The 70,436-nt window shown below is 53.7% G+C and overlaps 1 protein-coding gene across 2 annotated transcripts; it reads right to left on the bottom strand.

Moving 5' to 3' along the window:
- Positions 1-23,372: 23,372 nt before the first annotated feature.
- Positions 23,373-63,920, bottom strand: CPLX1 (complexin 1). Of its 2 annotated transcripts, XM_032135292.3 has the most exons (4): positions 63,772-63,920; positions 62,039-62,148; positions 30,546-30,721; positions 23,373-25,130 (listed from the first exon to the last, which is right to left on the bottom strand). In XM_032135292.3, the coding sequence occupies exons 2-4, from the start codon at positions 62,067-62,069 to the stop codon at positions 24,933-24,935; spliced, it is 405 nt and encodes a 134-aa protein (XP_031991183.1). In that variant the 5' UTR covers positions 62,070-62,148; positions 63,772-63,920; the 3' UTR covers positions 23,373-24,932. The 2 variants fall into 2 exon arrangements, with proteins under 2 accessions (XP_031991183.1, XP_031991184.1); XM_032135293.2 differs by lacking the exons at positions 62,039-62,148; positions 63,772-63,920 and adding an exon at positions 42,239-42,376.
- Positions 63,921-70,436: the final 6,516 nt, after the last annotated feature.

Genomic DNA, 70,436 nt, shown 5'->3' with positions numbered 1-70,436 from the left:
TGCAGATGATTGTATCATCAACAAACTACTAAACCCTGTCTCCAGTATTCATCTCCTTCCCTCTTTTTCAGTTCTCTCGCCCTGCTGGGATGTCTGGAGAAACACTGACAGTGATGGCAAAGAGAACTGTGCTTTTCTGACTTTAATGGGAATACTTTAAATATCTTGACTTAAGCACGATTGCTGCAGGGTTTTGATAAATACCATTTACCAAGTAAAGAAATTATCTTCTGTTACAGCTTATTAAAAATCAGGAATGCCGGGGGCAGTGGCTCACACCTGTAATCCCAACACTTTGGGAGGCCGAGGCAGGTGGATCACCTGAGGTTGGGAGTTCGAGACCAGCTTGACCAACATGGAGAAACCCCGTCTCTATTAAAAAAGTACAAAATTAGCCAGGCATGGTGGCACATGCCTGTAATCCCAGCTACCCAGGAGGCTGATGCAGGAGAATTGCTTGAACCCTGGAGGCAGAGGTTGTGGTGGGCTGAGATGGCGCCACTGCACTCTAGCCTGGACAAGAAGAGCAAAACTCCATCTCAAAAAGAAAAAAAAAAAATCAGGAGTACGTGTCAGTTTTTAAAAATGTTTTAATATTTTAAACTAAAATTTTTAACTTTTTTGTTTGAAGCTTTAACACATGTACAGTCATGTGACCACCACCACAGTTCACACACAGAATGGTTCCATCCCCCAAATCTCCTTAGTGCCACACCTTACCACGGTGCCTTCCCCCAACCTTCCTTCACCTCTTCCCACCCCCATGGTGCCAAATGTGTCAGTCTCTCCCTGTTGTCACTGCAGAGTAGTATTTCATTACATAGATATACCACAGTCTAACAGTTCACCCAGTGAAAGGCATTTGAATTTCAGCTTTTGATGATTATGAATAAAGCATCAATAAACATTTACATACAGTTTTTATGTGGACTTAAGTTTTTCTTTCTCTAAATATCCAAGAGTGGGATTGCTGGGTCATGTGGCTGTGTACATTGAACTTTATAGGAAACCACCATGCCGTCTTCCATTTCCAGCAGGTCCACACCCTGGCAGCTTGGGGCACCACCAGCATTCTCTTGCACTGCAGCTGTGGTGCAGGTGCCTCATGGCCTGCGTGGTGGCTGAATCTATATTTCCTGGTGGCTGGTGGTGTCAAGTCTCTTCTCCTGTGCCCAATAGTCAACCCTGTGTCATCGCTGGTGCATGTCTGGTCAGGTCTTTTCCACTTTTTAGTTGGACTGTTTTCTTACTGTTGAGTTTTAAGAGTTCTCTATGTATTCCAAATGCAGGTCCTTAGTTGACAGGTGATTTGTGAATATTTTCTCCTCTTTTCATTCTTTTCACACTGTCTTTGGTAGTTCAAACGTTTTTAGGTCAGGCATGGTGGCTCATGCCTGTAATCTCAACTACTTTGGGGCCAAAGGCAGGGGGATCACTTAAGGCTAGGAATTTGAGACCAGCCTGGGCAACACAGCAAGACTCAGACTCTGGAAAAAAATTTTAAAATTAGGCATGGTGGCGTGCACCTCTAGTCTCAGCTACTAAGGAGGCTGAGGAAGGAGGATGGCTTGAGCCCAGGAGGTCGCGGCTGCAGTGAGCTATGACTGTACCACCACTCTCCAGCCTGGACAACAGAGTATGACCCTGTCTCAAAAAAGTAAGTTTTTAATTTTGGTAAAGTCTAATTTACAAATTTTTCTTTTATGGATTATTCTACGGATTATGCCTTTGGAATCATGTTTAAGAACTCTACCAAATGATGCCGGGTGCGGTGGCTCACGCTTGTAATCCCAGCACTTTGGGAGGCCGAGGCGGGTGGATCACGAGGTCAGGAGATCGAGACCACGGTGAAACCCTGTCTCTACTAAAAAAATACAAAAAAATTAGCCGGGCGTGGTGGCGGGCGCCTGTAGTCCCAGCTACTTGGAGAGGCTGAGGCAGGAGAATGGCGTGAACCCGGGAGGCGGAGCTTGCAGTGAGCCGAGATTGCGCCACTGCACTCCAGCCTGGGCGACACAGCGAGACTCCGTCTCAAAAAAAAAAAAAAAAAAAAAAAAAAAAAAAAAAAAGAACTCTACCAAATGTCATCAGGTACAAAGGTATTTTTCTGTTTTCTTCCAAACATTTTATAGTTTTGTTTTGCATTTACATATGATTCGAGTTAGTTGTGTACAATGTGAGGTTTAGGTCAAGGTTCCATTTTGTCCATATGGATGACCAACAGCCCCATTGCTATCTGTTGAATGGACAATCCTTTCTCCACAGGGTTGATTTTGTTTGCACTGCTGTCAAAGATCAAATGGCCCTATTTATGTGGGTCTGTTTCTAGACTCTCTGATCACTGACCCATCTGTCTGTTCTTTGCCAATACCACGGTCTTGATTTTTGTGGCTTTAAAGTATGTGTAATGTGATTCACCTAACTTTTTTGTTCTTTTTAAAACATTGTTTTATCTATCCTTTTTACTGTTTTAGCTGGCTCCTTCACCATTCCGTATACATTTTAAAATCATCTTCTCGGCCGGGCGCGGTGGCTCACGCTTGTAATCCCAGCACTTTGGGAGGCCAAGGTGGGCGGATCACGAGGTCAGGAGATCGAGACCACGGTGAAACCCCGTCTCTACTAAAAATACAAAAAAAATTAGCCAGGCGTGGTGGCGGGCGCCTGTAGTCCCAGCTACTTGGAGAGGCTGAGGCAGGAGAATGGCGTGAACCCACAAGGCGGAGCTTGCAGCGAGCCGAGATCGCGCCACTGCACTCCAGCCTGGGTGACAGAGTGAGACTCCATCTCAAAAAAAAAAAAAAAAAATCATCTTCTCTAAATCTAAAAAGAAGCCCTACTGCAATGTTTTGGAATTTTGTTAATTTCACAGATCCTTCTGAGATTGGCATCTTGGCTATGTTCAGTCTTCCAGTCCATGAGCATGCTGTGTGCCATCTCTCCACATACACAGTGCTTTTAGCATACAGACCCTGTTTTGTCTTGTTAGATTTATACCTCTCTCTCTCTCAGGAGCTACTGTGTTTTTAACTTCAGTTTCCAGTGTTTTATTGTTTGTCTATAGTAGTAAGATTTTTTTTTTTTTTTTGAGACAGTCTGGCTCTGTCGCCCAGGCTGGAGTGCAGTGACATGATCTCAGCTCACTGCAACCTCTGCCTCACGGGTTCAAATGTGGCATGATCTCAGCTCACTGCAACCTCTGCCTCCCAGGTTCAAGCAATTCTCCTGTCTCAGCCTCCTGAGTAGCTGGGATTACAGGCGCGTGCCACCACACCCGGCTAATTTTTGTATTTTCAGTAAAGACAGGATTTCACCATGTTGGTCAGGCTGGTCTCCAACTCCTGACCTGGTGATACGCCTGCCTCAGCCTCCCAAAGTGTTGGGATTACAGGCGTGAGCCACCACACTGGGCTTTTTATTTTTTATTTGAGACAGAGTTCCACTCTTGTTGCTCAGGCTGGAGTGCAATTGTGTGATCTCAGCTCACCCCAACCTCCATCTCTTGGGTTCAAGCGATTCTCCTGCCTCAGCTTCCCGAGTAGCTGGGATTACAGGCATGTGCCACCACACCCAGCTAATTTTGTATTTTTAGTAGAGACGGGGTTTCTCCACGCTGGTCAGGTTGGTTTCGAACTCGCAAACCTCAAGTGATCCTCCCGCCTCAGCCTCCCAAAGTGCTGGGACTACAGGTGTGAGCCACTGCGCCCAGCCTGTGTTGTTTTTTTAATCATTTCCAGGCTCATGGTGTATACCTTCTGCCCCAGTCCTAGGTGAATTTCTCCTGGTTGGTGAGTTTTGATTTTTACCTCTGCTCACACAGGGACTCGAGGAGGGAGACTAGGACTCAGAGTCCTCCTTCTTCTTGTCACTTCTCTAAACAATTACTTTTTGTTGAAGAGGCCATGTAAGCTACAATTCAAAGCCATCTCTTTGAACAACTGTGTGAAATAATCGTGCTAAACTGTTATTCTCCTTTAATCGTTCCAACCAAGCACCCATGGGGGCCGTTATTCCTCTCCTACAACTGCAAGGCAGTGCCTCACCAACTAGCTTTGCTCCTGAGGCAAGCGGCAGTGACCAGTCTGCTTTCCTCAGTGAGCAAGCAGCCCCTGACCCTGGTGAGTGAGTTTTCTTTTCACAGCCCCCTGTCCCTGCTGCCCACTGAGCCAGCCAGCCCGAGAGTGGAAAAGCCATTCTGGCTCTGAACTTCCAGCACAGTCCGGGAGAGCACACGGGTCCTGGGGAGGGTGGCTATGCCGAGGGGCTTTAAAGGATAAGTCACAAGAAAGTCCATCTGGCGGGGCCTCCCTGACTCCCCTCCACCATCCCTGGATCACGGCGAGGAAGGCAAGGCTGGTGGGGGGGGACAGGAAAGGGCTGGGTCTCTCCCCACCTCCACTGCCAACACCCTGCAGGCCCCCAGGCCACAGCCTTTCCCGGGACTCCCCCAAGCTCTGGGAGGTGGGGCAGGTCCAGTTTACACTTGTTTCAAAGAAGGGAGAGCGTCCCGCCGCCCTGTCGTGGAGGGTCCCGCGCCCTCACCCCTTGCCCGGGGTCGTGTGTGGGCAGCCGCAGAAAGGTCCCCGACAGCAGGATTGGGGTTCCAGGCTGAGCCCGGTGTAGGGAAAGGAAAGAGAGATCAGACTGTCACTGTGTCTATGTAGAAAGGGAAGACATGAGACTCCATTTTGAAAAAGACCTGTACTTTCAACGATTGCTTTGCTGAGATGTTAATTTGTAGCTTTGCCCCAGCCACTTTGACCCACCTTGGAGTTCACAAAAACATGTGTTGTATAAAATCAAGGTTTAAGGGATCTAGGGCTGTGCAGGACGTGCCTTGCTAACAAAATGTTTACAAGCAGTATACTTAGCAAAAGTCATTGCCATTCTCTAGTCTCAATAAACCAGGGGCACAATGCATTGCGGAAAGCCACAGGGACCCCTGCCCTTGAAAGCCGGGTATTGTCCAATGTTTCTCCCCATGTGATAGTCTGAAATATGGCCTCGTGGGATGAGAAAGACCTGACTGTCCCCCAGCCCGACACCCCTAAAGGGTCTGTGCTGAGGTGGATTAGTAAAAGAGGAAAGCCTCTTGCAGTTGAGATGGAGGAAGGCCACTGTCTCCTGCCTGCCCCGGGAACTGAATGTCTCGGTGTAAAACTCGGTTGTGCATTTGTTCAATTCTGAGATAGGAGAAAAGCTACCCTGTGGCGGGAGGCGAGACATGTTTGCAGCAATGCTGCCTTGTTATTCTTAACTCCGCTGAGATGTTTAGGTGGAGAGAAACATAAATCTGGCCTACATGCACGTCCAGGCATAGTACCTCCCCTTAAACTTAATTAAGATATAGATTCTTTTGCTCACATGTTTTTTGTTGACCTTCTCCTTATTATCACCCTGCTCTCCTACTACATTCCTTTTTGCTGAAATAATGAAAATAATAATAAAAACTGAGGGAACTCAGAGGCCGGTGCCGGTGCAGGTCCTTTCTGTGCTGAGTGCCGTCCCCCTGGACCCACTGCTGTTCCTCTATACTTTGTCTCTGTGTCTTCTTTTCTCCGTCTCCCATCCCACCCAACTAGAAATACCCACAGATGTGGAGGGGCAGGCCACCCCTTCATCTGCCGCCCAACATGGGTGCCTTTCTCTAGGGTTGAAGGTACGCTAAGAACGTGAGAATTGAGGACAGCCGACGAGAGATTCTCGAGTATGTCCACAGTCAGCCTTGCGGTAAGCTTGTGCGCTCGGAGGAATCCAGGGTAACAATGGGGCAAACTGAAAGTAAATATGCTTCTTATCTCAGCTTCATTAAAATTATCTTAAGAAGAGGGGGAGTTAAAGCTTCTACAGAAAATCTAGTTACGCTATTTCAAACAATAGAACAATTCTGCCCACGGTTTCCAGAACAGGGAACTTTAGATTTAAAAGATTGGAAAAAATTGGCAAAGAACTAAAACAAGCAACTAGGGAAGGTAAAATCATCCCACTTACAGTATGGAATGATTGGGCCATTATTAAAGCAACTTTAGAACTATTTCAAATAGAAGAAGATAGCGTTTCAGTCTTTGATGCCCCTGAAAGCTGTGTAATAGATTGTGAAGAAGAGGCAGGAACAGAGTTTAAGAAAGGAATGGAAAGTTCACATTGTAAAAATGCAGTAGAGCCTGTAATGACTCGGTCACTGCAAAATGTTGACTATAATCAATTACAGGAGGTAATATATCCTGAATCATCAAAATTGGGGGAAGGAGGTCCAGAATTATTTGGACCACCAGAGTTTAGACCACGATGGCCACCAACTCCTTCTCCCGCGATTCAGATGCCTGTGACATCACAAGCTCAAATGCCAATCCAGACACAGTATCCACAATACCAGCCAGTAGAAAATAAAATCCAATCATCAGTAGTTTATCAACACCAGCCGCCAGCCAAATTTCAGTATCGGCTGTCTCCAGAGGTTCAGTATGGATCTCAGGCGGTGTGTCCTGTGCCAAATAGCAAGGCACTATATCAACAACCCACGGCGATGGCGTTTGATCTTACAGTACTACCTAGTGGACAAGATAGTGCACTGCATGAGACCACTGCTACAGCCAGAAAACAGGGAGATCTTGAGGCATGGCAATATCCGGTCATGTTACAGCCGATGCCGGTCGGGAAAGGGAGTCAAGCAGGAGCGTCTGTCCGAACTGAGGCTAGATATCACTCTTTCACTATGAAAATGTTAAAAGATATGAACGAAGGAGCTAAACAATATGGACCCAACTCTCCTTATATGAAAACATTATTAGATTCCATTGCTCATGGAAATAGACTTATTCCTTATGATTGGGAAATTTTGACTAAATCTTCCCTTTCACCCTCTCAGTATCTACAGTTTAAAACCTGGTGGATTGATGGAGTGGAGTACAAGAACAGGTACAAAAAAATCAGGCTACTAATCCTGTTGCTTATATAGATGCAGACCAATTGCTAGACACAGGTCCAAATTGGCGCACTATTAAACAACAATCAATAATGCAAAATGAGGCTATTGAACAACTAAGGGCTATCTGCCTCAGGGCCTGGGAAAAGATTCAGGACCCAGGAACCTCCTGCCCTTCTTTTAGTTCAATCAGACGAGGCTTTAAAGAGCCATATCCAGACTTGTGGCAAGGTTGCAAGATGCAGCTCAAAAATCCATTGCAGATAATAACGCCCGAAAAGTTATTGTAGAATTAATGGCCTATCAAATGCAAATCCAGAATGTCAATCGGCCATAAGGCCATTAAGAGCAACGGTTTCAGCAGGCGTTGATGTCATTACAGAATATGTGAAGGCTTGTGATGGGATTGGAGGAGCTATGCATAAGGCAATGCTATTGGCTCAGGCAATGACGGGGGTTGCTTTAGGAGGACAAGTTAGAACATTTGGGGGAAAATGTTATAATTGTGGTCAAATCGCTCATCTAAAAAAGAATAGCCCAGGCTTAAATAAACAGAGCAAAAATAAAGAGCCACCTGGCCTGTGTCCAAGATGTGGAAAAGGAAAACATTGGGCTAAAGAATGTCGTTCTAAATTTGATAAAAATGGACAACCATTGTCGGGAAACGGGAAGAGGGGCCAGCCCCAGGCCCCGCAACAAAGTGGGGCATTCCCGATTCAGCCATTTGTTCCTCAGGGTTTTCAGGGACAACAACCCCCACAGTAAATACCACCATTTCAGGAAATCAGCCAATTACAACAATACAACAGTTATCCCCCGCCACAGCGGGCAGCGCTGCAGTAGATTTATGTTCTACTCAAATGATTTCTTTACTCCCTGGAGAGCCCCCGCAAAAGATTCCTACAGGGGTATATGGCCCGCTGCCAGAAGGGATGGTAGGCCTTATTTTAGGAAGATCAAGTCTAAATTTGAAGGGAGTTCAAATTCATACTGGGATAATTGGTTCAGATTATAAAGGGGAAATTCAGTTACTGATCAGCTCTACTGTTCCCTGGAGTGCCAATCCAGGTGATAGGATTGCTCAATTACTGCTCTTGCCTTATATTAAAATTGGGGATAGCAAAACACAAAGAACAGGAGGGTTTGGAAGTACCAACCCTGCTGGAAAAGCTATTTATTGGGCTAGTCAGCTCTCAGAGAATAGACCTGTGTGTAGTTACTATTCAGGGAAAACAGTTTGAAGGATTAGTGGATACTGGGGCTGATGTCTCTATCATTGCCTTAAATCAATGGCCAAAAAATTGGCCTAAACAAAAGCCTGTTACAGGACTTGTTGGCGTGGGCACTGCCTCAGAAGTGTATCAAAGTGCCAGGATTTTACACTGTCTAGGACCTGATAATCAAGAGAGTACAGTTCAGCCTATGATTACTTCTATTCCAATTGATTTATGGGGCTGAGACTTATTAGAACAGTGGCATGCAGAGATTACTATTCCAGTCTCCCTATACAGCCCCACGAGTCAAAAAATCATGACTAAAATGGGATATCTCTCTGACAAAGGACTAGGGAAAAATGGAGAAGACATTAAAGTTCCAATTGAGGCTGAGGGAAATCAAGAAAGAAAAGGACTAGGGTATCCTTTTTAGGGGTGGCCACTGTAAAGCCTCCAAAGCCCATTCCGTTAACTTGGAAAACAGAAAAGCCTGTATGGGTAAATCAGTGGCCTCTACCAAAACAAAAGCTGGAGGCTTTACACTTATTGGCAAAAAAAAAATTAGAAAAGGGACATAGTCAGCCTTCATTTTCGCCTTGGAATTCTCCTGTGTTTGTAATTCAGAAAAAATCTGGCAGATGGTGCATGCTGACTTAAGAGCCGTTAATGCAGTTAATTCAACCCATGGGGGCTCTCCAACCTGGGCTGCCCTCTCCAGCCACGATCCCCAAAGATTGGCCTTTAATTATAATTGATCTGAAGGATTGCTTTTTTACCATTCCTCTGGCAAAACAGGATTTTGAAAAATTTGCTTTTACTACACCACCCATAAATAATAAAGAACCAGCCACCAGATTTCAGTGGAAAGTGTTGCCTCAGGGAATGTTTAATTGTCCAACAATTTGTCAGACTTCTGTAGCTCAAGTTCTTCAACCAGTTAGAGACAAGTTTTCAGACTGTTATATCATTCATTATGTTGATCATATTTTGTGTGCTGCAGAAACAAGAGACAAATTAATGGACTGTTACACATTTCTGCAGACAGAGGTTGCAAACGCAGGCCTGACAATAGCATCTGATAAGATTCAGACCTCCACTCCTTTTCGTTATTTGGAAATGCAGGTAGAGGAGAGAAAAATTAAACCACGAAAAGTAAAAATAAGAAAAGACACATTAAGAACATTAAATGACTTTCAAAAATTGCTAGGTGGCTGGGCGCGGTGGCTCACGCTTGTAATCCCAGCACTTTGGGAGGCCGAGGCGGGCGGATCACGAGGTCAGGAGATCGCGACCACAGTGAAACCCCGTCTCTACTAAAAATACAAAAAAAATTAGCCAGGCGTGGTGGCGGGCCCCTGTAGTCCCAGCTACTCGGAGAGGTTGAGGCAGGAGAATGGCGTGAACCCAGGAGGTGGAGCTTGCAGTGAGCCGAGATTGCACCACTGCACTCCAGCCTGGGTGACAGAGAGAGACTCCATCTCAAAAAAAAAAAAAAAAAAATTGCTAGGAGATATTAATTGGATTCGGCCACCTCTAGGCATCCCTACTTATGCCATGTCAAATTTGTTCTCTATCTTGAGAGGGGATCCAGACTTAAATAGTAAAAGAACGTTAACTCCAGAGACAACTAAAGAAATTAAATTAGTTGAAGAAAAAATTCGGTCAGCACAAGTAAATAGAATAGATCACTTAGCCCCATGCCAACTTTTGATTTTTGCTACTGCACATTCTCCAACAGGCATCACTGTTTAAAATACAGATCTTGTGGGGTGGTCATTCCTTCCTCACAGTACAGTGAAGACTTTTACATTGTACTTAGATCAAATGGCTACATTAATTGATCAGGCAAGACTACTTGTGTGGAAGTGACTCAGATAAAATCATTGTTCCTTTAAACAATGAACAGGTTAGATAAGCCTTTATCAATTCTGCTGCATGGCAGATTGGTGTTGCTGATTTTGTGTGAATTATTGATAATCATTACTCAAAAACAAAAATCTTCCAGTTTTTGAAATTGACTACTTGGATTTTACCTAAAATTACCAGACAGAAACCTCTAGAAAATGCTCTAACGGTGTTTACTGATGGTTCCAGCAATGGAAAAGCGGCTTACACTGGGCCAAAAGAACGAGTCATTGAAACTCAATATCACTCAGCTCAAAGAGCAGAATTGCTTGCTGTCATTTCAGTGTTACAAGATTTTAATCAGCCTATTAACATTTCTCCAGATTCTGCATATGTAGTACAGGCTACAAAGGATGTTGAGACAGCCCTAATCAAATATAGTATGGATGATCAGTTAAATCAGCTGTTTAAATTGTTACAACAAACTGTAAGAAAAAGAAATTTCCCATTTTATATTACTCATATTCGAGCACATACTAATTTGCCAGGGCCTTTAACTAAGGCAGATGAACAAGCTGCCTTGCTAGTATCATCTGCCTTCATGGAAGCACAAGAACTTCATGCCCTGACTCATGTAAATGCAACAGGACTAAAAAATAAATTTGACATCACATGGAAACAGCCAAAAAATATTGTACAACATTGTGTTCAGTGTCAAGTCCTATACCTGCCCACTCAGGAGGCAGGAGTTAATCCCAGAGGTTTATGTCCTAATGCATTACCGCAAATGGATGTCACACATGTACCTTCATTTGGAAAATTGTCATTTGTCTATGTGACAGCTGATACTTATTCACATTTCATATGGGCAACCTGCCAGACAGGAGAAACTACTTCCCATGTTAAAAGACATTTATTATCTTGTTTTGCTGTCATGAGAGTTCCAGAAAAAAATAAAACAAATAATGGGCCAGGATACTGTAGTAAACCATTTCAAAAATTCTTAAATCAGTGGAAAATTACACATACAACAGGAATCCCTCATAATTCCCAAGGACAGGCCATAATTGAAAGACCTAATAGAACACTCAAAGCTCAATGGGTTAAACAAAAAAAGGAAAAAGAGAGTAAGGAGTATAACACTCCCCAGATACAACTTAATCTAGCACTCTAAATTTTTAAAATATATATAGAAATCAGATCACTACTTCTGCAGAAAAACATTTTACTGGTAAAAAGAATAGCCCACATGAGGGAAAACTGATTTGGTGGAAAGACAACAAAAATAAAACATGGGAAATAGGTAAGGTGATAACATGGGGGAGAGGTTTTGCTTGTGTTTCACCAGGAGAAAATCAGCTTCCTGTTTGGGTACCCACTAGACATTTGAAGTTCTACAGTAAACCCATCAGAGATGCAAAGGAAGGCGCCTCCGCAGAGACAGAGAACCCACAATCAAACATCATCGACTCGCAGCGTGAACAAAATGGTGATATCAAAAAAACAGATGAAGTTGCCAACCGCCAAAGAAGGCGGAGCCGCCGTCCTGGGCCCAGCTAAAGAAGCTGACAGTTAGCTGAAAAAAGCCTGAAAAACACAAGGGTAACACAAACTCCAAAAAACATACTGCTTGCAGCTTTAATGATTGTATCAACGGTGGTAAGTCTCCCTATGTCTGCAGGGGCCACTACGGCTAACTATACTTACTGGGCCTATGTGCCTTTCCCACCCTTAATTCGAGCAGTCACTTGGATAGATAATCCTATTAAAGTATATGTTAATAACAGTGCATGGGTACCAGGCCCCACAGATGACCGTGGCCCTGCCCAACCTGAAGAAGAAGGAATGAGGATAAACATTTCCATTGGATATCATTATCCTTCCATTTGCCTGGGAAAAGCACCAGGATGCTTAATGCCCACAATCCAAAATTCGTTGGTAGAAGTACCTACTGTCAGTGCCGCCAGTAAATTTACTTATCATATGATAAGTGGAATGTCACTCGGGTCACAAATGAATAATTTACAAAATTCTTCCTATCAAAGATCATTAAAATTTAGGCCTAAAGGGAAACCATGCCCCAAGGAAATTCCAAAAGAATCAAAAGACCCAGAAGTCTTAGTTTGGGAAGAATGTGTCGCTGATACTGCGGTGGTATTACAAAACAATAAATTTGGAACTATTATAGACTGGGCCCCTCAAGGCCAATTATATTATGACTGTATGGGCCAGACCCACTCATGTTCACAGGCTCCATCTGTCTGGCCCACTAATCCAGCCTATGATAGTGATATAACTAAAAGGCTAGACCAGGTTTATAGAAGGCTAGAATCACCCTACCCATGGAAATGGGGTGAAAAGGGGATTTCATCACCCCGACCAAAGTTAATTAGTCCTGTTGTTGGTCCTAAACACCCAAAATTATGGAAGCTCACTGTGGCCTCGTACCACGTTAGAATTTGGTCTGAAAATCAAGTTATGAAAACAAAAAATCATAAGCCACATTATACTATTAACCTAAATTCCAATCTGACAATTCCTTGGCAAAGTTGTGTAAAATCCCCTTATATGCTAGTTGTAGAAAACATAGTTATTAAACCAGATTCCCAAACTATAACCTGTGAAAATTGTAGATTGTTTACTTGCATTAATTCAACTTTCGATCGGCAGCATGGCATTCTGTTAGTAAGGGCAAGAGAAGGCGTGTGGATCCCTGTGTCCACAGATCGACCATGGGAGGCTTCTCCATCCGCACATATCTTAACAAAAGTATTAAAAGGAGTTCTAACTAGATCTAAGAGATTCGTTTTTACTTTGATTACAGTAATTACGGGTCTTATTGCAGTCACAGCTACTGCTGCGGCTGCTGGAATTGCTTTACACTCCTCTGTTCAAACTACAAAATATGTAAATAATTGGCAAAAAAATCCCTCAAAATTGTGGAATTCTCAGACTCAAATAGATCAAAAATTGACAAATCAAAGTAATGATCTTAGACAAACTCATTTGGATGGGAGATAGGCTCATGAGCTTGGAATATCTTTTACAGTTACAGTGTGACTGGAATACGTCAGATTTTTGTATTACACCTCGAGCTTATAATAAATCTGAACATCACTGGGGCATGGTTAGATGCCATTTACAAGGAAGAGAAGATAATCTTACCTTAGATATTCCTAAACTACAAGAACAAATTTTTAAAACATCAAAAGCCCAGTTAAATCTGGTGCCAGAAACTGAGGCAACGGTAAAAGCTGTTCACGGCCTCACAAATCTTAACCCTGTCACTTGGGTTAAAACCATTGGAAGTTCCACTATTGCAAATTTTGTATTAATCCTTGTATGTCTGTCCTCTCTATTGCTAGTCTACAGGCGTATCTAGCAGCTCTGTAGAGACAGCGACCAGCGAGAACAGGCCATGATGACGATGGTGGTTTTGTCAAAAAGAAAAGGGGGAAATGTAGGGAAAAGAAAGAGAGATCAGACTGTCACTGTGTCTATGTAGAAAGGGAAGACATAAGAGACTCCATTTTGAAAAAGACCTGTACTTTAAACAATTGCTTTGCTTAGATGTTAATTTGTAGCTTTGCCCCAGCCACTTTGACCCACCTTGGAGTTCACAAAAACACGTGTTGCATAAAATCAAGGTTTAAGGGATCTAGGGCTCTGCAGGATGGGCCTTGTTAACAAAATATTTACAAGCAGTATACTTGGTAAAAGTCATTGCCATTCTCTATTCTCAATAAACCAGGGTCACAAGGCACCGTGGAAAGCCACAGGGACGTCTGCCCTGGAAGGCAGGGTATTGTCCAAGGTTTCTCCCCATGTGATAGTCTGAAATATGGCCTCGTGGGATGAGAAAGACCTGACCGTCCCCCAGCCCGACACCCGTAAAGGGTCTGTGCTGAGGTGGGTTAGTAAAAAAGGAAAGCCTCTTGCAGTTGAGATGGAGGAAGGCCACCGTCTCCTGCCTGCCCCGGGAACTGAATGTCTCGGTGTAAAACCCAGTTGTGCATTTGTTCAATTCTGAGATAGAAAAACCGCCCTATGGTGGGAGGCAAGACATATTTGCAGTAATGCTGCCTTGTTATTCTTAACTCCACTGAGATGTTTGGGTGGAGAGAAACATAAATCTGGCCTACGTGCACCTCCAGGCAAAGTACCTTCCCTTAAACTTAATTATGATATAGATTCTTCTGCTCACGTTTTTTGATGACCTTCTCCTTATTATCACCCTGCTCTCCTACTACATTCCTTTTTGCTAAAATAATAAACATAATAATCAATAAAAACTGAGGGAACTCAGAGGCTGGTGCCAGTGCAGGTCCTTGGTGTGCAGAGTGCCGGTCCCCTGGACCCACTGTTGTTCCTCTATACTTTGTCTCTGTGTCTTATTTCTTTTCTCCGTCTCTCATCCCACCCGACTAGAAATACCCACAGGTGTGGAGGGACAGGCCACCCCTTCAACCGGGCCTCGGCAGCGCCCCTTCCTGCTGGGAGTGGCGCCTCCCAGGACCCAGACAAACAGGGCCAGCCAGGGTCACCCAGAGCGCGAGGGCCGGCTATGGGCTTAGGGTGGGGTCTGGTCCCTACGGCCAGCCTAGGGAGGAACGCGGGGCAGGACAAGGTCTGGGAAAAACCTGCTTCCGAGGCCTGGGCTTCGGGGCGTCCTCCTGAGCTGGCGCCAGCCTGCAGCAGGGCCGGGCAGGGACGCCGGCCTAAAGGTGGGGACCGGCAGGTCCTAGGGGCAGGACGAGACAAGCACGCAACCGACAGGGCGGGGCCAGGCGAGGGCACGGGGCGAGAGAAGCTTCTGCCAGGCCCGAGACCCGCGCGTAGTGGCCTGGGTGAGCGCGCACGTGTGGCCGCGGGGTGAGCGCGGACTGACCCAGCTCCAGCTCCTCTTCAGAGGCTTGCAATGGCGTCTCTCGGGCTCTGACTGGTCAGGCCTCCACACGTGAGCCTCTGGGAGCCAATCATGACGGCCCGCCTAGCATGCGCTGATTGGCTCAGGCTGGCCAGGGGCGGGCCCGGTCCCCTCTCCCTTCCCCAGGCCCGGAGGCCCCGCCCGAGCGGCTCTGCTGGGGGCGGTTCTGCTGGAGAGGCCGGATCTGCTGGGGGAGGCCGGATCTGCTGTGAGGGGCGGGTTTTCTGGAGGGGCAGACCTGCTGAGGGGGCCGGATCTGCTGCGGGGGATGGATCTTCTGGGGGTGCGGAAGTGCTGGGTGTGGGTCTTTGGGGGAGGATCTGATGAAGAGGTGGATCTTCTTTGGGCGGCGGATCTGCTGGAGGGACGGATCTCCTGGGGAGTGGTTCTTGGGGGGGTGGATCTACTGGGGGGCGGATTTTCTGGAGGGGCGGATCTGTGGGACGGGGGGGGGGGGGGGGGGGGCGCCGGGGGGGGCAGATTGCTGGGGGGGCTGATGTGCTGGGGGCCGTGTCCCCAGAAGTCTCACCTGGGCGCCTTCCCTGAGGCCCTTTCCATCCACACAGCCAGGTGTGGGGGTCCCTCAAGCTGGCCCCAGGACTCCTACCTGGCTCGTGCCCCTCCCCACACACCGTTGCCTGCATCACCTGAGGGGCAGCTGCCTGCAACAGCAGCGGAGCTGCTTGCAGGTCGCCTGGGGGCAGTGGCCCCACTGGCTGGCAGTGGGCGGCAGGGTTGGACTGGCTGTGGACCCCCAGTGCCAGGAAAATGGCCTTTAATTGCCAGGCCTTAGAATTTGTCCTGAAAGCCCATGGTCAGGTGGTTTGTGATTCAGAAGCCGCTATTGCCTCAAGTGCAGGGCGCTGGAGAGGAAGGGGCCCTGAGGAGGAGGCGGTCACAGGAGACAGGGCTTCCTGGCCTGGAGAGGAGGCCGTGTCTGGAGCTTGAAAGCCAGCCCCGCTGTGTTCAAGATACAGTTAAACATTCAGAAGGAGGAGACTCCGGGGGCAAGGTGGTGCCCAGCCAGTGCCTGGGGCCTGGGCCACGCTGGTGGCACCCAGGCAGCGCTGCCTCCTGGCTCTGAAATGGCTGTTCCTCTGCCCAGAATGCTCTCCCACGGACACCCACCTCCCTCCGGGTCTGTGCACGTCACTCTGACAGAGAGGACCCCTGACCACTCATGAAATGGTAAACCCTAACCATTGCTGTCTGCTCCCTGTCCTGCTTGATTTTCCTCCAGGACAAAGACCACCACTTACATGTTTATCATCTGTCTTCCATCACTAGGAAAACCAGTTCCAGGAGGGAGGGATTAGTATTCCCAGCCCGTAGAACAGAGCACCGCATATCACAGGGGCTCAGTAAACATCTGGGAGGAGTGCCTTTCCCCGGAGGCCTCAGACCGCATCACCTGAGGTGAGAGCTGGATCCAGGAGAAGCTCAGGTCTGACCCAGCATTCATTGCTGTAGGAAGGGCTGGTCTAGACTCCAAGGGAGCCGGGCGCAGTGGCTCACGCCTGTAATCCCAGCACTTTGGGAGGCCGAGGCGGGTGGATCACCAGGTCAGGAGATCCAGACCATCCTGGCTAACACAGTGAAACCCCGTCTCTACCAAAAAAATACAAAAAAAATTAGCCGGGCGTGGTGGCAGGTGCCTGTAGTCCCAGCTACTCGGGAGGCTGAGACAGGAGAATGGCGTGAACCCAGGAGGCGGAGCTTGCAGTGAGCTGAGACAGCACCACTGCACTCCATCCTGGGGGAACAGAGCGAGACTGTCTGAAAAAAAAAGAAAAAAGAAGACTCCAAGGGAAAGCTGCCTGGGTCGTGACCTGGCACGTCCAAGTTGCTGCTCAGGCTTGCAAGGGGGTCCAGACCAGGCTGTGGATGGGAAATGGGAGGGTGGGGGAGGATGGAGGCTGAGCAGTGGCTGGATGTTGGGGTCCCCTTCTTGTCAGGCCTCTGAGCCCAAGCCAAGCCATCGCATCCCCTGTGACTTGCACGTATACTGGCCTGAAGTAACTGAAGATCCACAAAAGTAAAAATAGCCTGAAGTGATGACATTCCACCATTGTGATTTGTTCCCGCCCCACCCTAACAGATCTATGTACTTTGTAATCTCCCCCACCCTTAAGAAGGTTCTTTGTAATTCTCCCCACCTGTGAGAATGTACTTTGTGAGATTCACCCCCTGCCCCCAAAACATTGCTCCTAACTCCACTGCCTATCCCAAAACCCATAAGAGCTAATGATAATCCACCACCCTTTGCTGACTCTCTTTTCGGACTCAGCCCGCCTGCACCCAGGTGAAATAAACAGCCATGTTCCTCACACAAAGCCTGTTTGGTGGTCTCTTCACACAGACGCGCATGAAATTTGGTGCCGTGACTCGGATCGGGGGACCTCCCTTGGGAGATCAATCCCCTGTCCTCCTGCTCTTTGCTCCGTGAGAAAGATCCACCTACGACCTCAGGTCCTCAGACCAACCAGCCCAAGAAACACCTCACCAATTTCAAATCCGGTAAGCGGTCTCTTTTTACTCTCTTCTCCAACCTCCCTCACTATCCCTCACCCTCTTTCTCCTTTCAATCTTGGTGCCACACTTCAATCTCTCCCTTCTTTTAATTTCAATTCCTTTCATTTTCTGGTAGAGACAAAAGAGACACGTTTTATCCGTGGACCCAAAACTCCGGCGCCAGTCACAGACTGGGAAGGCGGCCTTCCCTTGGTGTTTAATCATTGCAGGGACGCCTCTCTGATTATTCACCCACGTTTCAGAGGTGTCAGACCACGCAGGGATGCCTGCCTTGGTCCTTCACCCTTAGCGGCAAGTCCCGCTTTTCTGGGGGAGGGGCAAGTACCCCAATCGCTTATTTCTGCACCCCGACCTCTTATCTCTGCACCCTGATCCCTTATTTCCATGCCCCAACCTGTTATATCTCTGCGCCCCAATCCCTTATTTCCATGCCCCAACCTCTTCTCTGCTTTTCTGGAGGGCAAGAACCCCCTACCCCTTCTCCGTGTCTCTACTCTTTTCTCTGGGCTTGTCTCCTTCACTATGGGCAAGCTTCCACTGTGGGCGGCAAGCCACCCACGCGCCAAGGCAAGAGACCGAGGACACGAGCTGTTCCAGCATAATAAAATATAAAACAAGGATAGTTATACCAGATATAGATCTTAGATATGATCATATATGAATATCATTAATCATTAGTTTGTAGCAATTACTCCTTATTCCAATATTACAATAATCCTCACTCTATAATCATAACCTAGGAAAAACCAGGCCATACAGAGATAGGAGCTGAGGGGACATAGTGAGGAGTGACCAGAAAACAAGAGTGTGAGCCTTCTGTTATGCCCAGACTGGGTCACCAGAAGGGCTCCTTGGTCTAGCAGTGACGCCAGCATCTGGGAAGGTGCCCATTGCCAGGCAGACCATGGTCTAGTGGTAGCGAAAAGTGCCAAGGAACAACACCCGCTACTTAGCAGACCAGGAAAGGGAGTCTCCTTTTCCCCAGGGGAGTTTAGAGAAGACTCTGCCCCTCCACCTCCTATGGAGGGCCTGACACCAGTCAGGCTTTCCCACAGTTATCCAGAGGCCTAACCGTCTCCCTGTGATGCTGTGCTTCAGTGGTCACGCTCCTAGTCCACCTTCATGTTCCATCCTGTACACCTGGCTCTGCTTCTAGATAGCAGTAGCAAAATTAGTGAAAGTACTAAAAGTCTCTCATATGCAGAAATAATGGCATAAGCTGTCTTTCTCTTTGTCTCCTCTCTCTCTTTGCCTCAGCTGCCAGGCAGGGAAGGGCCCCCTGTCCAGTGGACACATGACCCATGTGACCTTACTTATCATTGGAGATGACTCACACTCTTTACCCTGCCCCTTTTGCTTTGTATCCAATAAATAACAGCACAGCCAGACATTCAGGGCCTCTACCACTCTCCGCGTCTTGGGGTTAGTGGTCCCCTGGGCCCAGCTGTCTTTTATCTCTTTGTCTTGTGTCTTTATTTCTACACTCTCTCATCACCACACACGGGGAGAGACCCACTGACCCTGTGGGGCTGGACCCTACATTCCACCTTCCATTCCTCCTTCTTCTCCCTTAGCCTGTGTTCTTAAGAACTTAAAACCTCTTCAACTCACACCTGACCTAAAATCTAAGCACCTTATTTTCTTCTGCAATGCCGCTTGACCCCAATACAAACTCGACAGTAGCTCCAAATAGGAAAATGGCAGTTTCAATTTTTCCATCCTACAAGATCTAAATAATTCTTGTCGTAAAATAGGCAAATGGTCTTAGGTGCCTGACGTCCAGGCATTCTTTTACACATCAGTCCCTTCCTAGTCTCTGTGCCCAATGCGACTGATCCCAAATCCTCCTTCTTTCCCTCCTGCCTGTCCCCTCAGTCCCAACCCCAAGCGTCGCTGAGTCTTTCTAATCCTCCTTTTCTATAGACCCATCTGCCCTCTCCCCTCCTCCCCAGGCTGCTCCTCGCCAGGCCAAGCTAGGTCCCAATTCTTCCTAGCCTCCGCTCCTCCACCCTATAATCCTTTTATCACCTCCCCTCCTCACACCCGGTCCCGCTTACAGTTTCGTTCCATGACTAGCCCTCCCCTACCTGCTCAGCAATTTATTCTTAAAAAGGTGGCTGGAGCTAAAGGCATAGTCAAGGTTAATGCTCCTTTTTTTTTTTTTTAAATCCCAAATCAGATAGCGTTTAGGCTCTTTTTCATCAAATATAAAAATCCAGCCCAGTTCACGACTCGTTCGGCAGCAACCCCGAGACGCTTTACAGCCCTAGACCCTAAAAGGTCAAAAAGCTGTCTTATTCTCAATATACATTTTATTACCCAATCTGCTCCCGACATTAAATAAAACTCCAAAAATTAGAATCTGGCCCTCAGACCCCACAACAGGACTTAACCTCACCTTCAAGGTGTACAATAATAGAAAAAAGTTGCAATTCCTTGCCTCCACTGTGAGACAAACCCCAGCCACATCTCCAGCACACAAGAACTTCCAAACGCCTGAACCGCAGTGGCCAGGCGTTCCTCCAGAACCTCCTCCCCCAGGAGCTTGCTACAAGTGCCAGAAATCTGGCCACTGAGCCAAGGAATGCCCACAGCCCAGGATTCCTCCTAAGCCATGTCCCATCTGTGCGGGACCCCACTGGAAATCGGACTGTTCAACTCACCTGGTAGCCACTCCCAGAGCCCCTGGAACTCTGGCCCAAGGCTCTCTGACTCCTTCCCAGATCTCGGCTTAGCGGCTGAAGACTGACGCTGCCCAATCGCCTCGGAAGCCCCGTAGACCATCACAGATGCCGAGCTTCGGGTAACTCTCACAGTGGAAGGTAAGTCCGTCCTCTTCTTAGTCAATATGGAGGCCACCCACTCCACATTACCTTCTTTTCAAGGGCCTGTTTCCCTTGCCTCCGTAGCTGTTGTAGGTATAGACGGCCAGGCTTCTAAACCTTTCAAAACTCCCCAACTCTGGTGCCAATTTAGACAATACTCTTTTAAGCACTCCTTTTTAGTTATCCCCACCTGCCCAGTTCCCTTATTAGGCCAAGACGCTTTAACTAAATTATCTGCTTCTCTGACTATTCCTGGACTACAGCTGCATCTCATTGCCGCCCTTCTCCCCAACCCAAAGCCTCCTTCGCGTCTTCCTCTCGTATCCCCCAACCTTAACCCACAAGTATGGGACATCTCTACTCCTTCCCTGGCAACCGATCACATGCCCATTACCATCATATTAAAACCTAATCACCCTTACCCCGCTCAACACCAATATCCCATCCCACAGCACACTTTAAAAGGATTAAAGCCTGTTATCACTCGCCTGCTACAGCGTGGGCTTCTAAAACCTATAAACTCTCCTTAAAATTCCCCCATTTTACCTGCCCAAAAACCGGACAAGTCTTACAGATTAGTTCAGGATCTGTGCCTTATCAACCAAGTTGTTTTGCCTATCCACCCTGTGGTGCCCAACCCGTACACTATTTTGTCCTCAATACCTTCCTCCACAACTCACTATTCCGTGCTTGATCTTAAAGATGCATTTTTCACTATTCCCCTGCACCCGTCGTCCCAGCCTCTCTTTGCTTTCACTTAGACTGACCCTAACACCCATTAGGCTCAGCAAATCACCTGGGCTGTACTGCCGCAAGGCTTCACAGACAGCCCCCATTACTTCAGTCAAGCCCAAATTTCATCCTCATCTGTTACCTATCTTGGCATAATTCTCGTAAAAACACACGTGCTCTCCCTGCTGATCGTGTCGGATTAATCTCCCAAACCTCAATCCCTTACAAAACAACAACTTTCCTTCCTAAGCATGGTTAGTGTGGTCAGAATTCTTACACAAGAGCCAGGACTGCACCCTATAGCCTTTCTGTCCAAACAACTTGACCTTACTGTTTTAGCCTAGCCCTCATGTCTGCGTGCAGCAGCTGCCTCTGCTTTAATACTTTTAGAGGCCCTCAAAATCACAAACTATGCTCAACTCACTCTCTACATTTCTCATAACTTCCAAAATCTGTTTTCTTCCTCATATCTGACGCATATACTTCCTGCTCCCCGGCTCCTTCAGCTGTACTCACTCTTTGTTAAGTCTCACAATTACGATTGTTCCTGGCCTCCACATTATTCCTGATACCACACCTGACCCCCATGACGCTCTTTTCGGACTCAGCCCACCTGCACCCAGGTGAAATAAACAGCCATGTTGCTCACACAAAGCCTGTTTGGTGGTCTCTTCACATGGACGCGCATGAAACTTCTAAGAGAGCCCTGTTGAGGGGCAGCCGGGAGCAGCCACGGGCAGAGGGGTGGGTGCAAAGACACTTGAGTTTCGGTTCCAGGGAGGAAGGGGGCCAGCTGCTGCCTACTTGGCAGAGGAGAGGTCACCCTGGGCAATTTGATGGTGCCTGGGGTGCACACTTCCCTAGAGGCAGCAGGAGGAGGAGCTGGATACACCCTTCCCTGTGCTTGGAGGAGAGCACGTTCCCTCCCAGATCCCACCTGGCATCCAGGAGGGCCTGGCCTGGGGGCAGGGCACATGGGGCCCTCCTGCCCTGGGACTGGGCAGCTCCCTGGGGCATTCCCAGCCAGCAGCATCAGGTTACAGGAGACCCAGACATGCTGCTCCCTAGAGAGGGCTCCTGACAAAGATATTTTGTGTGGTCAAACTTTAGTTAACTTCCTGAATCTTCTGGTAGGCCCATTGTCCCATTTCCTTGTAAAATGCAGTTTTAGCAAAGAATCTGGCTAAGTCAGTTTAGCAACAAACCCTCATCCTGGAGATCTGATTGGGGTCCTCATGCTCCACCACCCCACAGGTCTGTCTGATTGCCCTGCCTGTCTCCAGCTAGAATCCCCCAACCCCTGATGCTCCTCAGTCATTTTCCATCCACTGAGCCCACCCTGCTCCTTGGCACCCATGCCAAGCACCCATGGCAAGCCCTGTTGCATGGTCCCTGTACCTGTGGTGCTGGTCCTGAATAAAGCCTTCCTCACCGAGCTTTAACAAGTGTCACGGAATCATCTTTTCTTTTCTGAGAGGGAGTCTCGCTCTGTCGCCCAGGCTGGAGTGCAGTGGTGCAATCTCGGCTCACTGCAACCTCTGACTCCCAGGTTCAAGGCGATTCTCCTGCCTCAGCCTCCCAAGCGGCTAGGACTACAGTTGTTTGCCACCACACTCAGCTAACTTTTTTTTTTTTTTTGTATTTTTAGTAGAGACGGGGTTTCACTGTGTTAGCCAGGACGGTCTCCACCTCCTGACCTCGTGATCCGCTCACCTGGGCCTCCCAAAGTGCTGGGATGACAGGTGTGAGCCACCGCACCTGGCCAGAATCATCTTTTAACAGCTTCCAAACATGGAGGTCAAACAAGGACTTTCTGGGGAAGCAAGTGGCAGGCAGCAGCCAGGGGTGGGCTGAGCATCCAGCGGATTGAATGTGGGCGGGACCACCAGCAACCAGGCAGAGGGGCTGTTCTCTGGGCTGGGGTCAGGAGCCTCCTCTGGCGTCAGCCCAGGTTGTCAGACATTTCCCTGCAGGGATCCGGGTCCAGGACTCAGGGGTGCTGGGGGTCAGGAATTCCTGGGTGGGCCGAGGCAAGGGCAGCACAGGGTGACCTGGGGCCCTGGGCCTGGTGGAGCTGAGGAGAGGGACAGGCCTGTGGTCGGGGGTCCTAGGTGGGAGGGAGAGCAGAGGGCAGAGGCTTTGCGGGTGGAAGACCCACCCTGGGGGGCGGGGGGCCCTGAAGGCGCAGGTCTGCGGTTTAGATGGAGGTTGCGCTGGCTGGACGGCCTAGGGAAAATGGGTCTGACTGGATGGAGCTGGGTGAGAATGGCGGGAGGTCCTGCAGCGGCCGTGGAGAGAACATGCGCGGGGGAAAGCCCCGGTCCTCCCACCGGCTGGCGAAATGGACCTCTGGAAGGAATGGCCACACGGTGTGAAATCACTGGTGTTTATTGGCTGTGATTCCATCCGGAGAGAACACACGCAGGGGCCCCGACATGCAGGAGGAGGCGCAGGCGCAGGACAGACGGACAGAGGACACCACGGTCTAAGCTAAGCTCGCGGCCCGGGGCGCCATGCGCTGGGAACGGGGTGCGCAGGTTCTACGAGAGGACGCCCTGTCTGCTCAGAGCTGGCTTTGTAAGGTGTGAAAACAGGAGATTTTAAAAGACACGACCTGGGAGAAATCAGCGAGAGGGCACAGGGCGAGCAGGACGGACAGCGACGTCCCCGCGGGCCGCGTCGCTGGGGCGCAGAGGGGCGCGGTGGTCTCTGCCCGGAGGGGCGTCGGTCGTTAGTATTGCAGTCTAACGTTATGGCTTCTCTAAAGCTATGTAAGGTCATGAAGGTCAATGCCAAGCCACGCCCTGGCCCGAAACACGTGGAGACTTGATGCATTTTTTATGTGGACGGAAAGGGCCCGGGGGCCAGGCGACGCCTGTCAAGATAAAACTCATTAAATGCAAAGACCTCATTTACCTGAGATTCAACAAATTGTGATGCAAATTAAACATGAATGGAGGAAAAACAGGGGCTCGGATGCCGCCCCGCAGGGCCACCAGGTGGATTCGGCCACACTCGCGCCGACTGCACGCAGGGAACCCCGCAGGACCCACCCGAGGAGCTGCCCACGGAGGAGTTGCTGGGCAGGGGCGCAGGGTCTCCAGCGTCCGGAGACCCCCTGCGTGCCTCCGGCCTCTGCGGCTCCTGTGGAGGGTACAGTGTTCAATGGGCGAGGGCAGGGGTCCTCCCCAGGGAGAAGCAGCAGCCGCATGGGCGGAGAGACTAGGAGGCCGGGCGGGGGGCGAGGCTTCGGGAAGAGAGAGGTGACGGGGTGGGGGGCTGGGCGTCCCCCAAACCTATTGCTTTGTTTCCTTTAGTTTAGAAGTGAACACGGCCCTGGCGTTCGTAAGAAGCAAAACCTTCCAGAGAGGAGAGGAAGGGACGGGGACAGAGACGGATGGACAGGGGCGCGAGGGGGGGCAGGCCGGGGGGCGGAGAGCGGCCACGTGCGGACGCAAACACTCACGGCGGAGAGATCCGAACCCCGGAGCCCGCGTGCAGGAGGGGGCCCAGGCCCCGCCGCCCCCGCCCCGCCCGCACTCCCCCATCTGCTATGGCTGTGCTCCTGAATGCGGGCCCGACAGGCGCCCACCGCTGCGAACGCGCGCACAGGGGTGGTCGCGGGGCTGCCCTTCCGGCGGCCCTGGCCTCGGGCGCTGCTGGGTGGGCGGTAAACTGCAAGAGGAAGGGGCGTCCCAGGCGATGGGGCTCCAGCCACCCGCGGGCAGAGGAGCACGGGGCGGACTGGGGGGGTCCTGGGGGCGCGCGCGCCCCTTGCCGGGTGAGAGAGGCGGCGGGCGCGGGCAGGGCGGGCCTAGGGCTATGGCTTGTATCGGCGTGGGGGCTGCGCTCTGCTCGTCCCTCAGGGGTCTCCGCGGAGGATCTGCAGGGGGAGGGGCGGGGGCTCCGCGGGGCCGCTGTCCCGCGCGGGGCTACTTCTTGAGCATGTCCTGCAGCGGCCCGGGCAGGTACTTGATGACGGTGTCCAGGATGCTCTCGTCCTCCTCCTCCACCTCGTCCCCGCAGCCCGGCGGGATGGCCTTCTTGGGCCGCGTCAAGCTCCCCTCGGAGTTGGCCTCCATGGCGGCCTGGGCCTCGGCCTCGCGCTCCTCCTTCTTCTTGATGCCGTACTGCGGGGGAGGCGGGGGTCAGGGCGGGGGTCCCGGCGGCTCCCGGGCAGGCCGCAGCCTCCCTGCGCCAGGGACTGGCCCAGGAACCCCCGAAGGCATGGGTGCAGCCCCCTAGCCCACCAGGCACACGAGGACCCCAGAAGGAGAAGAGACCCCACCCTGGGGGGGTCCCTGGAGGAGTGGGAAGCCCCCACGGAGAATGGGGGCCAGGAGCTGACATGGGGGGAGCAGGGAGGGGAGGCTCCCATCTTCCTTGAGAGGAGAGGGGGCTGTGACCCCACCTCTGGCTCCAAACCCAGCCCAGCCCCTGGCATCCTGCCTTCCAGGAAGCCTCCAGCCTGGCGAAGGGAGGGGTGGGCAGGATGCTGCGTGGCAGAGGTGGGGAGAAACAGTCACCCTGCAGCTGACCTCCTGCCCAGTGCCTGGTCCACGACCTGCAGTCACACTCCCGGGCCTAGCCAAGGCTGCCTGGATGCGGCCACGGCCCCAGCGGGGCCACTCTCTGGCAGGCCATTGCAGCTCCGTGGGCAGCCGGCAGAGGGTCCTGGGCTGCCGTCACTTCCAGGCACTGGGTGTCTTGGAATCCCGCCTAGTCGTGCCCTCAGCCAGCATGCTTGGGCCTCACTGAGCCCCTGCCCACCCGCGTTTCTCATCTCCGTGAGTGTGTCTGCCTTCTGTAGTGGCTGAATATTGTCCCCCTCAAATTCATGTCGCCTGGAGCTTCGAATGTGATCTCATTTGGAAATAGGTCTTTGTTGATGTAATTATGGTTAGGATGGGGATGAGGCCATCCTGGATTTGAGGGGCCTCACGTCCAGTGAGAGTGTCGGGCATACAAAAGTGGAGGAAGTCGCGGGTGGCGCGGCCACAAGCCAAGAAACACCAGGGGTTGCGGGGCTGCCAGACGCAGGAAGGGGCAGGGAAGGGCCCTCCCCCAGAGCCTCCAGAGGGAGGCTGGGATTTTGGTCTTCTGCCCTCCAGGCCTCTAAGTGTCTGATGTCAGGCCCCGGGGTTTTGGTTTCTAGATCAGTACACCTCTCCACCCCACGCTTCTCCAGCCCTCCTGTGAGCCGCCAGCCAGGAAGCCTGTGGTCATGGTAAGGCCACGGAACTACGGAACAGCCTCCTGCTGCCCAGGAAGGTGGGAACCAGCGAGGTTGGGCTGGCCTGGAAGGATTGGGGGCCTGGTGTCGTATGGAGCCATCCCCTGGACAGGACCCCCGGGCCAGGTCCAAGGTCCTGGGTCTGAGATTAAGGGTGCTCTGGAGCAGTGAAGGTGTCAGCAGCTGTGTCCAGGAGAAAACTGAGGAGGGGAGTGGGCACCAGCACTTTACAGGACGGAGGAGCACACCGCGGGATCACCAGCCGCAGGGAGGGGCCTTTCTGCCCAGGAGGAGCCCCTCCCCTGCCATCTCCTGCTCCTGTCTCAGCAGCCCCTCCCCATAGAAGCGGTTGGTTCTGCTCCTGGTGCTGGGGACCCCCTGGATCTCCAAGGAGGCCCCTCCCTCCTCCCCAATGGGGGGCTGCCTGTGTGCCCCCCAACCCCACGGAGGGCAGTCTCGGCAACTCTCCCCTCCCCTAGGGCTGCAGATGGCTCTGGGTGTGGGGAGCCAGGGCCACCTTCAGTGAGATGGAAAGGAGGGCGCCATGCTCCCAGCCACCTGTGGCCAGAGCACCACCTGGCCACTGAGGAGAGAGAGGGGCTGTGGGCTCGCCCTAGTCCTCAGCAGCCCCTGCACACTTGACAGAGCCGGGACTCCAGGGGTCTCCTCAGTCAAGCGAAGAGCACAGAGTAGGAACGTCCTCCGCAGGGACGGGGCGTCACCCAGAGGGCCCTGCAGGCCCAGATCAAAGCCCTGACCCTGCGGGGCAGCAAGAACAGACTGGTTCTCATCCTAGCCATCCACAGCGGGAAAGGCAGCAGCTCCCGGCACGGAAGTGGAGGGAGCATGTGCTCCTCGTCCTGTGGGGCCCAGGGGTGCATTGGGGAGAGCGATGCCACTGGAAGCTAGGTCCCTCCAGCCAGGGGTGTGGGGGTCTGTGCATGCAGCGGCAACACGTGTGCCCAGCCCACGAGGCTGTGCTGCCCACAGCAAAGGCACTCAGGAACACGCGTGTGCTCAGAGGAGCATGCATATAACGGCGGGAACATGAGTTGTGTGAGCAAAGGAACCTCCCGGGTCAGGGGAGTGACCCTCGGGGCTTGGGGGACCGTCTGCAAACGGTGTGGGATCCTTCCCTCTGGGCCCAGGAAGGAGACCCCAGGCCCTGCCCCAGGTTGTGAGACACTCAGAGTTTGGCCTGAAGTGCCAGTTGCTGCACTGAGGCTCCAGGTCATTTGGAGGCTGAGGTCACGCCGGACTTGGCCTGAGGGCCAGGGCCACTCTGCGGGAAAGCGTTCTCCGGGGCTGGGCTGCACACCGGAGCCTGGCTTCCACACGGTCTGGCCGAGACCCGGTTCTGAGGTGTCTGCTCCAGAGACAAATGCCCAGGCACACCCAGCCCCAGGCCCGCCGTGATGCTGGGCAGCAGCTCTCCAGGAAGTAACACCTGAGGATGGGAGTGGCTGCTGGGGGAGCCCAGGAGGCCCTGACATGTCTGAGGTGAGGCCCTGAACCCTGAAAACACCATTCCTGAGAAAAAAGGGCAGTGGGTGCTAATCAATGATGAGAAGCAACAGCAGGAATGATAGGGGCAAACACCCAGCATTCAGCAACCAGGTGGACACCTGCTAGCCACTGTGTGAGCTGTAGGGGGTAGGGGTGTGCAATGTATTGAGACAGCCTAGTGGGCCCTCAGAAGGCCCGTGCAGGAAGGCCCAGGTGTGAGCTGCCCAACATAGGGTGGCTGGAAGCTTATGCAAGCCAAGGGCGGGTCAGCACGCGGAGCACAGCGGGGCCAGTCTCCCTTCTGCTCCCTGGGCCCGGACCTGTCCAGATGGCTGCCTGACGGGAGGTGCAGGCGAACTGCTCCTCTGGGAACTACCTAGGGGGCTGGAGACTCCAAAAGGACCCAGTCGCCATCTGCAAAGAGGCCTTGGACAGGGCAGCTCAGCGCCTCTTCTCTAACCAACCCCCAAGATGCCTGGGGGTGCCACGGCCCAGGGGAGGCTGGAGGCAGCATGTGTTCTGAAAGGTGGCCATGCCTGAGGGCAGGGTTCCCCCACCCCCAAAGGCTCCATGAAGGAGGGCTCTGTGGGGAAGGTGTGGACGTGAGGTCCGGGGGGGTCCAGTGTGGTGGGGCCTCCAGAGCAGAGCAGCTGGTGGGCTATGGAAAGGGCTGTTCTTGTGGGCAACTGTGTGGCCTCAATCCGTGCCACTTGCTGTTCTCTGAGGGGCTTAGACCAAGGCAGGAGTGCAGGTTGGTGCCTGGCAGCAAGGTCGGGCCAGCCCTCCATAGGCCTGACCGGTGAGCCCTGCACCCCAGCTGCCAGCTCTGGGCCCCACACAGAAGCTGCGGAGGTGGTTACACTTCCCCCCTCTCCTGGGCGTCACTCTCCCTGGCCTCTCCCGGTCTCTGGAGGGTGCAGCTGCTGCATCCTGTCTGGGCCACTCAGTCCCTGACACTGCTGGCCCTGTCCCCACCGTCCTTGGGGCCTGGACATGGTCCCCTCAGCCTGCCCTGCCTCTGGGGACCCTGAGGAATGACATGGCCTGGAACAACCAGCGTCCCTCTAAGGTCATGCCAGCAGAGGCCAGAGCCCAGGGGACCCGACCCACTCCAGAGACACCTGCCTGGACACACGGACCCAGACACAGCCCTCCCAGACCCCAGCCCACCATCGCTTTGTGTCCCTCCCTCAGCTGCCACCCACCGCCACCTCCACTTCTACCCAGCGTCAGCTCTCTCTAGCTCTGCTTGGGGCTCTCCGGGTCTTGGCTCTCTCCTCTCTGTTTCCTGTGTCTTGGCCTTGGTTGCTGTCTCTCCCTCTCTCTGTGCCTGTCTCTCCTCTCTTTGTCTCTCTCCGCTCTCTGTCTCTCTCCCTCTCTGTCTTTTTCTCTGTCTCTCCCTCTCTGTGTCTCTCTCCGTGTCTGTCTCTTTATCTGTCTCTGTTCTCTGACTCCCCCTTTCTTCTCCTCCTGTCCCCGTCTCCCGCTCCTGATACCCACAGTCTCCTGGGCACATCTGAGTGGGCTCTGGCTGCCTGGCTGAGATGGTGCATTTTCCCCTGACTTCCTCCTGAAGCCCTGGGTCCGCTGGGGGCTGGGGGCTGGAGGCTTGAGCCAGCACAGCAAAGTCGATCAACAGGAGACCCCTGGAAACGTCCAGTGACCCTGGGTGGGATGCCAGGGCACCCAGCCCCCACTCCCCATCAGCGGCTGCTCTGTACACTCCAGGGTGCATGGCGGTGGGCATGGGGCTGCGAGGGACCAGAGAGCGTGGGGAGAATCCATGGGTGGGGAGGGGCTGGCTTTTTGGGTACAGCAGCTGCATGTGCCGCCCCTGCCCTCCCAGGTCGACCTCTGTCCACTTCGGGAGCTCCAGCTTCCCCACAAGACCCCGTGGAGCCCACCCTTCCCTGAGTGCGGCTGACACAAGGCCAGAAAACAGCTTCTCCACCTGCTCCAGGTGCCGCCGGCAGCAGAGAGGGGTCCCGGGAGTCTGAACCTTCCCACCCCGAAGCCAGGCCCTCTTGGCCCATCCAGCGCAGGGGACTGAGGCCACCTTATGGGAAACAGCTTCTGGCCCGCCGGGCCTGCTGCGGCCCCTACCCTCGGGGCCAGGGCACGGGGTGAACACTCGGCCCCAGGCCCCTCCTATGTGGGATGCGAACATCTCCCACCGTGCCGGCTCACCCCTGGCTGGAGACTCCTCCAGGCTGATGTCTGTGCCCACTCGGCTTCCAGCCGGGGCCGTGCTGGAGCCACCGAGGAAGCCGGAGCGGCTGTCGGGACCCAGGCTGCTCCCTGTGCCTCCTGCCCCTCGGACCTGGCCGCTGAGGGGACCGGGCTGAGTGGGAGTGACCGTGCGTGGCTGTCCCGGTGCCGGCAGCCACTCTGGGCCGCCTTGTGAATCCAGCGGGTGCCCGCCTCCCTGCATCCTCACTCCAGGCCGGGCTCATCTCAGAGCGCACCCTCCATGCCAGGTGGCCGCCCCATGACCCCTCGGCCCAGGGCCCCGGGCAGCCAGCCAGGCTCCTCCTTCTCCCGCAGGGCTGCGCATCGGAATGCGGGCCCAAGAAGCCCGCCAGGGCCGGCGCTGTGGTCAGGAGCAGGAGGGGCTGGGCCCTACAGAGGGAGCCCAATCCAGGGGCCCCCACGCCTCACCCCTCCGCCACTCTGAAGTCCCCAAAGGGGAGGAGACACACGGGGACGCCCGCCCCTCCTCCGGGCAGCCCCTTCCACCCAGGCGGGGTCTGGGTCCCCGCTGGACTCAGGGCCGCCTTCCCGCAGGCGGGGCCCGGCCCGCGCGCACCTTGTCTCGGATGCCCTGGCGCATGGCCTCGCGCTCCGCCTCCATCTTGGCGTACTTGGCCTTGCGCTCCTCCTCCGCCTGGCGCAGCGCCTCCTGCCGCTCCTCCTCCTTCTTGGCGGCGTCTGGGTCCTTCTCCTCGTCACCCCCGAGCATCTTCCCCATGTCCTTGGTGGCCCCTGGGACAGAAGTTGGTGATTCAGACCGCCCCATTGACACGTCCAAGGCCGGGCTAGTGTCTCAGCCACACTCCCCCACCCTCTGGCCGACCCCCCAACCCTCCATCCACGCGACCCTCTGGCTGCCCCCACCACCCTCCAGCCGCTGCTCCCACCTCCATCTGGCCCCGACCCTCCTGCTGGGGACCCTCGATCTAGTGTGCTGGGGTCTCCTGCTTTGCTTTCTGTTCCTCAGGGGACACAGGCAACTCCGTGGGGGGCGGGAGAGTGGCGCTGTGGTTGTGCACCTGTATGCACCTGTGTGTGACTGCGTGCTTATGCATACGTGTGGCTGTTGTGATTGTGTTTGTGTGTGCACATGTGGTTGTATGTCTGTATGTGGTTCTCTGTGTGTGTGTGTAATATGCATGCCTGGCTGTGTAGTTGTGCGCGTGTGTGGTTTACATGTGGTTGTGTGATCAGGCCTGTGGTCTTGTGGTTGTGTGTGAGCTTCCAGGGGTTGATGCGTCTTCTCTGGTCCTGTGTCCAGCAGAGGCCTGGCCTCCTGGAGGTGGTGCGGTTCAGCCATCTATGCAGGCAGTGGGTTGAGGGGCAGGGCTGGCTGTCAGAGGCAAGGTCACCAAGTCTGACCCCTGGGGCAGAAGCTGGCATGGGGGCTGGCAGGGGCCCTGCTGGGGCTGCAGGGGACCGCTCGTTGCTGGCACCCAGGCCCTAATTGCTCTGCAGTGCTAGTCACTACTTTTCTCATGAGCTGCTGATTCACAGGCCCCACAAACACCTCCCTAAACAGCTCTGCAACTCAGCCCACAGGACAGAGATGCATAATTACAGCCTCTGAATACAGCAGGCACTGCGGGGAGCCCTGGCCCTAGGCAGCTCCAGGGAGCACAGCAAGCTGGCTGGACCCAGCACACAGGTGTCACTGAGGGAGGTGACCTGGCAGAGCGGCCAGGCTCCCCCACGGCCACTCACAGCCCTCAGCGTTGCAGGGGTGCTCCTGGACCAGCCTTGTGTGTGTGAGGGGACTCCGGCCACAGGTTGCCCCTGCAAATGCCGCTCTCCCCCCGCGGCCACCGGGCTCCCTCTTGAGGTGCTCCTCGGTGGTCAGGCACTGGCTCTGCCCCTCCTTGAAGGTCTTGCCTCTGGGCTCTGCCTTCTGGATGCCAGACCTCCTAAGGAATGCCCCCGACCAGCTGAGCCCATGCCTCGGGTATAAATGTCAGGTGAAATGGTGGGTTGGGCTAACACCACCCAGCCACTTTCCACCTGGATCCAGATGTGCCCCCCCCACCTCGTTTCTGTGAATTCAGCAGCTCCGTGTCCCTGGCACTCTGGGTGCCCCCCCCCCCCGCCATTACTATTCTGATACTGGGAAGCTCCATGCTACACAGAGCCTGGGGCGACGCCCTCGCCTGTAGCTATCTGTGCCAGTGCTGCCTCTGCCAGTCACTCAGGAGTGAGCTCCCTGTCAAGGGTGGGCAGGAGCTGTCATGTGGAAGGCCCCCAGCTGTTGGTGGGAGGAGAATAGCTTTTTGGTTGAGTGCTCTGGGCTGAAGGTGTCACTCAGACAGGGCCATACCTGCATCCTGCAGGCGCCTCCGACTGCACCTGTTTCCCTGCCCCCCATATCCTGGCTGTCTGAAGCTATCACAGGCAGTGGGGTGTGGGGAGAACGAGCCCCTCTTGCTGCCCTTGTCGCTGTTGGGGACAGGCCGGCAGCCTATGCCAGGCACTTGGCTGATGGCACAGATCTGGACTCCTCAACAGAAAGCTAAGAGCCTTGTGGTCAGTTCTCAGCCACATCTGCAACGTTTTGCAAAGCAGATTTTAGGCCCATGACTCAAGGGAAACTGGGTCACAGTAGAGTTGCTCCTAGATTCTTCTAACAGTCCCCAGTCATTGGACCGGAATCTCTCTGCCTCCGGCGGGCTGTCTCTGGCAGGTGTGTGGGGGAGGCAAGGACAGCCCCCACAGTCCTGCCTTCGTGCAAATCTTAACCCCCATGAGAAAAGCTAATTCACCCTAAAGTGAGTGACAGGTAGCTCTTTCTCCCTCCTGGAAAGGACTGGCGTCTATAAGGAGGTGGGTGAGTCTGGCCTCTCCCCACATTGCTCTCTTGACTGAAGGGGTTCCTGGCTGGGGTGCAGCTCAGTGGGCTGGCCTCTCCCTTTCCCTCCAGCTCATCACGTAGGCTCTGGGTCTAATCATGGGAGCGGGCATTTAGAGAGCACCAGGTGTGCTGCGCTCTGCTCCACGGGTGCCTGTGGGGGGCCCTCCCGCTCTGAGAGTGTGGAGGCCCCACTTGAGCCTTGGGCTGGTCCAGGTGCCAAAGGCTTCTGGAAGGTCCACCCCTAAGAAGCCGGGACTGGGCCGAGGATTCGTGCTCCCCGCAGGCTGCAAAGCCACTAGGCTCAGAGGGACCCGCCGCGAACCTGGGGAGCGTCACAGATGCCGCCCACGCCCCCCGCTTTTCGGGCCCGGGTACTGCGCGGAGCCGCCTCCAGAACCGCTTCCAAAAGCTGGGAATTGGGCGCAGCCAGGAGCGCAACAGAAACTGCGGGAAGCTTGTTCCTGGCACAGAAACCCAAAGTGCCATTTGCTCTCCTGGCACAGACGCCGGAGCGGCGGGACCGGCGCAGAACGGGCGGCCCCGAGCGCTGCTGCGACCCCGCCAGCCTCAACCTCGACACCCCGCGACCCCGCCGGACCCTGGAAGCGTGAGCTGCACCCCGCATCCGCAGAAGGTCGGCGCTGCGACCCGCCCCCGTTTCCAGAGGAGGCCGCTGCGGCGCGGGGCGGTCCCACGTGGTGCCTGAGGCTGGGACACCCCGACTCTGATTGCAGGGGGATCGCATCCGAGGCTGGGGGTCCCGCAGTCTGGCTGGGGTTCGCTACTGGCCTCGACGCACAGGGGCCGACCCCACCCCTCCCTCGCTTTCTGAGCCTCAGCTTCCCCCGTGAGAGGTGGAGGCGGTGGGGGGGCGCACCGGGCACGACCCCGCGGCAATGACGGGGCTGGCAACGCCCCCCACAGCGGCACGGGTGGATAAACCCTCTGGGGAGGGAGCTCAGTCCTAGCGGGAGGAGCCCTTCCCACCCTGGAGCTCGCCCCAAATGGGCGGGCGGTGCAGATCGCGGCGCCTCCCTGCCCTCTGGCCCTGCTGAGACTCCACCACCCACCCCAACTCGCGGTAGCAGACGGGGCAGAAGCTGAGACGTTTCCTCTGCAGACTTCGGGGAGGGTGGGGTCAGGGCCGCAGCGTTCCCAGCCCTGAGGCTCTTCCCGGGAGCCCACCTCCCAGACCTTTGCTGGAGTGGCACCGACGCTCCCGAGACGCCCAGACAGTTTCCGGGGGGATCTGCTTATATAGAGCAGCCGCCCCTGAGGTCAAAACCCTGCTCAGGGTTCCCTTACACGGTAAATACAATGACAACGGCTGCATTCAATTTCGTGTACATTATACATAATATGTATGTAAATACTACATCCATTAAAGTTGATTTTTTTTTTTTTTTTTTTTGAGACGGAGTCTCGCTCTGTCGCCCAGGCTGGAGTGCAGTGGCGCGATCTCGGCTCACTGCAAGCTCCGCCTCCCGGGTTCACGCCATTCTCCTGCCTCAGCCTCTCCGAGTAGCTGGGACTACTACAGGCGCCCGCCACCACGCCCGGCTAATTTTTTGTATTTTTAGTAGAGACGGGGTTTCACCGTGGTCTCGATCTCCTGACCTCGTGATCCGCCCGCCTCGGCCTCCCAAAGTGCTGGGATTACAAGCGTGAGCCACCGCGCCCGGCCCTAAAGTTGATTTTTAAAGCTTCATTTTGAAATAATTGTAGATTTATGGAAGAGTCACAAAGATTGCATAAGAGGGCTCTTGCATGCGGTGCCTGGGCCTCCCTAGACGCTGACATTGCAGCCACCAAGTGTTCGTCAAAGCTGAGACCTGCACATGGTGCCAGTGACCACCCACTGAAGACTTCATCTGGGCGTCACCACTTTTCCAGATCCGCCTCCCGAGTTCAAGCGATTCTCTTGCCTCAGCCTCCTGAGTACCCGGGACTACAGGCACGCGCCACCACGCCTGGCTAATTTTTGTATTTTTAGTAGAGACGGGTTTCACCGTATTGGCCAGGGTGGTCTCGAACTCCTGACCTCCTGATCCGCCTGCTTCGGCCCCCTAAAGTGTTGGGATTACAGGCATGAGACACTGCACCCGGCCCAATGTTAATTTTTAAGAATGGAAAAATACTTTTTAACTTGAAATAAAACGGGAAAATTATAGAATTGAATGAAAAATTAAATAATATCTAAATAAAGACACTTGTTATTTTTCTGGGCTGGGTAACTCCACACGTAAAGACGTCCATCCTCCCCAAACTCCGAAGAGTTAAGAAGAAAATTCTGTGAAATCTGACAAGCTGAGTGTTGCATACAGACCTGCAAAAGGCCCATTTGCCAGGACAGACACCTGAAGGAAAAAGAGGAGAGTGAGGTCCACCAGATACCAAGACAGAATGATAATGGTGCAGCAGGAGGAAGACAGACAATGGGCCCAGAGTGGGGAGCGCGTCCCCAGACCCCCACGGACACAGGACCCACACGTGGGACCAGAGACAGGTGGAGCCTCAGGACCCTGGAGAAAGAATGCAGTATCCCCAGATGGGACAGGATACTTGATGGGAAGGAATAAAACTGTACCCCTGCACAACACACAGACATATTCTTATTGATTGTAGAACTGAACATGAATGCCAAATAAATGCAGGCAAAGAAAAACACAGTCCTTGCCACCCTCTGGCCCGTCACCAGCTGTATTTCCCTTTGTAGTTGTGCTGTTACCTGAAATGGTGCCGTCTGTTGTGTGTTTGCTTCTGATTGCCAGTCCGCTAACAGAAAGCCCCATGGGAGCGGGCACGCCAGTCAGCTCAGAGCTGCATCCCTGGCACCTAGAGCCGAGCCTGCCACACAGCAGGTGCTCAGCAAATAGTCTTGCTCTGTCGCCCAGGCTGGAGTGCAGTGGCAGGATCTTGGCTCACTGCAACCTCCACCTCACGGGTTCAAGTGATTCTCCTGCCTCAGCCTCCCGAGTAGCTGGGATTACAGGCGTCTGCCACCACGCCTAACTAATTTTTGTATTTTTAGTAGAGATGGGGTTTCACCATGTTGGCCAGGCTGTTCTCGAACTCTTGACCTCATGATCTGCCCACCTTGGCCTCCCAAAATGCTGGGATTACAAGCCTGAGCCACCGAGCCTGGCCACAACCTCACTTTAAGACTTACTATAATCAAGGCAGTATGGTGTAAACAAAAGAACAGACATATAGGCCAGGCGCAGTGGCTCATGCCTGTAATTCTAGCACTTTGGGAGGCAGAGGTGGGCGGATCACCTGAGCTCAGGAGTTCGAGACAAGCCTGATGGACATGGTGAAACCCCGTTTCTACTAAAAATGCAAAAATTAGCTGGGTGTGGTGGCGCGTGCCTGTAATCCCAGCTACTTGGGAGGCTGAGGCAGGAGAATCGCTTGAACCCAAGAGGCGGAGGTTGCAGTGAGCCAAGATGGCACCACTGAACTCCAGCCTGGGTGACAGTGAGACTGCGTCTCAAAAAAAAAAGAACAGACATACATATAGATCAATGGAACAGTATAGAAAGTCCAGAAATAGACCCATACATATATCGTCAAACGATTTTTGACAGAGCTGCAGAGGGAATTCAATGAGGGTGAGGCTAGTCCTTACTTCTGCTTTCTTTTCTTAGACGGGTCTTGCTCCGTTGCCCAGGCTGCAATGCAGAGGCTCAATGCAGCCTCAACTTCCTGGGCTCAACTGATCCTCCCACCTCAGCCTCCCATGTGCCACCATGCCCAGCTAATTTTTTAAAAACATTTTTTGTAGAGACAGGGTCTCGCTATGTTGCCCAGGCTGGTCTTGAACTCCTGGGCTCAAGTGATCTGCCTGCCTCAACCTCCCGAAGTGCTGGGGTTGCAGGCGTGAGCCACTGTGCCCGGCCAGATAGTGCTTTCAGAAATGCACTGGCTCAATTCAATATCCATGTGCAAAATAAACACATAGGTAAATGTTTTCCTTTACCTGACACTTTATATAAAAATGAACTCACAATCAATCATAGATCTAAATGTCGAAGCTGAAATTATACAACTTCTAGAAGAAAACATAAGAGAAAATTTCTGGGACTCTAGCTTAAGCGAAGATTTCTTGTCTAAGTGACAAAAGCATAAATCTTAAAAAAGAAAAATTGATAAATTGAATTTCATCAACATTAAACATTTTTGCTCTTCTGTGATATTATGAGATATATATATATATACACATATGTTTTCCTCTATGGCTCCTGCGTCTCTCTCCCATGGCCCTTGTTATAATATTGGGGCCCTTTAGAATCAGGAAACAGAACCCCTCTCTCTGACCTTCTGCCCTCCTTTCACCTGTGCAGGGCAGGACTCAGATCTTCCCCTGACTTCCTGATGGTGACTCATAAGCCCTCATTTCAGAAGGGGCCCTGCCCCGTGCCCTGGAGGAAGGAACGCTGCAGAGAGAGGCCAAGAGGAATCTGGACAGGCCTTGCTCGGTTTAGATCCCGCCCTTCTCATCGGTGGCATTTCTACGGGGACGTCCATGCTTCTTCCACCATGCCTACCCCATGGAGTCTCCTCAAGAGGCGGGGTTCAGGAGCTTCCAGAGAGCTGGGCATGGAGGCTGGAAGGAAGGCAAAGAACTCATCCACATGCCAGGAGGGTGGCACCCCAGCTCCACGGGGTGGAAGCTCCTCAGGAGGGTGGCACCCCAACTCCACGGGGTGGAAGCTCCTATGCTTGGGACCCTTCAGGCTTGGCCATGTGTCTCTTCATCTGGCTATGTGTATCCTTGAAAATATCCTTTGTAGGCTGGGCACGGTGGCTCACACCTGTAATCCCAGCACTTTGGGAGGCCGAGACGGGCGGATCACCTGAGGTCTGGAGTTCGAGACCAGCCCGGCCAACATGGTGAAACCCCGTCTCTACTAAAAATACAAAAATTATCCAGGCATGGTGGCATGTGCCTCTAATCCCAACTACTCGGGAGGCTGAGGCACAAGAATTGCTTGAACCCAGGAGGCAGAGGTTGCAGTGAGCCGAGATTGCACCATTGTACTTTAGCCTGGGCGACAGAGGGAGACTCTATCTCAAAAAATAAAAAATAAAAAGATCCTCTGTAATAAACCACAGGCATGTGTTTCCCTGAATTCCGTGAGCTGCTCTAGCAATTAAACCCAAGAGGGGGTCGCATGAACCCCAACTTGAAGCTGGTCGTTCAGACATTCTAGGGTCCTGGACTTGCGACTGGTGGGATGGAGGGGGCAGCCTTGTGGGATTGAGCCCTCAACGCGGGGTTTCTGAGGCTGTCTCCAGGTAGACAGCATCAGAATGGAATTGAATTGGAGGGCACCCTGCTGTTGTCCACTGCAGGACTGACTGCTTGCTTGGTGAGGGGGGGAAAACCTTCATACATTTGGTCACAGACGTCTTCTGTGTTGATTATCCTTGTGGAGTGAGGGCAGAGGGAAAAACAGTTTGAGTTTTTCTTAACACCTTCAAAAGACACTGTCTTAAAAAATGAAAAGGTACACCACAGGCTGAGAGAATATATTTGCAAACCACACATCTGATAAAGATCTTATATTCATGGCCGGGCGCAGTGGCTCATGCCTGTAATCCCAGCACTTTGGGAGGCCAAGGCGGGCAGATGACTTGAGGTCAGGAGTTCCAGACTAGCCTGGACAACATGGGGAAACCCCGTCTCTACTAAAAAAAAAAAATATACACACACACACACACACACACACACATATATGTGTATATATACACATATATGTGTGTGTGTATGTAGATATATGTATATATATATTAGCCAGGCATGGTGACGGGCGCCCGTAATCCCAGCTACTTGAGAGGCTGAGGCAGGAGAATTATTTGAACCCTGGAGGTGGAGGTTGCAGTGAGCCAAGATCGTGCCACTGCACTCTAGCCTGGGCGAAAAGGCAAGCCTCTGTCTCAAAAAAACAAAAGGTTGGCCGGACGCAGTGGCTCACACCTATAATCCTAGCACTTTGGGAGGCTGAGGCGGGCGGATCACGAGGTCAGGAGATTGAGAACAGCCTGGCTAACATGGTGAAACCCCATCTCTACTAAAAAAAAAAAAATGCAAAAATTAGCCGGGCGTGGTGGCACGTGCCTGTAGTCCCAGCTACTCGAGAGGCTGAGGCAGGAGAATTGCTTGAACCTGGGAGGTGGAGGTTGCAGTGAGCTGAGATCAGGCCTATGCACTCCAGTCTGGGTGACAGAGCAAGAGTCTATCTCAAAAGAAAAAAAAAAAAGTCTTATATTCAGAATACACAAAAAACTCTTACAACTCAATAACAGGAACACAAACAACCTGATTTTTAAAGTGGACAAAAGACATTTCACCAAAGAAGAGAAACAGATGGCAACTAAGTATAGTCATGGACGATGTAGCACAACATGATGTCGCAGCTATTGTAAGATGTACCACGTGGTAGCTTTTCTATGTTTAGAGGTGCTTAGGTATGCACATACTCACCGCTGTGTTACAACTGCCGCGGCATTCAGGCAGTCACGTGCTGTGCAGGGTTGTGCCTGGGAGCACCGGGCTACCCCCAACAGCCTCAACAGCCTGGGTGTGCAGGGTTGCTCCATCTGGGTGTGCAATAGTGCACTCTTTGATGTTCACACAACGACAAAGTCACCTAATGACACAGTCCTCAGAACTTGTCCCCTTTGTTACGTGACGCACGACTGCACGAAAAGACACACGTGGCTGTTACAAATAAAGCTGACTGACATGTCAGTCATAAGGGAGTTCAAACTTAAATCACACAGAGATACCCCCACATTCCTACTCAAATGTCAGAAATTAAAAAGACTGACTGTGCTAAGTGTTGGCAAGGAACACTGGTGGAGGACCTGGAACACTCATGCACACTTGTGGGAGGGAAATGCTACAACCACTTTGCCAAGAGTTGAGCATTTTCCTGTACAATTGAACACGCCCACCAAATGACCCAGAAATTCCACTCCTAGGTGTTTCCCCAAGAGAAACAAACACTTAAGTTCACACAACGGCAGGAACAGAAATGTTCATGGTAGTTTCATTTGTAACAGCCAAAACCAGAAAGCAACTCAAATGTCCATCAACAGGTGAATAGTCAAACTGTGGTATGTCCACACAGGGAGCATCACTTAGCAACAGAGACAGACGAATTGCTGATACACCAAACAACGCGGGAGAATCTCAAAGTCTTTATGCTGAGTGTAAAAGGCCAGATACAAATTATTTAATTTCATGTATGTACATTTGGGTGCAAACTAATCTATAGTGACAGAAAGAAAATATAGATTGCCTGGGGCCAGGCAGACTTAACCACGGTGATGGTGAAACTCATTGGAGTGTACCCTTAAGAGGGAAATTGTTATTGAAAATAAATTGCACCACTATGAAATTGATCAGAAGCCCTAACAAATTAAAAGCTAGAGATATTACACGCCATTTTCCCTGATCATAATCTAATCAAGTTACAAATACTAAAAACATGACCAAACCACTAACTATGGAAGCCCAAATATTAGAAACGAGGGCGTAAGTAACCCTTCAATTGAAGAGGAAATAAAAACTGAAACTGTAAAAATTCCAGAAAGCAGCCGAGCGCAGCGGCTCACACCTGTAATCCCAGCACTTTGGGAGGCCAAGGCGGGAGGATGACAAGGTCAGGAGTTTGAGACCAGCCTGGCCAACATCATGAAACCCCGTCTCTACTTAAAAAGATACAAAAATTAGCCGGGCATGATGGCACATGTCTGTAATTCCAGCTACTCAGGAGGCTGAGGCAGGAGAATTGCTTGAACTCGGGAGGCAGATGTTGCGGTGAGCCGAGATTGCGCCACTGCGCTTCAGCCTGAGCAACAGAGTGAGACTCCGTCTCAAAAAAAAAAAAATTCCAGAAAGCATGAAAGATAAACACTAGATGTCTAAACTTAGGGTCCAGGACTAAAACTTTTTTGGGAGGAAATTCATAGTCTTTCATTTTAAAGAAGAGCAGAAAGTATAGGAACTTCACTGCCATCTTAAGAAATTTAAAAGAAACAAAACAAAATAACCCCAAATAAGACAGGAAGAGATAATTAATGAAGAGAAAAGCAGAAAATGGACAATGGTGAACAGTAAATCTGCCTGCAGTAAGACCGAGGGCGTGACACACAGCTGCTTCTGCGATTCTGCGCTGTTTCAGAGGTTCCGGTGAAGTGCATGAGAAAATAAGACACAGTCATGTGCCACATAACGCCGTTTCGGTCAACAGCAAGCCACGTGTACAACAGTGCCCTGGGAGGCGACAGCTCCGAATTCTCATGGTGCCTTTTCTTTTTTTTTTTTTTTTTTTTTGAGACCTGTTGTCCAGACTGGAGTGCAATGGCGTGATCTTGGCTCACTGCAACCTCCACTCCTGGGTTCAAGCCATTCTTGTGCCTCAGCCCCCCAAGTAGCTGGGATTACAGGCGTGTGCCACCACGCCTGGCTAATTTTTGCATTTTTAGCAGAGATGGGGTTTCACCATGTTTGGCCAAGCTGGTCTCAAACTCCTGACCTCAAATGATCCACCCACCTTTGCATCCCAAAGTGTTGGGATTACAGGCGTGAGCCACCACGCCTGGCCTCACGGTGCCTTTTCTATGCTTAGATGCACAGCCTCATCCTGGTGCTAACACTACTGTGGTGTTCAGTGAGGTGTCTGCTGTGCAGGTTTGCAGCCACGGAGCAATGGTTGCGCCACATGGCCTAGGCGTGTAGGAGACTACATCATCTAGGCTTGTGAAGGGAGATTCCATGACAGTCCCACAGCCACGAACGTATTCCCGTCAACACAGGATGGTAATAAGAGTTATATCATAAAAGAAGACAGACAATTCTGTCTCCATCTCTCCCACCTCTCTTCCTGATGACACGATCCTATCTCTAAGAAACTCAAGACAGTGCAGTAAAAACCTACCAGAACTCATCATGGAATGTGGTAGCATGGCTAAATACAATATCCATACTTCAGAATTAATAGCTTTCCCCCACACTGTCAAGAACAAGCTAGAAACAGGAACAGGAATGACGTTCCACTTACAATAATGAGGAAAACATACAATAAGTAAGAAAATATAACCTACTTAGAAATAAATTTAACAAGGAAATCTATAGAACCTATATCAGAAAAACATCATCGATTTAAATTGTATGGTTTTGGAAAGACATGCCAGATTTTTGGTGGGCAGGCTTAATATCATAATGATGGCAGCCGCATCAATAATAATGTGCAATTGTATGTAATCCGGATCGCACCTCCAGCTTAAACTCCAACGCTTTCATTCTTTTTGGGGCTTTGGATAAAATTAAGGTTCGTATGGCAGAATAGATGTCAGAGGAGACTCAACCCAAGTGTCACAAAGAAGTGGAAACGCACCTTGCGGGGGCTCGGGAAGTGCCTGCAGAGTCACAGAGACGGCTCTGGCGGTCGTCAGCCCGGAGGCCGGCAAGCGTGGGGAGCTGCTTGCTCAGCCTCTACGGGAAAGGTGGGCGGCAGCAGCCATTTTGGAACGCAGGCGGCAGCCATTTTGGAACGTAGTGCGACGGCCATTTTGGAACGTAGTGCGACGGCGCCCAGCACGTGTGGAGTTCACCCAGCGTCCCACTCCTGGGCGGCGGCCTGCTAGGGTGGGTGCTCCTCTGTGGAGAAACGTGCCCACACACGCTCGCACACCGTCTGTCTCGGCAGCGGCCCTGGCGTGCGGCTGGAGACAAGGTGATATCTTGGGCGTGTGGCCATACGGCCACCGCACATCCACGGCAGGGAAGCCCGGGGCCTGGAGAGGGAGGGAGGGGCTGCTGTGGGCGCTGTAGCCGGAGAGCCACAGGCAGACAAGCGCGTCGCAGAGCCCATGTTTGGAAGGCAGAAATGAAAAACAATCATGTATGAATATGCCCATGTTGTTATGATTATCTAAAGACAGAAGGAGGATCGGAGGGTTACACACCAGGTTCACACTGAACCCAAACCCTGAAAACATAACAGGTGTTCCTTTCAAGCTCTCATGGAATGCTTACAAGGGCCGGGTGTCAGTCTGCACCACAATGAGATACGGCTCACACCCACTCAGACGGCTATTATCAAAAACCAGGAAATCACAAGTGTTGGCAACAACGTGAAGAAACTGGAACCCTGTGCCTTGTTGTTGGGAATGAGAAACAGCGCAGCTGCTGTGGAAACAGTCTGGCAGTTCCTCAAAAAATTAAACATAGAATTGCCATATGATCCAGCGATTCCATTTCTGGGTATAGACCCACAAGAACTGAAAGCAGAGACTCTCACAGATACCTCCATACCCCTGTTCATAGCAGCATTAACCACAATAACCAAGACAGAGAAACAACCCAAGGCGTCCATCAGCAGATGAACAGACAAGCACAATGTGGTGTAGAAGAATGGAATATTATGCAGCCTTAAAAAGGGATTAAGTTCCAACACAGACTGCAACATGGGTGAACCTTGAGGACACTATGCTAAATGAAATAAGCCAGACACAAAAGGACAAATAGTGTAAGATTCCACTTACATGAGGTCCCTAGAGTAGCCAAATTCATTGAGACAGGAAGTAAAGTGATGGGTGTGAGGGGCTGGGGGAAGGTGAGTGGGGAGTGAGTGTTTAATGTAGACAGAGTTTCAGTTGGAAATGATGAAAAGTTCTGAAAATAGAGGTGTTAGTTGCACAACATTGTGATGTACTTAATGCCACTGAATTGTGCACTTAAAATAATTTAAACGGTAAATTTTATGCTATATATTTTACCACAAAAAAGAGAAGCGTATACCTGCCTTCAAACTATACTACAAGACTGCAGTAACCAAAACAGCATGGTATAGGTACAAAAACAAACACATAGACCAATGGAACAGAATAGAGAACTCAGAAATAAGACTGCACACCTACAATCATCTGATTTTCAACAAACCTGACAAAAACAAACAATGAGGAAAGGATTCCCTATTTAATAAATGGTGCTGGGAGAACTGGCTAGCCATATGAAGAAAATGGAAACTGGACCCCTTCCTTACACCTTATACAAAAATTAACTCAAGGTGAATTAAAGAGTTAAATGTAAAACCCAAAAGTATAAAAACCCTAGAAGAAAATCTAGGCAGTACCATTCAGGACATAGGCAAGGGTGAGAATTTCATGATGAAAACATCAAAAGCAATTGTAATAAAGCAAAAACTGACAAGTGGGAGCTAATTAAAGAGCTTCTGCATGGCAAAAGAAACTATCATCAGAGTGAGCAGACAACCTACAGAATCGGAGAAACATTTTTCAATCTATCCATCTGACAAAGGTCTAATGTCCAGAATCTACAAGGAACCCAAGCAAAAGACATTTATGCGGCCAACAAACCTGTGAAAAAAAGCTCAGCATCACTGATCACTAGAGAAATGCAAATCAAAACTGCAATGAGATACCATCTCACACCAGTCAGTATGGTGATTATTAAAAAGTCAAGAAACAACAGATGCTGGGAAGGTTGCAGAGAAATAGGAACACTTTTACACTGTTGATGGGAGTGTAAGTTAGTTCAACCACTGTGGAAGACTGTGGCGATTCCTCAGAGACCTAGAACCAGAAATACCATTTGACTCAGCAATCCGGCTGGCAGGTGCAGCAAACCACCATGGTACACATTTACTACCTATGTAACAAACCTACACATCCTGCACATGTATCCCAGAACTTAAATTTTTTTTTGTTTTTGAGATGGAGTTTCACTCTTTGTTGCCCTGGCTGGAGTGCAGTGGCACAATCTCGGCTCACTGCAACCTCTGCCTCCTGGGTTCAAGAGATTCTCCTGCCTCAGCCTCCCAAGTAGCTGAGATTACGGGCAGGTGCCACCATGTGCAGCCAATTTGTGTGTGTGTGTGTATTTTTAGTAGAGATGGGGTTTTCACCATGTTGGTCAGGCTGGTTTCAAACTCCTGACCTCAGGTGATTGCCCTCCTCGGCCTCCCAAAGTGCTGAAATTACAGGCGTGAGCCACCTTGCCAGGCCTTACATTTTTTTTAAAACAGAGAAGCATACATTTTAAATGATTTATAATCTCACCTGTTAAAAAAATGTTAGGCCACCTCTGTTGACATTTGTCTTTCTTGATGTATATTAATCTCAATGTGTTTTCCAGAGCAGAAATAAGGCTCCGTGCTTTGGCTCAGAGTCACAGCACAGGTGCAGCACAACCAGGAATAAAAAATCCTTGCTGGGTGCGGGGGTCACACCTGTCATCCCAGCACTTTGGGAGGGTAAGGTGGCTGGATTGCTTGAGCCCAGGAGCTCAAGACCAGCCTGGGTAACATGGCAAAACCCTGTCTCCATAAAAGAATTATGAAAAATTAGCCAGGCATGGTGGCGTGCACCTGTGGTCTCAGCTACCCAGGAGGCTGAGGCGAGAGAATCTCTTGAGTCTGGGAGGTGGACGTTGCAGTGAGCCAAGACCCTGGCTCAAAATAAAAAATAAAAAAAATCCTCCCCCTGGACCCTTGTAAATGTAACATCTCTCTAACAACAGATGAGTTGGAAAATATTAAAACCACAGTGACCACATCTCCAGGAACTGGATATATTGAGGCCTCGATCCAGCGGCATCTCAGGGCTGGCCCATGCTGTCCGCTCCCTGAAATGCTCACGCTCCTGGCAAGCCCAGGCACACACAGCAAAACACACCTCACTCCAACCGCCAGAGAAAAAGCAACCAAACCAACCAAGGCAGGCAGAGGAAAGGAGTTTGCAAAGCTAACAGCAAAACGAATCTGTCCAGAAAGACAAACGTCAAGAGTCAGCAGTTCAGGAGGTGGGTCTTGAACCTCCCATAAAACAGGCATCAGGCAGCTGCTCAGAGTGAGAAGACAGAAAGAAGCCCGGGACACACAAAATGAGGGGAAACGATTGAGAACTAGCCACACCCAGACAGGAAATAAATGGTCAAATAATATTTTACACACACTTTCCTAATACACTTAAAAACTTGAATGAAATGGATTGTCTTTAAAACCCGTTGTAAAAATCTGAGAACGATGTCTAAGAATTCACAGATGGATTCTTTCAAACATTCAAGAAGCAGATAATTCCAATGATATTTAGAATGTTCTTGGAACGGAGAAAAGGAAATCCTCTGGGTTATTTTTGTGAAATTAACATAAGAGCGATGCCAGACATTGGTGGAGAGATAGCGATAGAGATAGAGAGAGCGTCTGAGTGTGCGGGCGGCAGGCCGGGCTCCAGCAAGAATGTCAGTGCTGAACGCTGGGCCAGAGCGGGAGGAGTGTCTGGCGTTCCTTACTGAATTCCATGGGAAACACAGTGAGTACTCAGTGGGGCTCATTTTAGCAAAGTGAGGATAGTTCAATATTCAAACACGATTATGCTCTTAACGCTGTGAACCGTATCTCGGTGCTATTCTCAGGGCTGTCGGGTGGCTCTTGCCACCCCACGTCCTTGCCCACAGACAGTGGAACGGGGATGACTCCCCAAGGCCCCTTCAGCCCTGAGTAGGGCAGGAGTGCATGGGGTAGGGCCTGGCCAAAGCTTCCCATTCTCCCCCAGAAAAGGGCCCAATGGCCACCAAGCCTCTGCCCTGCCTCCCGCCCTCACTGAAACGGACCCTGTGGCCACCAAGCCTCTGCCCTGCCTCCCTCCCTCACTCAGCCTTGAACATTGACACATGGCCTGAGGGGATGGGGGGGACCTCAGGCCGTGGGGTCCACGTGTGACCACTTCATGACCATCACAAAGGTAGGCATCCTCCGTAACTCTCAGAACCCAACTTTTAAACAGCTTTATGGAGGTAATTGACATACCCTAAGTCTGTTTCGATGCGTGTATATGTGTGTGAAGCCATCACCACAATCAAGACGGTGGACACGTCCAGCCCTCAGGTTTCATGGTGGCCTGTGTGGCCCCTCCCACCCACCACTCCAGCCACTGACCTACCTCCTGTCACTATGGATTATGGGCTTTCTCTAGAACTTTATATAAAGGGATGCAGGCAATATGTGGTATCTGCAGCAGGCAGGGGGACTGGCCCCGTTTACTGAGTTTGCTGCTTTCTGGGATGCCCCGTCACATCAGGAGCTCACCCCTCTCCATGCTGAGCAGGACCCCACGGCGTGGATGCACACAGCTCCTTCACCCGCCCACCTGTGCGTGAACCGTGGGTTGTTCCTGCACACGTCCGTGCGGATCTGTGCTTTCATTTCTCTTGGGTCAACGTCTAGGAGCAGAATTGCTCAGTTGTGTATTAAATTTCTATTTTGCTTTTTAAGAAACAGCTAAGCTGTTTTCCAGTGTGGTTGTGCCATTTTAAGCTCCCACTGGAGAGCATGAGGGCGTGGGTTTCTCCACATGCGTGAGTGGCTCTGTTGACTCCGGCTGCCCTAGTGGGTGTGGTGGCATCTCGCTGTGGTGTGTCCCTGTGACCAGCACTGCCGAACATCTTCATATATCCTTAATAATCATTCCTTTAATTCCCGTATCTTCTTTGGGGGAATATCTATTCAAATCTTTTGCACATTTTCTTCTTTTTCTTTTTCTTTTTTTTTTTTTTTTTTTGAGTTGGAGTTTCACTCTTGTTGCCCAGGCTGGAGTGCAATGGCGTGGTCTTGGCTCACTGCAACCTCCACCTCCTGGATTCAAGCGATTCTTCTGCCCCAGCTGGGATTACAGGCGCTTGCCACCACACCTGGCTATTTTTTGTATTCTTAGTAGAGGCGGGTTTTCACCATGTTGGCCAGGATGGTCTTGAACTCCTGAACTCAGGTGATCTGCCTGCCTCAGCCTCCCAAAGTGCTGGGATTACAGGTGTGAGCCAGCACGCCCAGCCTCTAATTTCCTTTTCTTTTTCTTTTAATAAGAAGTGGGACCTTGCTCTGTCACCCAGGCTGGAATGCAGTGGTGAGATCATGGCTCACTGCAGCCTTGAACTCCTGGGCTTAAGTGTTCCTCCCACCTCTGCCTCCCAAGTAGTTCAGACCACAAGGGCACACTGCTGTGCCCAGCTAATTTTTAAATTTTTTATAGAGATGGTATCTCACTACATTGCCCAGGTTGTCCAGGCTGGCCTCAAACTGCTGAGCTCAAGTGATCTTCCCACCTTGGCCTCCAGTCAGCTAAGGCTGCAGGTGCATACCACCGTGCCCAGCTAATTTTTTTTTTCCATAGAGATGGGATCTTGCTATGTTGCCCAAGCTGGCCTGGAACTCCTGGCCTCAGGCAATCCTTCCTCCTCAGCCTCCCAAAGTGTTGGGATTACAGACATGAGCCACCACACCCAGCCTCTAATTTCCACTTTGATTTCTTCCTTGGCTCGTGGGCTATTTAGAAGTGTGTTCTTTAGTTTCCAACTGTTTGGAGGATTTTCTAGATACCTTTCTTTATTTCTCATTGCATTTCATTGTAGTTGGGCGAATATATTTTGCATGACGCAAACCCTTTCACGTGCGCTGAGACTTGTTTCAGGGCCTTGAATATGGTCTGTCTTGGCAAATGCCCCATGTGTGCTTGAAAAGAAGGCCTGCTCTGCTGTCACTGCTCAGAGCGTCTGTGAACATCAAGCAGGTCAGCCTGGCTGGCTGTGCTGCTCAGGTCCTGTCTGTCCTTTCTGCTTCTTTGTCCTTTGGGTACCAGTTTTTGAGTTGAGTATCTCCAGCTAAAACTATGGGTTTGTGTGTTTCTCCTGTGATCTCCTTCTGTCTTTGCTGACATATATTGGAACTCAGCTGTTGGGTACAGAAGCAGTTGAGACCATGATGTCCTCTTGATTAACTGACCTCTTAATCACCAGGAAATGACTTCCTTCATCCCTGGCAATATTTCTGGCACTGAAATCTCCTTGGTCTTATATTAATATAGCCACTCAAGTTTTCTTCTTATTTTTTCCTATCTTTTCACTTTTACCTGACTAGAGTCTTTATATATTTATTTATTTATTTATTTATTTATTTGAGACAGAGTCTTGCTCTGTCACCCAGGCTGGAGTGCAGTGGCATGATCTCGGCTCGCTGCGACCTCTGCCTCCCAGGTTCACGTGATTCTCCTGCCTCAGCCTCCTGAGTAGCTGGGACTACAGGCGCCCACCACCACGCTCGGCTAATTTTTGTATTTTTAGTAGAGATAGGCGTATCACCGTGTTGTCCAGGATGGTCTCCATCTCCTGACCTCAGGTGATTCAGTTGCCTCAGCCTCCCAAAGTGCTGAGATTACAGGCAGGAGCCACCGCGCCCAGCAGAGTCTTTTTATATTTAAAGTGGGTTTCTTGTATGTAGCACAGAACTGGGTCTTGATTTTTTATCCAATCTGACAATTCTGCCTTTTAATGAGAGTGTTCCCAACAAACAGAGAAGAAAAAGTCATAAATCACAGGGTGTCCATCAGAGTAATAAGAAGGGTATGGGCTTCAGTGTGGGGAAATTATCTTCAGACAGAATACTGCTCAAATCCCACCTAGCAAAGTTCCAAACTAAGAGAGGACCAAACTCTTTCTAAGTAACTTGACCACATCAAGAGCAAAACTCAAGAATATACTTGAGGGCCAGGCACAGTGGCTCATGCCTGTAATCCCAGCAGGTTCCTAATGCTGGGTGTCCTAACGCCGGGTGTCCTAACACCAGGTGTCCTAATGCTGGGTGTCCTAACGCTGGGTGTCCTAACGCTGAGTGTCCTAACGCTAACGCTGGGTGTCCTAATGCTGAGTGTCCTAACGCTGCGCGTCCTAACGCTGGGCATCCTAACGCTAACGCTGGGCGTCCTAAGGCTGAGCGTCCTAACACTGGGCATCCTAACGCTAACGCTGGGTGTCCTAATGCTGAGCGTCCTAACGCTGTGCGTCCTAACGCTGGGCATCCTAACGCTAACGCTGGGTGTCCTAACGCTGAGCGTCCTAATGCTGGGTGTCCTAACGCTGAGCGTCTTAACGCTGGGTGTCCTAACGCTGGGTGTCCTAATGCTGGGCGTCCTAACGCTGAGTGTCCTAACGCTGGGTGTCCTAACACTGAGTGTCCTAACGCTAAGGCTGGGTGTCCTAACGCTGAGTGTCCTAACGCTAAGGCTGGGTGTCCTAACGCTGGGTGTCCTAACGCTGAGTGTCCTAATGCTAACGCTGGGTGTCCTAACACTGAGTGTCCTAATGCTGGGTGTCCTAACGCTGAGTGTCCTAACGCTGGGCGTCCTAACACTGGGTGTCCTAACGCTGGGCATCCTAATGCTGGGTGTGTTAATGCTGGGCATCCTAAGGCTAATGCCCGGTGTCCTAATGCTGCCTGCTCTAATGCTGGCTGTCCTAATGCTGGCCGTCCTAATGCCAGGCACCCTTACAAATGATAGTGTACTGAGTTTTGTTTAAACATGATGGATTGAACATATATGCTTATTGACGCGCCTTTCCACAACCCCACTAAGATGGGAGTAAAGAAACTGAACAGGTTGGGCACGGTGGCTCACACCTGTAATCCCAGGACTTTGGGAGGCCGAGGTGGGCAGATCATGAGGTTAGGAGTTCAAGACCAGCCTGGCCAACATGGTGAAACCCCGTCTCTACTAAAAATACAAAAATTAGCTGGGTGTGGTGGTGGACACCTGTAGTCCCAGCTACTTGGGAGGCTGAGGCAGGAGAATTGCTTGAACCTGGGAGCCGGAGGTTGCAGTGAGCCGAGATTGTGCCACTGCACTCCAGCCTGGGTGGCTGAGTGAGACTCTGCCTCAAAAAAAAAAAAAAAAAAAAGAGAAACTGAATAGTATAATTTCACAAGAATAACACAAGAGAGGAGAGCCCAGGTAAATGCAGTATCAGATTGGGGACGATGGAAGGCAGGTGCACGGATGGGCTCTGCAGAAGTATCAGATTGGGGACGATGGAAGGCAGGTGCACGGATGGGCTCTGCAGAGGTATCAGATTGGGGATGATGGAAAGCAGGTGCACGGATGGGCTCTGCAGAGGGAGATGCTGCTGAGAAGCTGACCAGCTGGGCGGAACCCCAGGAAGACTCTGGGACTGGAGGCCCTGCTGTCAGACGAGTGGGGCAGACACGAGGGATAGTGAAAGGTCTGTATAAAGGGCACTGGGCCCACCACCCACGTGGCAATGAGATATCAAGAAATCATTTCCTTGGAGAAACTGAACCAGAGACCCCCAGACTCAGACCAATCCTCAGGCACCAATCCTAAAGGGAAGAAGCGACTCCTTGAAAACAGAGAGTTCAGGGAATATCTGCAACCTACAGAACCCTCACGCAAGCTCAGTCCACTGCCCTGCTCATGGGTCCGCCATCCAGCCACACAGAATCCATTTCTGGGGAGATGGAGCCACACTCCCCGAAAGACCTAAAGGGCCTGACCTGTGCGGATTCCCGAGCATAAAAGCCAGCTCGCCATGTTCGCCCCACAGGTAAGCCCAGAATTCCCACACACGCACAGAAGACTTCCAACAGCTTTTCCTGACTCGCTGAAACATAAATGTGCATCCAGGGAAAGTCTCTGACACAAAGAAAGCTGCAAGCTAAATGGACAGAAAAGGAGCTTGTAACAAAATGACACAGCAAAGGCCACTGCCTGGGCATCAGAGGCAGAGCCACACCTGGGCGACCCAAGCCAGCGGCCAGACATGTGAACTCAGAGGCCTCTCTCCCATCCAGCAGGTGGAACCCTTGCTTTTCCACCACTTGCTCTGAAAGGACCGTACAGGTATCTGCCTGCAAATGTAAGGGACCCACACTCCACTTCCTCTTACAATCATGCTAGCTGTCCCCATTCTGCCTGATTTTTTTTTTAAGACGGAGTCTCACTCTGTTGCCAGGCTGGATTGCAGTAGTGCAATCTCAGCTCACTGCAACCTCTGCCTCCTGGGTTCAAGTGATTCTCCTGCCTCAGCCTCCTGAGCAGCTTGGACTACAGTCACCCGCCACCACGCCCAGCTAATTTTTGTATTTTTAGTGGAGACTGAAAATGTTGGCCAGGCTGATCTTGAACTCCTGACCTCAGGTGATCCGCCCGCCTCGGCCTCCCACAGTGTTGGGATTACAGGTGTGAGCCACTGCACCTGGCCCTCTTCCTGACTCTTCATTCCTGCCTCATGCGACCCGGAGATGGAGGATGGCCCCCGAAACACGGCATCCTCTCTGCCAGGATCTGTAGCAAAAATCCTTGAACTTGTTTCCTATTGCAGTGGTGGATTGAATCTGTGCCTTAAATCTGAAGAACCAGGGGCTACCCCAGGTCAGGTTTTCCCCCAGGAGTCTGGGAGGAACACAAAGTTGGAGTCCCTGTGCCAGGGTGATGGCCAGGCAGGCATAGCCTGTACATGGGGCAGACACAAGCCACGGGGCATCTGCCAGTATGAACAAGTGTCCTGTGTGAGGGGCCCCCAGCCATGGGTTGGGTAACTATGGTTCAAGCCATCCACCAGGTGAAAGAAGGATTCCGTGAAAGGCACCGGGTCTGGCCCCATTCATTTCCCATTAGGGCAGGGCTGCCAGCTCTCACACACTGGAACCCCAGTTTACCTGGGGGCTCCCAAAACAGAGCCCAGAGACAACACAGAGAACAGAGGAAAACTTGTAAAGAGAACGAAAATTTAGAAAACAGAAAAGAGCTCTTGGAAATTAAAAATATAAATGCAGAAATTAAAAATTCAGTTGAAGTGTTAGAAGATAAAAATAAGGGGTCGGGCGTGGTGGCTCACGCCTGTAATCCCAGCACTTTGGGAGGCTGAGGCAGGTGGATCATCTGAGGTCAGGAGTTCAAGACCAGCCTGGCCAACATGGTGAAACCCCATCTCTAGTAAAAATACAAAAATTAGCCAGTCATGGTGGCGAGTGCCTGTAATCCCAGCTACTCAGGAGGCTGAGGCAGGAGAATCGCTTGAACCCGGGAGGTGGAGCTTTCAGTGAGTTGAGATTATGCCACTGCACTCCAGCCTGGGTGACAGAGCGAGACTCTGTCTCAAAAAAAAAAAAAAAGTGAACGACAGAACAAAGAAAAGACTTTCTAAGAAGGGTAATCGCAGTGCACTGCAGGGCTCGGTGCTGAGCAGTATTTACATACAGCCACGGAGGGGCATGGGAGCAGGTTTGTAAGCACCGAATGCTCTGGAACCGTTATGGGAGGTTAACACCTGGCGTCCGAGATGACCCCGTGTGGCACTTACTCAGAAACATGACACACACCTCTGAGTGGGGCAGCTTGAGAAGTCCATCATTGTAAGTTCCACAGTACCTTGTTCAGTCTCAGCTGCAACTGTAACAGGTTTCACAGGTCATAAATCTCAGCGGCCCTTGGAGAAGCACCGTGAGAGGCTGTTGATACAAGTGTTTGCCACTGCAAACCTGGCCTCTGCCCAGGTTCTTGTTACAACGGGTGGGGAAGTTGCAGACATTTACACACGACTTCCGACTTCCGTAACTTGGACTTCGGTCTCTACTTATTCCACATCCCATCACCAAAAAGTTGACTTTCTGTCTAAATGTCTACAAAATAATCAAAGACTTCCCTGAACTATCCACCCATTCAAAGATCTTTTGTTGTCTGTCCTTGAGAATATAAATGCCTGTTAACGAAAATTACATTTGTTACAATGTTTATTGCTGGGCTATTTAAGTTATATTCATCTTGGAGGCTGGTTCTTCTCACCAGCTTGAGACGTCAGCTCACTGATTGCACTCACTAGTCCTAATAAATCAACAGCGCTAGCAACTTTGCAGTGTCTCTTAAATTTACAAGTGGATCTGAAGGCATTCTCTGTGAAAATATTCTTTTTTTTTTTTTTTTTGAGACAGAGTCTCGCTGTGTCTCCCAGACTGGAGTGCAGTGGTGCAATCTCGGCTCACTGCAACCTCTACCTCCCGGGTTCAAGCGATTCTCCTGCATCAGCCTCCCGAGTAGCTGGGATTACAGGTGCCCACCACCACGCCCGGCTAACTTTTGTATTTTTAGTAGAGACAGGGTTTCACCATGTTGGCCAGGCTGGTCTTGAACTCCTGACCTTGTGATCCACCTGCCTCGGCCTCCGAAAGTGCTGGGATTACAGGCATGAGCCACTGCGCCCGGCCAAAAATATTCTTAAATGAAGTGATGAGTGATTTCAAAACAATGCAGTATCTCAATTTTCCCAGTGATTTTCTCATATCACTTCTTTATACTTATTATTTGAATTCTCTTCCTAGCCTGGGAAACATGGTGGGACCCTGTCTTAAAAAAAAAAAAAATTAGCCAAGTGTGGTGGTGCACACCTATAGTCCCAGTTATTCAGGAGGCTAAGGTAGAAGGCTCACTTGAGCCCAGGAAGTTGAGGCTGCAGTGAGCTGTGATCGCTCCACTGCACTCCAGCCTGGGCGACAGGGCAAGACCCTGTCTCAAAAATTACAAAGACCAAAAGATGGGAGAGGAGTAGGAAGAGTATAAAGTGCGCAGAAGTCCTGAAGTGTGTTGGCAAGGACTGGAAATACACTGCATCATTTTCAACTCTGGCAATTAGAGCTTACGTCATGTTTTCAAGGAGCACGCACATTCCAATGCACTGCAGAGGTTTTAAAGAGAAAATGTGGTCCCTACATTAAGTTAAAATAAATGAAACAGCAAGAAAGCGTTTAAAAAGGCAACAACGAAGATGACAGAGGTTAGATCCCATATGTTGGTCGAAACAGTGCCCATTAAACAGATGCATTGTCTCCAATTAGATAAAAAAATGAAATCCAACTACATGTATTTCTGAATGGCAACCCACATAAAGTGACAGAAATGTTAAGCAAGGCTCAGCAGGGGCATACTGGGTGAATGTAAAAAAAAAAAAAAATCAGGCCGGGCGCAGTGGCTCACGCCTGCAATCCCAGCACTTTGGGAGGCCGAGGCAGGTGGATTGCCTGAGTTCAGGAGTTCGAGACCAGCCTGGGCAACACAGTGAAACCCCATCTCTACTAAAATACAAAAAAAATTAGCCAGGCGTGGTGGCAGGCACCTGTAATCCCAGCTACTCAGGAGGCTGAGGCAGGAGAATCGCTTGAACCCAGGAGGCAGAGGTTACATGAGCTGAGATCACGCCATTGCACTCCAGCCTGGGCAATAGAGCGAGACTCTGTCTCAAAAAAAAAGAAAAGAAAAAAAATCAGTCCAAGGAGACTCCTAGGCAAAAATTAAAACAAGACCCAGCATAATCAGGATAATTTAATATTAATTAAGAGAAAAATTTTAAGTAAGGATGAAGCATCAGGAATCCCTACACACTGATGACTGCATAAGAGCAGATGACCTGCAGTGACCACCCCATTTCCTCGTGCCCCCTTGGCCATGAGGATTCTCTCCTCCAGGCCCTGGGGCTCCCTTCCCCTCTGCTTCCATCTGGAGATTCTGCTGGCCAGAGACCCTCCCCGGATGCCCGTTGGAGGGTGCATTGTTCCCACCAGCCGTGAGGGGAGGTCCTGTGGGCACCCTGGACGTGGTAATTCAGAGTATTTTCCCCATCCGGTGTCAAGGAATAAACCAGCATCCAAGAAGCCAAGTCTGACACGGGACACTGGAGGCGCCACCACCCTCAGGGCTGGCTCACCGTCCGCCTGTCATCCCTGAGCGCATTTGGGCAAAGTCAGAAGAATGACCACAGGTGAATCTGGTATAAAAGAAAGTTGGCTTTTGGCTCCTGTTCTTGCATTGCAGACAAGCCCACGCCCCTCCTGAGAGCTGGGTGTCCAGCCTGCTGCCTGAGAGGCCCCAGTGCAGCTGAGCGCAAGTCCAAGCCAAGCCCGGCTCGCCCCAGCCCTTGGAGAGGGGAGGCACCGAGGCGCTGGAGAGGTGTTGCAGCGCCGGGCTGTGCCCGCCTGACCTGCTCACCTGCTGACACCCAGGGGCCCTGGGCCTCGCTGGCCGCCACCACCTTGCCTTGTCAAGCCGACTGTGAACCCGCCCCAGCCCCGCCACGGGCCTCGGCTGCCACCGTCTGACTTGGTGGCCTCACAGGTCCCCGGGCCCCGCGTCCAATGCACGTCCTGATTTCCTGCAATGCTCCCTCCGTTTTGCACCCATGCTGAAGTGCCACAAACACCTCTTCTCTTCTCAGCAACTCTGGTGGCTTTGCAGATCTTCATTAGCTCACCTGGGATGAGACGCTGGCCTGCGCTGGGGCCGGGGTCCTGCAACCATGGCCACGGCCCCCCGTCCACACCCCTGAGGCCAGGAAAGCCGTGCCATGTGAGTGACGGGAAGAGGCCGAATGAGGGCCAAGGATTACAACTGTCCTGGAAATCGGCGGCTGCGCCATCTGCCGCCGAGCTTGGCACTGCTTGGATCACTCATCGGCATGGCCACCTCGCCTCTGTCTCCACGCGTCCTCTCCTGAAAGCCAGGACCAGGTGCTGTCTCAGAGAGCCTGGCGCTCGGTTCCACAGCCAAGGACAGCAGTGCCCGCGGCCAAGGACAGTGCTGGACTGGATGGTGGAGCCGGAGGGTGGGGCCTCGCCTCATCCCGGGGGACCGCCTAGGGGAGTGGCCGCCAGGCACTCAGTGTCCCCGTCGTCTGATCTCCGTGTGGACCAGGAGACCCAGGTTCTCTGAAGTTTGGCAGCATCAGATTTGCGTGGACTCAACGTTCATTCTGAAGCTTTCATCAGTTCCCTGTTCCGTCTGATGTCCCAGCATTAAACGCTCTGCACTCCCCGCGCGAGTCCAGCAGCGTCTGATGGCAGCAAAGCCAGACTGAAGTAGTCCTGTCAGGCAGGAGCTATTGAAACAAACGCTCTAACCCCAACCGGAATATCTTGCCAACCAGTGAGGCAAAAACATAAATAACTTTGTCCATTGAAGTGCATAACACCCATTTTATTCCCAAGTTGGGGCTAAAGTATTTATAATTGAGTTGCAGCTTAATCAACCAGGAGCGTCCTCTCCAGAGGAAAGGGCTGCCCTTCACGGTTTCGGGAGGAAAGACAGTTTCTCTGAAGTGTCCTTCCAGCCTCCCAGAAATCTGGGGTAAGAGGCATCTCTGCCGAACCCAGCAAAGTGAGCGAGTGCTTTCTCGACCACGCGGCGTTTGTGAAGTCTGTTCTGAACAAGTGTTGGTATTTTACTGTCAAGTGTTTGCAAACTGCCTTTTGAGCACATGCCTTGTTCCAAGGAGTAAGGCTGGGAAGGACACACTGCTGGGGGGTCATTGCCTAGCGGTTCTGCACCTAGAAACCAAGTCTCCCCAAGTTGGGTGTGAGTCAGGCACTGTGGGAGGCCTGCCCAACACCCGGCCCTTGTTTGGAGGAGGATGGACCCACCTTGGCCCCCACCTTCCTCTTCTACCTGTGGCAAGTAAATGCAAACCCTCCGCGAGAGTCCATAGAGACCACCACTAAACAGATGAAGGGGTTGCCCCTTAGCTCCTCTCTTTTTCCTTCTCTGACTATGGATGCAATGCTGGAGCAGCAGCAGCCACTTTGAGATTGTGAGGAGCAGCTGAGCATGAAAGATCCACTGAGGATGAAGGTGGCACCTGATGGCGCCAGGTCCCCAGTGGCATTGCTGAGCAGCTGGGCCACCTCCTGACACATCATCACCCCAATTCAATCTTCTCTCCCTCTGATTGTTACTTGCAGCCAAAAGCATCTTCCCCACGTGGAATTCAAGAGCTTCACCTCCAGATCTGCTGCTGTCCCTGCAGCTCAGCCCAGCCTGCAGCTCCACCATCCTCCCAGGTCCAGCTCAGCCCAGCCTGCAGCTCCACCATCCTCCCAGGTCCAGCTCAGCCCAGCCTGCAGCTCCACCGTCCTCCCAGGTCCAGCTCAGCCCAGCCTGCAGCTCCACCGTCCTCTCAGGTCCAGCTCAGCCCAGCCTGCAGCTCCACCGTCCTCCCAGGTCCAGCTCAGCCCAGCCTGCAGCTCCACCATCCTCTCAGGTCCAGCTCAGCCCAGCCTGCAGCTCCACCGTCCTCCCAGGTCCAGCTCAGCCCAGCCTGAAGCTCCACCATCCTCCCAGTCAGAGAGCCTGGTCAGTGGCCCAGTGGGGCAGGAACTGGCAGAATCCCCCATTGCCTCAACCACCGGCAGCCTGTGGGGTCCCCAATAAACAGAGAAGGCTGAGCTCCAAACTGGGCAAGAAGAGAGAGGCAGGAGAGCCAGAGGGACCTCTGTCTGGGACAGGATGGACACCCAATCTTGCCCATGGTGTAAGTCTCGGGGTGGACACTGGGAATCAGGGCAGGACTGCCCAGATCCCAGCTGCCTCCATGGCCCTGCCTGAGGTCCCAGATGGTGAGTGCTGAGCCCCACTTGGTGCCGGGAAGGAGGAAGGAGGTGCCCCCTCCATCCCCATGGAGGGCTGGGGAAGATGCTGGTGTTGGCTGCAGTGTGGCTGAGGGTATCCATGGCCTGGACTCCTGGCTCTGGTGGTGTCTGCTCACAGAGGGAGATTCTTTCCCAACTGCGCCCCTCACCAGTCTCACATGAACCCCCAAGGTGGACGCCCCTCACCAGCCTCACCTGAACTCCCAAGATGGATGCCCCTCACCAGCCTCATGTGAACCCCCAAGGTGGACACCGGTGGCCCCTGCAAGCCCCTTGGGTTGTTCCTGCCAAGAACTCACAGCCCAGCCCCACGGGAGTGCAGAGGGGCTCTCCGACCGTGGATGGTCCTCGAGGTTCTCCCACAGGGTAGAACCCTGCACTTCCTGCCTGGGCCGTCCATGAGACACTTCTCGTCCACCCCGGTCTCGGTGACCACAATCCTCCTCACGCCAAACCCAGGACCGCACCCCTGCGGTGCGTTCTCCCTAGACGTTTACCTCCTTCCCTCCCCGTGTAGGACTGGACACAGAACCCCACACCGTGCCACTCTCTGGGGACAAGGACAGCTTCTCCACCGAGCCCAGGCCAGGCTGCCCCCGCCCCGAGTTGGGCCTGGCTGGGTGAGGGGCATTCACTGCCAGACACTGTCCATCGTGACTGAACCACCAGAGTCACTGGACCTCCCCACACGTGGCAGAGCCCAGCATGGGTGAGTCCTGCCTTGGGCTCCGTCGCTGGGGCTGTCAGAGGCTCTCCTGAGTGTGCCCGGCTGCCTCCCACTCTGCACCCCGGCCTCTCTGCGCATGCATCCTCCAAGCTGTCTCCCACCTGAAGCCCCTGCCCGCCTGCCCCGCACACTCCTGGGGACCTGAGCGCGTTTAAACAGGGTGTGTGTCACATCAAGGCGGAAGGACAGGACAGCGAGTGACTGCCCGCTTCTGCCAAATTTAGCCCCATAAGGGTCTGTAGTGATCACGGCACCCACACGTGCCACGTTCCTTCACGCCGTCCACAGAGCTCCCAGGCCATGTTTGCAACTTTCTGGCCTGAGGAAACCAGTTTCTTTAAATCACTCCCTTGAGAACCCTGGATCCGGACCCACGTGTTGTGGCGGGAGGGCCGGCCCCAGTTCAAGGCCACTTTTGCTGCAGAGGAGCCTCCCGCTCCCACACGAGTGGTCACCCCGAGCCACCATGCTTCCTTCCCTCGGTGGCCCCAACAGGGGCCCCTCCTTGAGACCCAGAGTTGGGTCAGATGAGCAGGCCCTGGGCCACTCACTCCTCAGCAAGACTCACACCTGCGGCCCAGCCTGCCGTGGACAACCCTCGAGTGGCCTTGATTTAACCAGGCCCGTCCCCCTGCCCAGAGTCCCCGGCAGTTCTTCACCTCATCCTCCTCTCTGCTGCACCCTCTGACGGGCGTGCACGTGTGCATGTGCCATGCTGCCTGTGCTCCTGACCCTGACTTCTCTTAGCAGTTCATTTCTAATGCATTTTTCTCCCCACTGTCTCTCCCTCTGTCTCTGTCTCTCCCTCTCCCCACTGTCTCTCCCTCTGTCTCTGATTCTCCGTCTCTCCCCATCTCTGTCTCTGTCTCCATCTCTATCTCTCTAACTCTGTCTCTGTCTGTCTCTCCTTCTGCCTCCACCTCTCCCTCTGCCTCTCTCTGCCCTCTTCCTTTGTCTGTCTCTCTCTGTATCCCTCTGTCTCTCCCTCTGCTCTCATCTCTCCCTGTCTCTCTCTGTCTCCCTGTGTCTCTGTCTCCCCCTCTGTCTCTGTCTCCGTCTCTCCCTCTTTCTCTGTCTCCGCCTCTGCTGTGTCTCCCCCTCTGCCTCTGTCTCTGACATGCCGTCTCTATTTTCACCTGTCTGTCCCTGTGCGTGCTGAATAACACATTCGTGTCTTTTTCTCTGTCTCTGTTTCTGGGCTGTCATTTTCTTTCTCCAGCTCCCCTCCCCGACCCTGTTTCTGGGTTCGCCTCTGTCTGAATGGCTTCCCGGGTGCCTCCTGCTCCCTCGCCTGCCAGCTTCTTTGTGTCCGGGGCTTGGTCTGTTTCTCAATACTTCTCTTGGGGTCTCTGCCAAGCTCTGTCGTGCTGTCTGGAGGTTCCCCCATTTCCCATCTCTGTCTTGCTCTGTCTCACTCACACGCATCCTGAGACAGCAACAATGAGGCTTGCCGGGCGAGGGACAGAGGCGCAGAGGCAGAAAACAAGGTCTCGCCTGGAAGCCCCCCACCATCTCCTGCCCTCAGCAGCGCTGGCTCCGAGCCTCACGTGCTCTGCAAAGCCAGTGTGGGGTGCTCTGGGCAGCAGCACTCAGCGTGGAGCCCCCCGGGGTCCGCCGGCTGTCCCCGCTCAGCTCCACCACGCTGAGCGACGCCTGCCCCGTTGCTGCTGCTGGAGAAACTTTGGGCTGCCATGAAACAAAAAGGGAATTCGGGCTGGTAATTACCCAGCTAATTTCAGTCGTGTAGACAGCCAAATAAGATATTTCAGTTTCTTACAAGCCCACCTTAGGGCCTGAATTAGCCACCTAATTAATTATCTAACAGCCTGGGACTCCCTGGGTGGAACGTGCGTCCCTCCTAGCGCAGACGCAGGCTTGTCCCTGAATCACGGCCCGGTGACGCAATCATTATAATTAGACTCAACCTGCAGCTTACCCTTGACCACAAAATCTCAGGGATGTGGCCCCAGGCCAGGCTCAACAACTTTTCATTTAATTTGTGTTGAGTGGAAGCACAGCCACCCTCTGGGAGACAGCCAGGCAGGCAGGCAGCTCCTTTCCTGGGGGAAGCGGCGCCTGCCCTCTGTCCACCCTTGTCCCTAGCCCCTCGAATCCAGCTGACTCCCCCACTGCAGAAATGCTCCCAGGAGACCTGACTCACACCAAGGTGTGAACGGCATCAGGTCAGGATGCTCCCCTGTGAAGGCCACCCAAGCAAGACATCTCTAGTGGTAGAATCGGGCACCGGCCACAGGTTCCCCTCACAGGAGTTCTGGGCACTGGTGCTGCACCAAGTAGCTGGGGGAACACAGGATGGACGGCTCTGAGCAAAACAGACTCGCCAGGACAGCCCCGAGGCCTGAGTTGACCCATCAGCTCTGCCGGGACACGTCTGTACCAGCATGGCCCAGGCCCTGCCCACCTGCTGGTCTAGGAACCCAGCCACTACCCTTGGCATGGTCTCTGGCCACAATGACAGCCTTGGGCAAGTGGGGACGAGGTTCCTTTCAAACAGCAGACAGCAGGTTGGAAGGGGCCTGCCCCCACCCCAGGACACACAAAAAAGGCTGCACATCCCTCTTGGGAGGCGATGGAGACACACAAGCCGTTTCGGGTCTTTTCCTTTGCTCCTGTAACCAGCAAGCCCTGGTTCCCTGAGGATGGCGCTGCCTCACCCAAGTGAAACCCACAGGGTCCTCGCCAGATGCACAGGCCAGCTCTGTCCCCACGCCTGTCCCTCAGGCCACCACCTGCATCTGCTCTCCCACCGCTCGGCTCTCCTCATCTGGAAGGAAGCCCCCTTGGGGACTGCCCAGCCCGGCCAGTTAAAATTGGCTCTGCAAAGCCTACGCCAGGGTGTCCACCCTCCCCCGGGACGTGCATCAGCGTGGTCCATGGGCTCTGCCCCGACCACAGCAGCAGGGCAGAGTGAGCTTACAGGGCAGCCCCTGTCCCGCCAGGGACACCAGTTCTGGCTCGGGGACTCGAAAAGGGCTGGGCTGGGGGCGCTGCTGGGCACGGTCCTTGCTCCTCTGCCCCAGGCTCCTGTGGAGGGCTGCGTGGGTGGCTGTGTGGCTGCAGGGGCGCTGCTGCGGTGGGCCAGATGAGGAGCAGCTGCTGTGGTCTCTCCATGTCTGCCTGTCCCAGCGGCCCCGGCGCCTCAGCCCCTCCCCATCCCACCTCCCGCTTCCTACCTCCTAGGGCCTGCTTCATCACGAACTCCATGGCGATTGCTCTGATTCCACAGCGGCTCCTCCAAGGGTCAGAACTCACATGCAAGTGTGGCCAGGAGTGAGTGTTCTTCCTGGGGGAGAGTGAAGTGGTCACAGGTCACCCTGAGCAGGCCCCTGCCTGGTCTTCCCCAGAGACCATCATTCCTTACCCGCAATACCTTGTGGGCTGGACCCTCCCCCACCAGGAGCGGCTGCCTGGGAAGTCCTTCGTGAGGGGCTTCTGTCCCCACACCCAAACCAGGACCCCAGAGGACCTGAAAGTGGTCTCCCCAGCTCTTGGGTGTCTGAAGCCGCTGCAGGGAGGGCTGCTGACAGCTTAGGGGGCATCGCTCAGAGGCGCCTGGCGCCAGGCTGCGGAAGCAGGGGCGGGGCCCAGGGGGCGTTTGAAGGTGACTGCTCCGCTCTGCAGCTCAGTGTCTGGAGCGGCGCCTCCGTGGTGGTCCCGAGCCCAGGGACGTGGAGAAGGGTTGGGGGTGGGCCTTTGAGCCGGTGCCCTTCAGGGCGGGCTCCTGTGGCTTCTGACCAGGGAGGCTTCGGTGACCCTATCCCTGACGGCACTGCAGTCGGTGTGCCCCCCACATGGCCCACGTAGAAGAGATCAGGGTTGGGGAGAAACTTCAGGGGGCTCAGCCTTCAGGGAACACGTGGGGACAGGGACAAGCACCCCCGCCCCGGGGATGTGCATGGGGTGGGGTGGGGCGCTCTGGTCCCCTCTTGGGAAGCCGCTTTCTGAAATCACAGCAGCCGCAGTGCGCCCCCCGCTTTTGCGAGGTCTCTTCTATCAAGGAAACCCAGGTCCCTGGAGAGACACTGTTTGACCGTTCAGCCCTCGCCCTCCGCAGAGGAAGGAGACTCGCGCGGGGACTCGGAGGGCGGCGGGCGGGGAGCGCCCCTCGGAGCCTTTGCCGCAGCGCCGATTCTCCTCCAAACTTCTCCCCTGGCTCCCGCGGCGCGGGGAAGGAGGGCACGGCCGGGCCCCGCAAACCCGCAGGGCTCCAGCCCCGCCGCACCCGCACCCCTCGGCTTTGCGGGCGGCGAGCGGCCCTCAGGCGAGAGCGCGCCAGGAGAGGAAAGAAAGAGGGCGAGGGAGGAGAGGGGGAGCCTCGAGACAGGAAGAAGCGAGGAGGAGGCCGGGCGCGGGCCGGGACCGCGGGGGCCGCTTCAGCACCGCGGCAGTGGACAGCGCCCGCTCCGGACCCCGCGCGCGCCGAGCCCGGGAGAGCAGCGAGGGCTGCGGGGAGAAGCCGGGGTCGGGGGGAGAAACGGGGGCCGGGGGGAGAAAGAGGCCGGAGCCGGGGGGAGAAGCCGGGGCCGGGGAGGAGAGACCCGGGGAGCGGAGGCCGGGGGGAGAAGCTGGGCGAAGCCGGGGCCGCGGGGAGAAGGGGGGCCGGGAAGGAGAAACCGGGGCCGGCGGGAGAAGCGGGGAGAAGCCGGGGCCGGGGAGGAGAAGCCGGGGCCGGCGGGAGAAGCGGGGAGAAGCCGGGGCCGGGGAGGAGGAGCCGGGGCCGGGGGGAGAAGCGGGGAGAAGCCGGGGCCGGGGAGGAAGAAGCGGGGAGAAGCCGGGGCCGGGGAGGAGAAGCCGGGGCCGGGGAAGAGAAGCCGGGGCCGGGGGCACAAGCGGGGAGAAGCCCGGGCCGGGAAGGGAGACCCGGGGAGCGGAGGCCGGGCGCGCGCTGCGCTCGGGGCGCGGTTACCTTCCCGGGGCGCGGGCGGTCAGCGGCGGGGCGCGCTCGGGCCGGCTGGGTCCATGTGGCGCCCGGTGAGCTGCGGCGGCGGCTGAAGGGCACCGCGAGGAGGGCGCGTCACTCGGAAGCGCTCCCCGCCCCCCGCCCGCGTCCGAGCGTGACGAGCAGGGGGAGGGGAACGCCGAGGGGCGGGGCCGCGGGCGCCGGGCGGGGGCGGGGGCGGGGGTGGACCCGAGTGAAGCGCCCCCGCCTCCCTCCATCCCGGCCCGGGCTAGACCTTCCCCGGCCGGCGCCTGCGACCCCCGCCCGCTCCTGATCTGGACGCCCCCGGCCCTGCCCCCCCGCCCCCAGCCCGACGGTGCGGGCCTGCTCCCTACAGGGTCCGCGGGGGGCCGGTGGGTGCGAAACCCTGGGGCAGAGAAGTCGCTGCCTCCCGGGTGGAGGGGTCAGGGGTTAGGGGGAGTCGCTGCCCCCCCATTCTCCGGTGACCGTGCCCCTGAGTGCCGCCTGCCGCCCCGACCCCTCTGCCCCGACCTCCCCCCATCGCAGAGCGGGAGAAGGGGGCCCCCAGACCCCCGAAAACCCACCCAAGCCCCTCACCGCCGGAGACCCGCAGGCCGGCCCGGGCTCACTTTCAGTGTAACGGAGTCGCTGTTTCCTTTAGCGGGACGAAGGCCAGAGACCCCACCGCTCCCTCCCCTGGCCCCCGGGATTTCCTCTGCAGCGGACGCGGCACTGCGGGAGAGCGGGGTCGCCGCAAGGTCGGCCCTGCGGTTGGTGCTGTGCAGTGTCGGGAGCCAGGCGACGGGAGGGATGGGGCGCACCGGGACCCTAGAGCTGCCCTGTGCTCCTGGCGGGGTGGGGAGTGGGGAGGGGGGCCGCTGCCAGTGGCCGCCGCATTAACTTGTCACTGTCCCCTCCCAGCTGAGTCCCGGGGACTCCGCTGGCGCAGGGAGGATGCGGCCCCTCCCCCCCCTCAGCCCCATCCCCTCCGGTGCCCCGTGTTTATCCTGAGCTCAGGAGGACTCAGAAGCCTGGACCCCCGCTCCTTGGCCCCAGCGCTTCTGCGCCTGTCCCCACTCCTCTGCTAACCTGGCAGGGGACCCTTCGCAGAGGAAGGGAGCCCTTGGGGAGAGGGAAGGGTGAAGGCACCAAGGCCGAGCCCACGGGGCTCCCCGAGGCAGCCACGACGGTCCCGTGGGCCTGGGGGTTCACAGGCAACCTCCCAGAGGGGGACCCATGCCCTAGGATTGGAGTCTTTTCAGCCTCCCTGGCTGGAAGCCATGGGCACCCCCAGCACCGTCCCTTCCTCTCTCCCGGGATCTAAGCCAAGTGGGCTCAGAAGGTTGGGCCCAGGGACAGGAGGCAGGACACATCCCCAGACCCCTTCTTGCCAGCCACCCCTGGGTCCCTGGTGGCCCCTCAGGTCATCTTCACCTCCCCTCGTGGGAGGCCTCAGTCCTCACGCACCTCCAGCTGGGTATGCTATGGAGTGGACTCTCTGCTTCCCGATGCCTGGGGGCCCGGCCTGAGCCCCAGCCTGGTCTGCTCAGTCTGCCCCTCTAGTCTCCTCAGGACCTGGGAGGGGACAGCAAGGGTGAGATGTTTGGGTCCAGGAAAGAGGTCACTTCTCAGCCCTGGCACTTTCTCTCTCCATCCCTAACTGGGTGGATAACCCAACAGCTAACCCTGACAGTAACCCCAGCGAGGACCCCAGGGGTGACCCCCTGAGCCCAGAGCCAGGCTCACGACTGACCCTGCCACCTCCACAAGCTGCATGCAAGGGAGATGCCAGTGCCTTTGGGACAGTCTGCACAGGAATGCAGGGAGGTGCCCGCTCTTCCGAGCAGAAGCACGGGACTCCTAGGCTGACCCCTCCCCATTCTACAACCCAGGCCAGGCTGAGCTCCAAGCACAGAGGACAGAGACCCTCTGCCAGCCCTCACGTTCTGCCCTGTCTTCCTCTGCCTCTCTCTGTCTCTTTCTCTGTTGCTGTATCTCTCTGTCACTGTGTCTTTCTGCCTGTCTCTCTGTCTCTTTCTTTCTCTGTCACTGTATCTGTCTCTGTGTCTTTTTGCCTCTTTCTATCTCTGTCTCTTTCTCTCTGTCTCTGTCTCTTCTCTGTCACTGTATCTCTCTGTCACTGTGTTTTTCTGCCTGTCTCTCTGTTTCTATCTTTCTGTCTCTCTCTTCTTTCTGTCGCTGTATCTCTCTGTCTTTGTGTCTTTCTGCCTCTGTCTCTCTGTGTACGTCTCTGTGTCTGCCTGTCCCTGTTGTTACTTGTTACATCCAGCCACACATGCAGTGACGCTTCTCAGCTCTCACACTTCTTTAGGCCCTAACCTGGGGGTGAGGGGGCCCAACCACAACTTGGGGGAAACAGACAAGGTTGGTGACAGCCCCAGGTCAGAGTGAGAGGTGCCCTGGGGAAGGGAAAGTGGGCATCTGCTGGAGGGCTTGAGGGCGGTGCCCGCTCAGGGTGTGTGAGCCAGGCCAGGGCTGCCCAGCTGGGATGGGAGTCACAGGCTGCTGGCCAGGAGCCACCCAGGCTCCGTTCCAGTGGCAGAGGGATGTGACGCAGCAAATGGCCTCTGCCTAGCCAACCGCCATGGGCCACTTGGCCACGCCAGGACAGGTGCAGTTGGCCCTTGGAGTGCCCAGAGGAGGCCCTGAGCCCTGGAGAAGCCCCCAGACCTCCAGCCGGCTGGAAATGGGCAGGAGCTGAGCGAGAAAGGGGCCAGCAGTTTGCAGTCTAGGTTGAAGTCCAGGCAGGGAAAACATTTTGCAGGCCGGGGAAGAGCTGGAGGCCACCCTGTCCAGGTGGATGTTGGGATGAGGAGGAGGTGGGGTGTGGACCAAGTCGGGAGGAGCAGGATGGAGCTCCAGCGAGGGCTCCTCCAGGAGGTCAGCTTGGAGAAGCATGAGTGCTTGGCTGGGCTGAGTCCTGGCTGTGGGGCCTGTGCCAGCCGGTTGGACATGAATGGTACCCTCTGCTCAGCCAGCCCTCTGCTCTTCAGATGCTCCATCCCCAGACAGCAGCCCCAGTGAGGCCAGGGACCCCAGGAGCACAAAGCAGGACTGTGTGAGGACCATGTGGCGCTGGGTTTGAGACCCTGCAGGTCACTCCAGACAGCAGGGAAAGGAGGCAGCTGCCCTGCTGCAACCTCCAGCTCTAGTCTCTCTGGAAGCACCTGCCAAGGCCTCCACTCCCACCCTGCTCTGATCTTCTGGGTCCCATCTGCCCATAGCCGTCCTGGGTGCCAGGCATCCTCCTTGCCCTGGGCCAGGAAAAGGTCCCGGAAGCACTATCAGGGTTTCCTGGAGTTGGCCTTCAGTCCTGGCATGGGGTGTGGCCAGGGGGCCGTGTCCCCCAAGGGCGCAGCAAGAGGGCAGGGCTCTGCCACACCACATGTGTGGATCCGGCCCACAGCACCCACCTAGAACCTTCAAACACAAACTTAATAGTTTGATGCGCTGAATGATTCCGTCTGAGTGCCGACACCATCCACGCTGTCATTTTCCTGCTGGATTTTGATATTATTCCAAAAGTAACAACACGTGAAAAGCGTGAGCAAAGCAAGATGTAGACCCTCGCTGTTCGGCAGAGCTGGGGCAGGACCTGGGCTGAGTGGAGGGTGTCCTCGCCTGGGAAGCTCCCTGAGCCCGTTCCCTTCCTCCACTGGGTGAGAGAAGTCCAGCATCCAGCTGGGGGAGGCCAGCGCCTGGGAGGTCTGCCTAGTGGGCCCCTGGGAGCAGAGCAGAGGTACTGCCGCAGCTGAGCGAACGCTTGTGCCCCAGGCCCTGCCCTGGGGTCCTGGGATCCACGATGCCCAGTCACACGGTGCCCAGATCTCATGCTGCCCCAGGGCACACATGGGGCCTGCTCTGAGCTGATCTCTTGCGGCCCAGCATGATCCCAACCATGCAGTCCGCAGCACCAGGTAGCCGGGTCAGCGGCATTCACCCCTGGCTGGAGGGAGCCTCCTGAGCTGGGCAAGGCCAGGTCCCAGGCCGCCCACCCGCCAGGCCAGGGCCCTCCGGCTTCAGGGGGAGCCTCGGGCTCCAACTCTGCACTGAGTGTGGGGTGTGGATCTGGCCTCCTTCAGCTGGGGACCCTGATCCACCAGGGACCCAGGGCAACAAAAGAGTGCCGGTGGGGAGTGGGCTTGGGGTGGAGAAACCCAGAGGCTGTGGAGGAAAGGGGTCTGGCTGTGGGCTGCAGCTGCTCGAGGGACTCTGCCCTCCCAGCCTCAACACCTCAGGGCAGGAAGGAGGGGCTTCAGGGGCCTTCGAGGAGGACAGGGTGAGAGACAGGGCATCCTGGAGAGGCAGGGCTGGCCCAGGGGTGTGGCTGGCTGGGTGGTGAGCACAGTGTGGGCCGAGGCCTGGGGCAGGCACAGAAAGGAGCCCTGAGTCCAGCGTGGGGAAGGCTGCTCCAGGCTGTGCACCCCACGGTCACAGCACACAGTGGCAAAGTGGTACCTGTGACCCCACAGGTGCTGCAGAAACATCTGGAAGGTGTGATTCCCAACCTGTGCTAATGGTGAGGCTGGTGTGGCTCAGAGAGGTGAGCCCTTAGCCGAGCCTCATACCACTGGCCCTAAACCAACAATGTTTGAGCAGTCAGCCCCAAAAAGGAAACGGGGCATTTACTGAAAAGAGTTAACCTGCGGGCAGCCCGGGGCAGCCCAGTCCCAGGCGGTGACTTCCCAGGTGGGGCCAGGAAGGGCCCTGGGGCAGAACATACGGGGACCTGGGGGGTGTGGAGAGGGCTTGGGGGCCACCCCAGCCAGGACCCCATGGAGGAGGCATTGAGGGAGTTGCCTCGATCTGGGCCACCCCAGCACCTTGCCAGCCATGGAAAGCCTGGGGAGTCGAGTCAGCTGCCCTGGCTGGGCTGAGCCTTTTGGGACACATCCCTGCCCCCAGAGCTCCAGGCCTCACTCAGGGCTCCTTTCCGTGCCAGCCCCTCGGAAGAGTGGGAGGGGTGAAGGGCTCCCCTCACCCACAGGTGCCCAGCAAGGACCCCTGGGGGCTGCAGGCTCCAGCCCTCGGGCCCCCTGGGATGCCTGGGAGTTGCAGGTGCTGCCTGGGAGTTGCAGGTTGGTGCTGACTGTGGACGTGGCTGCGCCCTCTGCCCTGAGCCCGCTTCTCTCTGAGCTGAGTTCTGGAGCCTCTTTCTTCTCAGGATCTTGACACTCAATGTTGGTCCCTGATCCCTGCGGACCCCAGGGTCTCTCTGGGGGCTAGGAAGGGACGACCTCTCCCAGATTAGCAAGGTTACAGGTTAAAGTGGCACCTTTTTCCCAAATTGGCCTATGGGGTGTGACAGAGGCTCTCTGGGCCTAAAGTGTCACTCCCAAGGGAAGGGGTCAGGTCCTGGGGCCGGGAGCAAGTGTGAGCCATGACAGGTGGGGGCACAGCTAGTTCCACGTGTTCTCCCAGCTCAGGCTGGGAGATTTATAAGGACCGAGACTGAGGCCCACAGCTCCACAGGCCTGGCAGGATGCTGTCAACATGTGGGCATGGAGGGAGGCCCCCTTGCTGCAGCCTTACGTGGTGGAAGACAGAAGGCGGGAGGTGAAAGAAAGAGGAAGGAGGAAGGTGGAAGGAGGAAGGGGGAAAGAGGAAGGAAGGGGAAAGGAGGAAGGAGGAAGGGGGAAAGAGGAAGGAGGAAGAGAGAAGGGAGAATGGGGAAGGGGGGTGGAAGGAGGAAGGAAGAGGGGAAGGTGGAAGGCAGAAGAGGGACGAGTCTTCAGGTCGGAGAAGAGACCACCGTGACGGAGGAAGCAAGCCTGCCCTCAGCCCCACTGTCTGCCAGGTATTTTGGGCCAGGAGGGAAGGCTCAGTCACCCCTGGCCAGGTGGCTAATGCTGTCCCCCGTGCAGCTGGCCACTGTGGCCTGGCCAGGCAGGCTCTGTACACAGAGCCCTGAGATTGGTGTCCCCAAGGTGAGGGAGTCAAACCCATGTGCCTGGACCAGCTGATGTCAGGACAGAGCCCAGCCAGGCGCTCAGTACCCGGGGCTCCCAAATCCTGCCCAGCATCCTCTCCACTGCTTCCTCTGACATGCTGGGTGACAAGTGGAGTTGTGGTGCTAAACCAGTGATGGCCTCCGGCTCTCAGCTGGCTGTGTGGCTGGGTCTCTCTCTGTGAGCCGAGTCGGCCCTTCCGCCAGCCTGGGCAGAACGTGGTTTTGAATCTGAGATTGCTGCTTGTTAGAAAAGTCAGGCAAGGGAGAGGACAGGCTAAAAACCGGCCTCCGTGTTTCCTCTGTGGCCTCTTTCCCCCTTCCTCCTTCCTCCTTTCCCCTTCCTTCCTTCCTTGTTCCCCCTTCCTCCTTCCACCCACAGAGGAAACCCCGGATGCTCCCTCCTGGGGTGTGGCCAGGCGGCCGTGCGCCCTGGTGCAGCTGTCAGTTGCATTCTGCTGTGGCCGAGAGCAGCTGATGAAGGCTGCAAAGCCTGACCGTTCAGATTTTCTGCTGGACGTTGAGGTGGCAAAATAAACCAACACAGAGAGGTGCAGGTCAGGCACGGGGTGTCTGGTTCCCGGAAGCGTCTGCCACTGACCAGGCAGAACACGCGGGACCACCTCTGCTTGGCCAGGGGTGGCTGCCGTGCTGGGCCCGATGGTCAGCCCTGGTCGGCTGAGCCACGCACATTGGACACGCC

Source organism: Hylobates moloch, unplaced genomic scaffold (genome assembly GCF_009828535.3).
Source record: "Hylobates moloch isolate HMO894 unplaced genomic scaffold, HMol_V3 SCAFFOLD_17, whole genome shotgun sequence".
NCBI lineage: Eukaryota > Metazoa > Chordata > Mammalia > Primates > Hylobatidae > Hylobates > Hylobates moloch.
The sequence above is the reverse complement of the archived record's forward strand: the minus strand, read 5'-3'. Positions and strand labels throughout refer to the sequence as shown.

Coding starts and splice junctions, on each gene's coding strand:
- CPLX1 (XM_032135292.3), bottom strand. CDS start 62,069: ATGGAGTTCGTGATGAAGCAGGCCCTAGGAG. Junction 30,722..62,038: donor GATGAAGCAGGCCCTAGGAG/GTAGGAAGCGGG, acceptor CTTCTGTCCCAG/GGGCCACCAAGGACATGGGG. Junction 25,131..30,545: donor GCCAGGGCATCCGAGACAAG/GTGCGCGCGGGC, acceptor CCTCCCCCGCAG/TACGGCATCAAGAAGAAGGA.